This window comes from Gorilla gorilla, chromosome 6 (assembly GCF_029281585.2).
Source record: "Gorilla gorilla gorilla isolate KB3781 chromosome 6, NHGRI_mGorGor1-v2.1_pri, whole genome shotgun sequence".
Lineage (NCBI taxonomy): Eukaryota > Metazoa > Chordata > Mammalia > Primates > Hominidae > Gorilla > Gorilla gorilla.
In genome coordinates this window covers 1,958,904-2,030,992 of record NC_073230.2, presented here as the reverse complement: position 1 = coordinate 2,030,992, position 72,089 = coordinate 1,958,904, and positions in this window count along the sequence as shown.

Below are 72,089 nucleotides of genomic sequence, written 5' to 3'. Positions count from 1 at the left end.
TCCTTCTTAATACAGATGGTGGTGCAGATATTTATATGTTCATACACATGCCGGTGCAGATATTTCCATGTTCATACAGATGGCGGAGTAGATATTTCCATGTTTATAGAGATAGCGGTGTAGTTATTTCCATGTGTAAAGAGATAGCTGTGTAGATATTTCCATGTATATGCAAATAGGTGTGTAGATATTTCCATTTTCATGCTGACAGCGGTGTAGATATTTCCATGTTCAAACAGATAGCGGTGTAGATATTACCATGTTTATACAGATAGCGGTGTGGATATTTCCATGTTCATACAGATAGCGGTGTAGTTATTTCCATGTTCATGCAGATAGCGGTGTAGATATTTCCATATTCATACAGATAGCGGTGCTGATATTTCCATGTTTATACAGGTAGCGGTGTAGATATTTCCATGTTTATACAGATAGCGGTGTAGATATTTCCATGTTTATACAGATAGCGGTGTAGATATTTCCAGGTTTATACAGATAGCGGTGTAGATATCTCCATCTTAATGCAGATGGCGGTGTAGATATTTATATCTTCATACAGATGGCGGTGCAGATATTTCCATGTTCATACAGATGGCGGTGTAGATATTTCCATGTTTATAGAGATAGCGGTGTAGTTATTTCCATGTGTAAAGAGATAGCTTTGTAGATATTTCCATGTATATGCAGATAGCTGTGTATTTATTTCCATTTTCATGCAGATAGCAGTGTAGATATTTCCATGTTCATACAGATAGCGGTGGAGATATTTCCATTTTCATACAGATAGCGGTGAAGATGTATGCATGTTTACACAGATAGCGGTGTATATATTTCCATGTTCATACAGATAGCGGAGTATATATTTCCATGTTCATCCAGATGGCTCTGTAGATATATCCATGTTCATACAGATGGCGGTGAAGATATTTCCATGTTCATACAGATAGCGGTGTAGATATTTCCATGTTCATACAGATAGCGGTGTAGATATTTCCATGTTCATACAGATAGCGGTGTAGCTATTTCCATGTTCATACAGATAGCGGTGTAGATATTTCCATGTTCATCCAGATGGCTTTGTAGATGTATCCATGTTCATACAGATGGCGGTGAAGATATTTCCATGTTCATACAGATAGCGGTGTAGATATTTCCATGTTCATACAGATAGCGGTGTAGATATCTCCATGTTCATACAGATAGAGCGGCTATTTCCATGTTCATGCAGATAGCGGTGCTGATATTTCCATGTTTATACAGGTAGCGTTGTAGATATTTCCATCTTTATACAGATAGCGGTGTAGATATTTCCATGTTTATACAGATAGCGGTGTAGATATTTCCATGTTTATAGAGATAGCGGTGTAGATATCTCCAACTTAATACAGATGGCCGTGTAGATATGTATATGTTCATACATATGTCAGTGCAGATATTTCCATGTTCATACAGATGGCGGTGTAAATATTTCCATGTTCATACAGATAGCGGTGTAGTTATTTCCATGTGTAAAGAGATTGCTGTGTAAATATTTCCATGTTTATGCAGATAGCTGTGTAGGTATTTCCATTTTCATGCAGATAGCGGTGTAGATATTTCCATGTTCAAACAGATAGCGGTGTAGAAATATCCATGTTCATACAGATAGCGGTGTAGATATTTCCATGGTCATTCAGATAGTGGTGTAGATATTTCCATGTTCATACAGATAGTGGTGTAGCTATTTCCATGTTCATACAGATAGCGGTGTAGATATTTCCATGTTCATAGAGATAGCGGTGTAGATATTTCCATGTTTATACAGGTAGCGGTGTAGATATTTCCATGTTTATACAGATAGCGGTGAAGATATGTCCATCTTTATACAGATAGCTGTGTAGATATTTCCAAGTTTATACAGATAGCGGTGAAGATATCTCCATCTTAATACAGATGGCGGTGTAGATATTTATATGTTCATACAGATGGCGGTGCAGATATTTCCATGGTCATTCAGATGGCGGTGTAGATATTTCCATGTTTATAGAGATAGTGGTGTAGTTATTTCCATGTGTAAAGAGATAGCTTTGTAGATATTTCCATGTATATGCAGATAGCTGTGTATATATTTCTATTTTCATGCAGATAGCAGTTTAGATATTTCCATGTTCAAACAGATTGCGGTGTAGATATTTCCATGTTCATACAGATAGCGGTGTAGATATTTCCATGTTTATATAGATAGCGGTGAAGATGTATGCATGTTTACAAAGATAGCGGAGTAGATATTTCCATGTTCATACAGATCGCGGTGTAGATATTTCCATGTTCATACAGATGGCTGTGTAGATGTATCCATGTTCATACAGATGGCGGTGAAGATATTTCCATGTTCATACAGACAGCGGTGTAGATATTTCCATGTTCATACAGATAGCGGTGTAGATATTTCCATGTTCATACTGATAGCGGTGCTGATATTTCCATGTTTATACAGATAGCGGAGTAGATATTTCCATGTTTATACAGATAGCGGTGTGGATATTTCCATGTTTATACAGATAGCGGTGTAGATATCTCCTTCTTAATACAAATGGCGGTGCTGATATTTATATGCTCATACACATGCCGGTGCAGATATTTCCATGTTCATACAGATGTCGATGTAGATATTTCCATGTTTATAGAGATAGCGGTGAAGTTATTTCCATGTGTAAAGAGATAGCTGTGTAGATATTTCCATGTATATGCAGATAGCTGTGTAGATATTTCCATTTTCATGCTGACAGCGGTGTAGATATTTCCATGTTCAAACAGATAGCGGTGTAGATATTTCCATGTTCATACAGATAGCGGTGTGGATATTTCCATGTTCATACAAATAGCGGTGTAGATATTTCCATGTTCATGCAGATAGCGGTGTAGGTATTTCCATGTTCATACAGATAGCGGTGCTGATATTTCCATGTTTATACAGGTAGCGGTGTAGATATTTCCATGTTTATACAGATAGCAGTGTAGATATTTCCATCTTAATACAGATGGCCGTGTAGATATTTATATGTTCATACAGATGGCGGTGCAGACATTTCCATGTTCATACAGATGGCGGTGTAGATATTTGCATGTTTATAGAGACAGCGCTGTAGTTATTTCCATGTGTAAAGAGATAGCTTTGTAGATATTTCCATGTATATGCAGATCGCTGTGTAGATATTTCCATTTTCATGCAGATAGCGGTGTAGACATTTCCATGTGTAAAGAGATAGCTGTGTAGATATTTCCATGTATATGCAGATAGCTCTGTAGATATTTCCATTTTCATGTTGATAGCGGTTTAGATATTTCCATGTTCAAACAGATAGCGGTGTAGATATTTCCATGTTCATACAGATAGCGTTGTAGATATTTCCATGCTTGTACAGATTGCAGTGAAGATGTATGCATGTTTACACAGATAGCGGTGTAGATATTTCCATGTTCATGCAGATAGCGGTGTAGATATTTCCATATTCATCCAGATGGCTGTGTAGACATATCCATGTTCATACAGATAGCGGTGTAGATATTTCCATGTTCATACAGATAGAGGTGTAGATATTTCCATGTTCATACAGATAGCGGTGTAGCTATTTCCATGTTCATGCAGATAGCGGTGTAGATATTTCCATGTTCATAGAGATAGCGGTGTAGATACTTCCATGTTCATACAAATAGCGGTGCTGATATTTCCATGTTTATACAGGTAGCGGTGTAGATATTTCCATGTTTATACAGATAGCGGTGTAGATATTTCCAGGTTTATAAAGATAGCGGTGTAGATATTTCCAAGTTTATACAGATAGCGGTGAAGATATCCCCATCTTAATACAGATGGCGGTGTAGATATTTATATGTTCATACAGATGGCAGTGCAGATATTTCCATGTTCATACAGATGGCGGTGTAGATATTTCCATGTTTATAAAGATAGCGGTGTAGTTATTTCCATGTGTAAAGAGATAGCTTTGTATATATTTCCATGTATATGCAGATAGCTGTGTAGATATTTCTATTTTCATGCAGATAGCGGTTTAGGTATTTCCATGTTCAAACAGATAGCTTTGTAGATATTTCCATGTTCATACAGATAGCGGTTTAGATATTTCCATGTTTATACAGATAGCGGAGAAATGTATGCATGTTTACACAGATAGTGGTGTAGATATTTCCATGTTCATACAGATCGCGGTGTAGATATTTCCATGTTCATCCAGATGGCTGTGTAGACATATCGATGATCTTACAGATGGCGGTGAAGATATTTCCATGTTCATACAGATAGCGGTGTAGATATTTCCATGTTCATACGGATAGCGGTGTAGATATTTCCATGTTCATACAGATGGCTGTGTAGATATATCCATGTTCATACAGATGGCGGTGAAGATATTTCCATGTTCATACAGACAGCGGTGTAGATATTTCAACGTACATACAGATAGCGGTGTAGATATTTCCATGTTCATACTGATAGCGGTGCTGATATTTCCTTGTTAATACAGATAGCGGTGTTGATATTTCCATGTTTATACAGATAGCGGTGTAGATATTTCCATGTTTATACAGATAGCGGTGTAGATATCTCCTTCTTAATACAGATGGTGGTGCAGATATTTATATGTTCATACACATGCCGGTGCAGATATTTCCATGTTCATACAGATGGCGGAGTAGATATTTCCATGTTTATAGAGATAGCGGTGTAGTTATTTCCATGTGTAAAGAGATAGCTGTGTAGATATTTCCATGTATATGCAAATAGGTGTGTAGATATTTCCATTTTCATGCTGACAGCGGTGTAGATATTTCCATGTTCAAACAGATAGTGGTGTAGATATTACCATGTTTATACAGATAGCGGTGTGGATATTTCCATGTTCATACAGATAGCGGTGTAGATATTTCCATGTTCATGCAGATAGCGGTGTAGATATTTCCATATTCATACAGATAGTGGTGCTGATATTTCCATGTTTATACAGGTAGCGGTGTAGATATTTCCATGTTTATACAGATAGCGGTGTAGATATTTCCATGTTTATACAGATAGCGGTGTAGATATTTCCAGGTTTATACAGATAGCGGTGTAGATATCTCCATCTTAATGCAGATGGCGGTGTAGATATTTATATCTTCATACAGATGGCGGTGCAGATATTTCCATGTTCATACAGATGGCGGTGTAGATATTTCCATGTTTATAGAGATAGCGGTGTAGTTATTTCCATGTGTAAAGAGATAGCTTTGTAGATATTTCCATGTATATGCAGATAGCTGTGTATTTATTTCCATTTTCATGCAGATAGCAGTGTAGATATTTCCATGTTCATACAGATAGCGGTGGAGATATTTCCATTTTCATACAGATAGCGGTGAAGATGTATGCATGTTTACACAGATAGCGGTGTATATATTTCCATGTTCATACAGATAGCGGTGTAGATATTTCCATGTTCATCCAGATGGCTGTGTAGATATATCCATGTTCATACAGATGGCGGTGAAGATATTTCCATGTTCATACAGATAGCGTTGTACATATTTCCATGTTCATACAGATAGCGGTGTAGATATTTCCATGTTCATACAGATAGAGGGGCTGATATTTCCATGTTCATACAGATAGCGGTGCTGATATTTCCATGTTTCTACAGGTAGCGGGGTAGATATTTCCATGTTTATACAGATAGCGGTTTAGATATTTCCATGTTTATACAGATAGCGGTGTAGATATTTCCATGTTTATACAGATAACGGTGTAGATATCTCCATCTTAATACAGATGGCCGTGTAGATATTTATATGTTCATACAGATGTCGTTGCAGATATTTCCATGTTCATACAGATGGCGGTGTAGATATTTCCATGTTCATACAGATATCGGTGTAGATATTTCCATGTGTAAAGAGATAGCTGTGTAGATATTTCCATGTATATGGAGATAGCTCTGTAGATATTTCCATTTTCATGCAGATAGCGGTGTAGATATTTCCATGTTCAAACAGATAGCGGTGTAGATATTTCCATGTTCATACAGATAGCGGTGTAGATATTTCCATGTTTATACAGAGTGTGGTGAAGATGTATGCATATTTACACAGATAGCGGTGTAGATATTTCCATGTTCATACTGATAGCGTTGTAGATATTTCCATGTTCATCCAGATGGGTGTGTAGATATATCCATGTTCATACAGATAGCGGTGTAGATATTTCCATGTACATAGAGATACCGGTGTAGATATTTCCATGTTCATACAGATAGAGGGGTTATTTCCATGTTCTTACAGATAGCGGTGCTGATATTTCCATGTTTATACAGGTAGCGGTGTAGATATTTCCATGTTTATACAGATAGCAGTGTAGATATTTCCATGTTTATACAGATAGCGGTGTAGATATTTCAATGTTTATTCAGATAGCGGTTTAGATATCTCCATCTTAATACAGATAGCGGTGTAGATATTTATATGTTCATACAGATGGCGGTGCAGATATTTCCATGTTCATACAGATGGTGGAGTAGATATTTCCATGTTCATACAGATAGCGGTGTAGATATTTCCATGTTCATACAGATAGTGGTGTAGATATTTCCTTGTTCATACAGATAGCGGTGCTGATATTTCCAGGTTTATACAGGTAGCGGTGTAGATATTTCCATGTTCACGCAGATAGCGGTGTAGATATTTCCATGTTCATCCAGATGGCTGTGTAGATATATCCATGATCAAACAGATGGCGGTGAAGATATTTCCATGTTCACAGAGATAGAGGGGCTGATATTTCCATGTTCATAGAGATAGCGGTGCTGATATTTCCATGTTTATGCAGGTAGCGGTGTAGATATTTCCATGTTTATACAGGTAGCGGTGTAGATATTTCCATGTTTATACAGATAGCGGTGTAGATATTTCCATGTTTTTACAGACAGCGGTGTAGATATTTCTATCTTAATACAGATGGCCGTGTGGTTATTTATATGTTCATACAGATGGCGGTGCAGATATTTCCATGTTCATACAGATGGCAGCGTAGATATTTCCATGTTCATACAGATAGCGGTGTAGTTATTTCCATGTGAAGAGATAGATGTGTAGGTATTTCCATGTATATGCAGATAGCTCTGTAGACATTTCCATTTTCATGCAGATAGCGGTTTAGATATTTCCATGGTCAAACAGATAGCGGTGTAGATATTTCCATGTTCATACAGATAGTGGTGTTGATATTTCCATGTTTATACAGATAGCGGTGATGATGTATGCATGTTTACACAGATAGCGGTGTAGATATTTCCATGTTCATACAGATCGCGGTGTAGATATTTCCATGTTCAAACAGATAGCGGTGTAGATATTTCCATGTTCATCCAGATGGCTGTTTAGATATATCCATGTTCATAGAGATAGAGGTGTAGATATTTCCATGTTCATACAGGTAGTGGTGTAGATAATTCCATGTTCATACAGATAGCGGTGTAGCTATTTCCATGTTCATACAGATAGCGGTGTAGATATTTCCATGTTTATACAGATAGCGGTGTAGATATCTCCATCTTAATATAGATGGCGGTGTAGATATTTAATTGTTCATACAGATGGCGGTGCAGATATTTCCATGTTCATAGAGATAGTGGTGTAGATATTTCCATGTTCATACAGATAGCGGTGCTGATATTTAAATGTTTATACAGGTAGCGGTGTAGATATTTCCATGTTCATACAGATAGCGGTGTAGATATTTCCATTTTTATACATATAGCGGTGTAGATATTTCCAGGTTTATACACATAGCGGTGTAGATATCTCCATCTTAATATAGATGGCGGTGTAGATATTTATATGTTCATACAGATGGCGGTGCAGATATTTCCATGTTCATACAGATGGTGGAGTAGATATTTCCATGTTTATAGAGATAGCGCTGTAGTTATTTCCATGTGTAAAGATATAGCTTTGTAGATATTTCCATGTATATGCAGATCGCTGTGTAGATATTTCCATTTTCATGCAGATAGCGCCGTAGATATTTCCATGTTCAAACAGATAGCGGTGTAGATATTTCCATGTTCATGCAGATAGCAGTGCAGATATTTCCATGTTTATACAGATAGCGGTGAAGATGTATGCATGTTTACACAGATAGCGGTGTAGATCTTTCCATGTTCATACAGATAGCGGTGTAGATATTCCCATGTTCATCCAGATGGCTGTGTAGATATATCCATGTTTATACAGATGGCGGTGAAGATATTTCCATGTTCATACAGATAGCGGTGTTGTTATTTCCATTTGTAAAGAGATAGCTGTGTAGATATTTCCATGTATATGCAGATAGCTGTGTAGATATTTCCATTTTCATGCAGATAGCGGTTTAGATATTTCCATGTTCAAACAGATAGCGGTGTAGATATTTCCATGTTCATAGAGATACCGGTGTAGATATTTCCATGTTCATACAGATAGAGGGGTTATTTCCATGTTCTTACAGATAGCGGTGCTGATATTTCCATGTTTATACAGGTAACGGTGTAGATATTTCCATGTTTATACAGATAGCAGTGTAGATATTTCCATGTTTATACAGATAGCGGTGTAGATATTTCAATGTTTATTCAGATAGCGGTTTAGATATCTCCATCTTAATACAGATGGCGGTGTAGATATTTATATGTTCATACAGATGGCGGTGCAGATATTTCCATGTTCATACAGATGGTGGAGTAGATATTTCCATGTTCATACAGATAGCGGTGTAGATATTTCCATGTTCATACAGATAGTGGTGTAGATATTTCCTTGTTCATACAGATAGCGGTGCTGATATTTCCAGGTTTATACAGGTAGCGGTGTAGATATTTCCATGTTCACGCTGATAGCGGTGTAGATATTTCCATGTTCATCCAGATGGCTGTGTAGATATATCCATGATCAAACAGATGGCGGTGAAGATATTTCCATGTTCACAGAGATAGAGGGGCTGATATTTCCATGTTCATAGAGATAGCGGTGCTGATATTTCCATGTTTATGCAGGTAGCGGTGTAGATATTTCCATGTTTATACAGGTAGCGGTGTAGATATTTCCATGTTTATACAGATAGCGGTGTAGATATTTCCATGTTTATACAGACAGCGGTGTAGATATTTCTATCTTAATACAGATGGCCGTGTGGTTATTTATATGTTCATACAGATGGCGGTGCAGATATTTCCATGTTCATACAGATGACGGCGTAGATATTTCCATGTTCATACAGATAGCGGTGTAGTTATTTCCATGTGTAAAGAGATAGATGTGTAGGTATTTCCATGTATATGCAGATAGCTCTGTAGATATTTCCATTTTCATGCAGATAGCGGTTTAGATATTTCCATGGTCAAACAGATAGCGGTGTAGATATTTCCATGTTCATACAGATAGCGGTGTAGATATTTCCATGTTTATACAGATAGCGGTGATGATGTATGCATGTTTACACAGATAGCGGTGTAGATATTTCCATGTTCATACAGATCGCGGTGTAGATATTTCCATGTTCAAACCGATAGCGGTGTAGATATTTCCATGTTCATACAGATAGAGGTGTAGATATTTCCATGTTCATACAGATAGCGGTGTAGATATTTCCATGTTCATACAGATAGCGGTGTAGATATTTTCATGTTCATACAGACAGCGGTGCTGATATTTCCATGTTTATACAGATAGCGGTTTAGATATTTCCTTCTTAATACAGATGGCGGTGTAGATATTTATATGTTCATACAGATGGCGGTGCAGATACTTCCATGTTCATACAGATGGCGGTGTAGATATTTCCATGTTTATAGATATAGCGGTGTAGTTATTTCCATGTGTAAAGAGATAGCTGTGTAGATATTTCCACTTTCATGCAGATAGCGGTGTAGATATTTACATGTTGAAACAGATAGCGGTGTAGATATTTCCATGTTCATCCAGATGGCTGTGTAGATATATCCATGTTCACAGAGATAGAGGTGTAGATATTTCCCTGTTCATACAGGTAGTGGTGTAGATATTTCCATGTTCATACAGATAGCGGTGTAGATATTTCTATGTTCATACAGATAGCGGTGTAGTGATTTCCATGTTCATAGAGATAGCGGTGCTGATATTTAAATGTTTATACAGGTAGCGGTGTAGATATTTCCATGTTTATACAGATAGCGGTGTAGATATTTCCATGTTTATACAGATAGCGGTGTAGATATTTCCAAGTTTATACAGATAGCCGTGTAGATATCTCCATCTTATTATAGATGGCGGTGTAGATATTTATATGTTCATACAGATGGCGGTGCAGATATTTCCATGTTCATACAGATGGTGGAGTAGATATTTCCATGTTCATACAGATAGCGGTGTAGATATTTCTATGTTCATACAGATAGTGGTGTTGATATTTCCATGTTCATACAGATAGCGGTGTAGATATTTCCATGTTCAAACTGATAGCGGTGTAGATATTTCCATCTTCATAGAGATAGCGGTGTAGATATTTCCTTGTTCATACAGATAACGGTGCTGATTTTCCATGTTTATACAGGTAGTGGTGTAGATATTTCCATGTTTATACAGATAGCAGTGTAGATATTTCCATGTTTATACATATAGCGGTGTAGATATTTCCAAGTTTATACAGATAGCGGTGTAGATATCTCCATCTTAATATAGATGGGGGTGTAGATATTTATATCTTCATACAGATGGCGGTGCAGATATTTCCATGTTCATACAGATGGCGTTGTAGATATTTGCATGTTTATAGAGATAGCGCTGTAGTTATTTCATGTGTAAAGAGATAGCTTTGTAGATATTTCCATGTATATGCAGATCGCTGTGTAGATATTTCCATTTTCTTGCAGATAGCTTTGTAGATATTTCCATGTTCAAACAGATAGCGGTTTAGATATTTCCATGTTCATGCAGATAGCAGTGTAGATATTTCCATGTTTATACAGATAGCGGTGAAGATGTATGCATGTTTACACAGATAGCGGTGTATATATTTCCATGTTCATACAGATAGCGGTGTAGATATTTCCATGCTCTTCCAGATAGCTGTGTAGATATATCCATGTTCATACAGATGGCGGTGAAGATATTTCCATGTTCATACAGATAGCGGTGTTGTTATTTCCATGTGTAAAGAGATAGCTGTGTAGATATTTCCATGTATATGCAGATAGCTGTGTAGATATTTCCATTTTCATGCAGATAGCGGTTTAGATATTTCCATGTTCAAACAGATAGCGGTGTAGATATTTCCATGTTTATACAGATAGCGGTGTAGATATTTCCATGTTTATACAGATAGCAGTATAGATATCTCCATCTTAATACAGATGGCGGTGTAGATATTTATATGTTCATAGAGATGGCGGTGCAGATATTTCCATGTTCATACAGATGGCGGTGTAGATATTTCCATGTTCATACAGATAGCGGTGTAGTTATTTCCATGTGTAAAGAGATAGCTGTGTAGATATTTAAATGTATATGCAGATAGCAGTGTTGATATTTCGATTTTCATGCAGATAGCGGTGTAGATATTTCCATGTTCAAACAGATAGCGGTGTAGATATTTCCATGTTCATACAGATAGCGATGTAGATATTTCCATGTTTACACAGATAGCGGTGTAGATATTTCCATGTTCATACAGATAGCGGTGTAGATATTACCATGTTCATACAGATAGCGGTGCTGATATTTCCATGTTAATACAGGTAGCGGTGTAGATATTTCCATGTTTATACAGATAGCGGTTTAGATATTTCCTTCTTAATACAGATGGCGGTGTAGATATTTATATGTTCATACAGATGGCGATGCAGATACCTCCATGTTCATACAGATGGCGGTGTAGCTATTTCCATGTTTATAGAGATAGCAGTGTAGTTATTTCCATGTGTAAAGAGATAGCTGTGTAGATATTTCCATGTATATGCAGATAGCTGTGTAGATATTTCCACTTTCATGCAGATAGCGGTGTAGACATTTACATGTTCAAACAGATAGCGGTGTAGAAATATCCATGTTCATACAGATAGCGGTGTAGATATTTCCATGTTTATACAGATAGCGGTGTAGATATTTCCATGTTTATAGAGATAGCGGTGTAGATATCTCCATCTTAATACAGATGGCCGTGTAGATATGTATATGTTCATACAGATGTCAGTGCAGATATTTCCATGTTCATACAGATGGCGGTGTAAATATTTCCATGTTCATACAGATAGCGGTGTAGTTATTTCCATGTGTAAAGAGATTGCTGTGTAAATATTTCCATGTTTATGCAGATAGCTGTGTAGATATTTCCATTTTCATGCAGATAGCGGTGTAGATATTTCCATGTTCAAACAGATAGCGGTGTAGAAATATCCATGTTCATACAGATAGCGGTGTAGATATTTCCATGTTCATTCAGATAGTGGTGTAGATATTTCCATGTTCATACAGATAGCGGTGTAGCTATTTCCATGTTCATACAGATAGCGGTGTAGATATTTCCATGTTCATAGAGATAGCGGTGTAGATATTTCCATGTTTATACAGGTAGCGGTGTAGATATTTCCATGTTTATACAGATAGCGGTGAAGATATGTCCATGTTTATACAGATAGCTGTGTAGATATTTCCAAGTTTATACAGATAGCGGTGAAGATATCTCCATCTTAATACAGATGGCGGTGTAGATATTTATATGTTCATACAGATGGCGGTGCAGATATTTCCATGGTCATTCAGATGGCGGTGTAGATATTTCCATGTTTATAGAGATAGTGGTGTAGTTATTTCCATGTGTAAAGAGATAGCTTTGTAGATATTTCCATGTATATGCAGATAGCTGTGTATATATTTCTATTTTCATGCAGATAGCAGTTTAGATATTTCCATGTTCAAACAGATTGCGGTGTAGATATTTCCATGTTCATACAGATAGCGGTGTAGATATTTCCATGTTTATATAGATAGCGGTGAAGATGTATGCATGTTTACAAAGATAGCGGAGTAGATATTTCCATGTTCATACAGATCGCGGTGTAGATATTTCCATGTTCATACAGATGGCTGTGTAGATGTATCCATGTTCATACAGATGGCGGTGAAGATATTTCCATGTTCATACAGACAGCGGTGTAGATATTTCCATGTTCATACAGATAGCGGTGTAGATATTTCCATGTTCATACTGATAGCGGTGCTGATATTTCCATGTTTATACAGATAGCGGAGTAGATATTTCCATGTTTATACAGATAGCGGTGTGGATATTTCCATGTTTATACAGATAGCGGTGTAGATATCTCCTTCTTCATACAAATGGCGGTGCTGATATTTATATGCTCATACACATGCCGGTGCAGATATTTCCATGTTCATACAGATGGCGATGTAGATATTTCCATGTTTATAGAGATAGCGGTGAAGTTATTTCCATGTGTAAAGAGATAGCTGTGTAGATATTTCCATGTATATGCAGATAGCTGTGTAGATATTTCCATTTTCAAGCTGACAGCGGTGTAGATATTTCCATGTTCAAACAGATAGCGGTGTAGATATTTCCATGTTCATACAGATAGCGGTGTGGATATTTCCATGTTCATACAAATAGCGGTGTAGGTATTTCCATGTTCATGCAGATAGCGGTATAGATATTTCCATGTTCATACAGATAGCGGTGCTGATATTTCCATGTTTATACAGGTAGCGGTGTAGATATTTCCATGTTTATACAGATAGCAGTGTAGATATTTCCATCTTAATACAGATGGCCGTGTAGATATTTATATGTTCATACAGATGGCGGTGCAGACATTTCCATGTTCATACAGATGGCGGTGTAGATATTTGCATGTTTATAGAGACAGCGCTGTAGTTATTTCCATGTGTAAAGAGATAGCTTTGTAGATATTTCCATGTATATGCAGATCGCTGTGTAGATATTTCCATTTTCATGCAGATAGCGGTGTAGACATTTCCATGTGTAAAGAGATAGCTGTGTAGATATTTCCATGTATATGCAGATAGCTCTGTAGATATTTCCATTTTCATGTTGATAGCGGTTTAGATATTTCCATGTTCAAACAGATAGCGGTGTAGATATTTCCATGTTCATACAGATAGCGTTGTAGATATTTCCATGCTTGTACAGATTGCAGTGAAGATGTATGCATGTTTACACAGATAGCGGTGTAGATATTTCCATGTTCATGCAGATAGCGGTGTAGATATTTCCATATTCATCCAGATGGCTGTGTAGACATATCCATGTTCATACAGATAGCGGTGTAGATATTTCCATGTTCATACAGATAGAGGTGTAGATATTTCCATGTTCATACAGATAGCGGTGTAGCTATTTCCATGTTCATGCAGATAGCGGTGTAGATATTTCCATGTTCATAGAGATAGCGGTGTAGATACTTCCATGTTCATACAAATAGCGGTGCTGATATTTCCATGTTTATACAGGTAGCGGTGTAGATATTTCCATGTTTATACAGATAGCGGTGTAGATATTTCCAGGTTTATAAAGATAGCGGTGTAGATATTTCCAAGTTTATACAGATAGCGGTGAAGATATCTCCATCTTAATACAGATGGCGGTGTAGATATTTATATGTTCATACAGATGGCAGTGCAGATATTTCCATGTTCATACAGATGGCGGTGTAGATATTTCCATGTTTATAGAGATATCGGTGTAGTTATTTCCATGTGTAAAGAGATAGGTTTGTAGATATTTCCATGTATATGCAGATAGCTGTGTAGATATTTCTATTTTCATGCAGATAGCGGTTTAGATATTTCAATGTTCATGCAGATAGCGGTGTAGATATTTCCATATTCATACAGATAGCGGTGCTGATATTTCCATGTTTATACAGGTAGCGGTGTAGATATTTCCATGTTTATACAGATAGCGGTGTAGATATTTCCATGTTTCTACAGATAGCGGTGTAGATATTTCCAGGTTTATACAGATAGCGGTGTAGATATTTCCATCTTAATGCAGATGGCGGTGTAGATATTTATATCTTCATACAGATGGCGGTGCAGATATTTCCATGTTCATACAGATGGCGGTGTAGATATTTCCATGTTTATAGAGATAGCGGTGTAGTTATTTCCATGTGTAAAGAGATAGCTTTGTAGATATTTCCATGTATATGCAGATAGCTGTGTATTTATTTCCATTTTCATGCAGATAGCAGTGTAGATATTTCCATGTTCATACAGATAGCGGTGAAGATGTATGCATGTTTACACAGATAGCGGTGTATATATTTCCATGTTCATACAGATAGCGGTGTATATATTTCCATGTTCATCCAGATGGCTCTGTAGATATATCCATGTTCATACAGATGGCGGTGAAGATATTTCCATGTTCATACAGATAGCGGTGTAGATATTTCCATGTTCATACAGATAGCGGTGTAGATATTTCCATGTTCATACAGATAGCGGTGTAGCTATTTCCATGTTCATACAGATGGCGGTGTAGATATTTCCATGTTCATCCAGATGGCTTTGTAGATGTATCCATGTTCATACAGATGGCGGTGAAGATATTTCCATGTTCATACAGATAGCGGTGTAGATATTTCCATGTTCATACAGATAGCGGTGTAGATATCTCCATGTTCATACAGATAGAGGGGCTATTTCAATGTTCATGCAGATAGCGGTGCTGATATTTCCATGTTTTTACAGGTAGCGTTGTAGATATTTCCATGTTTATACAGATAGCGGTGTAGATATTTCCATGTTTATACAGATAGCGGTGTAGATATTTCCATGTTTATAGAGATAGCTGTGTAGATATCTCCATCTTAATACAGATGGCCGTGTAGATTTGTATATGTTAATACAGATGTCAGTGCAGATATTTCCATGTTCATACAGATGGCGGTGTAAATATTTCCATGTTCATACAAATAGCGGTGTAGTTATTTCCATGTGTAAAGAGATTGCTGTGTAAATATTTCCATGTTTATGCAGATAGCTGTGTAGGTATTTCCATTTTCATGCAGATAGCGGTGTTGATATTTCCATGTTCAAACAGATAGCGGTGTAGAAATATCCATGTTCATACAGATAGCGGTGTAGATATTTCCATGTTCATTCAGATAGTGGTGTAGATATTTCCATGTTCATGCAGATAGCGGTGTAGATATTTCAATGTTTATAGAGATAGCGGTGTAGTTATTTCCATGTGTAAAGAGATAGCTTTGTAGATATTTCCATCTATATGCAGATAGCTGTGTATTTATTTCCATTTTCATGCAGATAGCGGTGTAGATATTTCCATGTTCAAACAGATAGCGGTGTAGATATTTCCATGTTCATACAGATAGCTGTGGAGATATTTCCATGTTCATACAGATAGCGGTGAAGATGTATGCATGTTTACACAGACAGCGGTGTAGATATTTCCATGTTCATCCAGATGGCTGTGTAGATATATCCATGTTCATACAGATAGCGGTGTAGCTATTTCCATGTTCATACAGATAGCGGTGTAGCTATTTCCATGTTCATACAGATAGCGGTGCTGTTATTCCCATGTTTATACACGTAGCGGTGTAGATATTTCCATGTTCATACAGATAGTGGTGTAGATATTTCCATGTTCATACCGATAGCGGTGTAGCTATTTCCATGTTCATACAGATAGCGGTGTAGATAATTTCATGTTCATCCAGATGGCTGTGTACATATATCCATGTTCATACAGATGGCGGTGAAGATATTTCCATGTTCATACAGATAGCGGTGTATATATTTCCATGTTCATACAGATAGTGTTGTAGATATTTCCATGTTCATACAGATAGCGGTGTAGCTATTTCCATGTTCATACAGATAGCGGTGTAGATATTTCCATGTTCATCCAGATGACTGTGTAGATATATCCATGTTCATACAGATGGCGGTGAAGTTATTTCCATGTTCATACAGATAGCGGTGTAGATATTTCCATGTTCTTACAGATAGCGGTGTAGATAACTCCATGTTCATTCAGATAGAGGGGCTGTTACTGCCATGTTCATGCAGATAGCGGTGCTGATATTTCCATGTTTATACAGGTAGCGGTGTAGATATTTCCATGTTTATACAGATAGCGGTGAAGATATTTCCATGTTTATACAGATAGCGGTGTAGATATTTCCAGGTTTATAAAGATAGCGGTGTAGATATTTCCACGTTTATACAGATAGCGGTGAAGATATCCCCATCTTAATACAGATGGCGGTGTAGATATTTATATGTTCATACAGATGGCAGTGCAGATATTTCCATGTTCATACAGATGGCGGTGTAGATATTTCCATGTTTATAAAGATAGCGGTGTAGTTATTTCCATGTGTAAAGAGATAGCTTTGTATATATTTCCATGTATATGCAGATAGCTGTGTAGATATTTCTATTTTCATGCAGATAGCGGTTTAGGTATTTCCATGTTCAAACAGATAGCTTTGTAGATATTACCATGTTCATACAGATAGCGGTGTAGATATTTCCATGTTTATACAGATAGCGGAGAAATGTATGCATGTTTACACAGATAGTGGTGTAGATATTTCCATGTTCATACAGATCGCGGTGTAGATATTTCCATGTTCATCCAGATGGCTGTGTAGACATATCGATGATCTTACAGATGGCGGTGAAGATATTTCCATGTTCATACAGATAGCGGTGTAGATATTTCCATGTTCATACGGATAGCGGTGTAGATATTTCCATGTTCATACAGATGGCTGTGTAGATATATCCATGTTCATACAGATGGCGGTGAAGATATTTCCATGTTCATACAGACAGCGGTGTAGATATTTCAACGTTCATACAGATAGCGGTGTAGATATTTCCATGTTCATACTGATAGCGGTGCTGATATTTCCTTGTTAATACAGATAGCGGTGTTGATATTTCCATGTTTATACAGATAGCGGTGTAGATATTTCCATGTTTATACAGATAGCGGTGTAGATATCTCCTTCTTAATACAGATGGTGGTGCAGATATTTATATGTTCATACACATGCCGGTGCAGATATTTCCATGTTCATACAGATGGCGGAGTAGATATTTCCATGTTTATAGAGATAGCGGTGTAGTTATTTCCATGTGTAAAGAGATAGCTGTGTAGATATTTCCATGTATATGCAAATAGGTGTGTAGATATTTCCATTTTCATGCTGACAGCGGTGTAGATATTTCCATGTTCAAACAGATAGCGGTGTAGATATTACCATGTTTATACAGATAGCGGTGTGGATATTTCCATGTTCATACAGATAGCGGTGTAGATATTTCCATGTTCATGCAGATAGCGGTGTAGATATTTCCATATTCATACAGATAGCGGTGCTGATATTTCCATGTTTATACAGGTAGCGGTGTAGATATTTCCATGTTTATACAGATAGCGGTGTAGATATTTCCATGTTTATACAGATAGCGGTGTAGATATTTCCAGGTTTATACAGATAGCGGTGTAGATATCTCAATCTTAATGCAGATGGCGGTGTAGATATTTATATCTTCATACAGATGGCGGTGCAGATATTTCCATGTTCATACAGATGGCGGTGTAGATATTTCCATGTTTATAGAGATAGCGGTGTAGTTATTTCCATGTGTATAGAGATAGCTTTGTAGATATTTCCATGTATATGCAGATAGCTTTGTATTTATTTCCATTTTCATGCAGATAGCAGTGTAGATATTTCCATGTTCATACAGATAGCGGTGGAGATATTTCCATTTTCATACAGATAGCGGTGAAGATGTATGCATGTTTACACAGATAGCGGTGTATATATTTCCATGTTCATACAGATAGCGGTGTAGATATTGCCATGTTCATCCAGATGGCTGTGTAGATATATCCATGTTCATACAGATGGCGGTGAAGATATTTCCATGTTCATACAGATAGCGTTGTATATATTTCCATGTTCATACAGATAGCGGTGTAGATATTTCCATGTTCATACAGATAGAGGGGCTGATATTTCCATGTTCATACAGATAGCGGTGCTGATATTTCCATGTTTCTACAGGTAGCGGGGTAGATATTTCCATGTTTATACAGATAGCGGTTTAGATATTTCCATGTTTATACAGATAGCGGTGTAGATATTTCCATGTTTATACAGATAACGGTGTAGATATCTCCATCTTAATACAGATGGCCGTGTAGATATTTATATGTTCATACAGATGTCGTTGCAGATATTTCCATGTTCATACAGATGGCGGTGTAGATATTTCCATGTTCATACAGATATCGGTGTAGATATTTCCATGTGTAAAGAGATAGCTGTGTAGATATTTCCATGTATATGGAGATAGCTCTGTAGATATTTCCATTTTCATGCAGATAGCGGTGTAGATATTTCCATGTTCAAACAGATAGCGGTGTAGATATTTCCATGTTCATACAGATAGCGGTGTAGATATTTCCATGTTTATACAGAGTGTGGTGAAGATGTATGCATATTTACACAGATAGCGGTGTAGATATTTCCATGTTCATACTGATAGCGTTGTAGATATTTCCATGTTCATCCAGATGGGTGTGTAGATATATCCATGTTCATACAGATAGCGGTGTAGATATTTCCATCTTCATAGAGATACCGGTGTAGATATTTCCATGTTCATACAGATAGAGGGGTTATTTCCATGTTCTTACAGATAGCGGTGCTGATATTTCCATGTTTATACAGGTAGCGGTGTAGATATTTCCATGTTTATACAGATAGCAGTGTAGATATTTCCATGTTTATACAGATAGCGGTGTAGATATTTCAATGTTTATTCAGATAGCGGTTTAGATATCTCCATCTTAATACAGATGGCGGTGTAGATATTTATATGTTCATACAGATGGCGGTGCAGATATTTCCATGTTCATACAGATGGTGGATTAGATATTTCCATGTTCATACAGATAGCGGTGTAGACATTTCCATGTTCATACAGATAGTGGTGTAGATATTTCCTTGTTCATACAGATAGCGGTGCTGATATTTCCAGGTTTATACAGGTAGCGGTGTAGATATTTCCATGTTCACGCAGATAGCGGTGTAGATATTTCCATGTTCATCCAGATGGCTGTGTAGATATATCCATGATGAAACAGATGGCGGTGAAGATATTTCCATGTTCACAGAGATAGAGGGGCTGATATTTCCATGTTCATAGAGATAGCGGTGCTGATATTTCCATGTTTATGCAGGTAGCGGTGTAGATATTTCCATGTTTATACAGGTAGCGGTGTAGATATTTCCATGTTTATACAGATAGCGGTGTAGATATTTCCATGTTTTTACAGACAGCGGTGTAGATATTTCTATCTTAATACAGATGGCCGTGTGGTTATTTATATGTTCATACAGATGGCGGTGCAGATATTTCCATGTTCATACAGATGGCAGCGTAGATATTTCCATGTTCATACAGATAGCGGTGTAGTTATTTCCATGTGAAGAGATAGATGTGTTGGTATTTCCATGTATATGCAGATAGCTCTGTAGATATTTCCATTTTCATGCAGATAGCGGTTTAGATATTTCCATGGTCAAACAGATAGCGGTGTAGATATTTCCATGTTCATACAGATAGCGGTGTTGATATTTCCATGTTTATACAGATAGCGGTGATGATGTATGCATGTTTACACAGATAGCGGTGTAGATATTTCCATGTTCAAACAGATAGCGGTGTAGATATTTCCATGTTCATCCAGATGGCTGTTTAGATATATCCATGTTCATAGAGATAGAGGTGTAGATATTTCCATGTTCATACAGGTAGTGGTGTAGATAATTCCATGTTCATACAGATAGCGGTGTAGCTATTTCCATGTTCATACAGATAGCGGTGTAGATATTTCCATGTTTATACAGATAGCGGTGTAGATATCTCCATCTTAATATAGATGGCGGTGTAGATATTTATTTGTTCATACAGATGGCGGTGCAGATATTTCCATGTTCATAGAGATAGTGGTGTAGATATTTCCATGTTCATACAGATAGCGGTGCTGATATTTAAATGTTTATACAGGTAGCGGTGTAGATATTTCCATGTTCATACAGATAGCGGTGTAGATATTTCCATTTTTATACATATAGCGGTGTAGATATTTCCAGGTTTATACACATAGCGGTGTAGATATCTCCATCTTAATATAGATGGCGGTGTAGATATTTATATGTTCATACAGATGGCGGTGCAGATATTTCCATGTTCATACAGATGGTGGAGTAGATATTTCCATGTTTATAGAGATAGCGCTGTAGTTATTTCCATGTGTAAAGATATAGCTTTGTAGATATTTCCATGTATATGCAGATCGCTGTGTAGATATTTCCATTTTCATGCAGATAGCGCCGTAGATATTTCCATGTTCAAACAGATAGCGGTGTAGATATTTCCATGTTCATGCAGATAGCAGTGCAGATATTCCCATGTTTATACAGATAGCGGTGAAGATGTATGCATGTTTACACAGATAGCGGTGTAGATCTTTCCATGTTCATACAGATAGCGGTGTAGATATTCCCATGTTCATCCAGATGGCTGTGTAGATATATCCATGTTTATACAGATGGCGGTGAAGATATTTCCATGTTCATACAGATAGAGGTGTTGTTATTTCCATTTGTAAAGAGATAGCTGTGTAGATATTTCCATGTATATGCAGATAGCTGTGTAGATATTTCCATTTTCATGCAGATAGCGGTTTAGATATTTCCATGTTCAAACAGATAGCGGTGTAGATATTTCCATGTTCATAGAGATACCGGTGTAGATATTTCCATGTTCATACAGATAGAGGGGTTATTTCCATGTTCTTACAGATAGCGGTGCTGATATTTCCATGTTTATACAGGTAACGGTGTAGATATTTCCATGTTTATACAGATAGCAGTGTAGATATTTCCATGTTTATACAGATAGCGGTGTAGATATTTCAATGTTTATTCAGATAGCGGTTTAGATATCTCCATCTTAATACAGATGGCGGTGTAGATATTTATATGTTCATACAGATGGCGGTGCAGATATTTCCATGTTCATACAGATGGTGGAGTAGATATTTCCATGTTCATACAGATAGCGGTGTAGATATTTCCATGTTCATACAGATAGTGGTGTAGATATTTCCTTGTTCATACAGATAGCGGTGCTGATATTTCCAGGTTTATACAGGTAGCGGTGTAGATATTTCCATGTTCACGCTGATAGCGGTGTAGATATTTCCATGTTCATCCAGATGGCTGTGTATATATATGCATGATCAAACAGATGGCGGTGAAGATATTTCCATGTTCACAGAGATAGAGGGGCTGATATTTCCATGTTCATAGAGATAGCGGTGCTGATATTTCCATGTTTATGCAGGTAGCGGTGTAGATATTTCCATGTTTATACAGGTAGCGGTGTAGATATTTCCATGTTTATACAGATAGCGGTGTAGATATTTCCATGTTTATACAGACAGCGGTGTAGATATTTCTATCTTAATACAGATGGCCGTGTGGTTATTTATATGTTCATACAGATGGCGGTGCAGATATTTCCATGTTCATACAGATGGCGGCGTAGATATTTCCATGTTCATACAGATAGCGGTGTAGTTATTTCCATGTGTAAAGAGATAGATGTGTAGGTATTTCCATGTATATGCAGATAGCTCTGTAGATATTTCCATTTTCATGCAGATAGCGGTTTAGATATTTCCATGGTCAAACAGATAGCGGTGTAGATATTTCCATGTTCATACAGATAGCGGTGTAGATATTTCCATGTTCATGCAGATAGCGGTGTAGATATTTCCATATTCATACAGATAGCGGTGCTGATATTTCCATGTTTATACAGGTAGCGGTGTAGATATTTCCATGTTTATACAGATAGCGGTGTAGATATTTCCATGTTTATACAGATAGCGGTGTAGATATTTCCAGGTTTATACAGATAGCGGTGTAGATATCTCAATCTTAATGCAGATGGCGGTGTAGATATTTATATCTTCATACAGATGGCGGTGCAGATATTTCCATGTTCATACAGATGGCGGTGTAGATATTTCCATGTTTATAGAGATAGCGGTGTAGTTATTTCCATGTGTATAGAGATAGCTTTGTAGATATTTCCATGTATATGCAGATAGCTTTGTATTTATTTCCATTTTCATGCAGATAGCAGTGTAGATATTTCCATGTTCATACAGATAGCGGTGGAGATATTTCCATTTTCATACAGATAGCGGTGAAGATGTATGCATGTTTACACAGATAGCGGTGTATATATTTCCATGTTCATACAGATAGCGGTGTAGATATTGCCATGTTCATCCAGATGGCTGTGTAGATATATCCATGTTCATACAGATGGCGGTGAAGATATTTCCATGTTCATACAGATAGCGTTGTATATATTTCCATGTTCATACAGATAGCGGTGTAGATATTTCCATGTTCATACAGATAGAGGGGCTGATATTTCCATGTTCATACAGATAGCGGTGCTGATATTTCCATGTTTCTACAGGTAGCGGGGTAGATATTTCCATGTTTATACAGATAGCGGTTTAGATATTTCCATGTTTATACAGATAGCGGTGTAGATATTTCCATGTTTATACAGATAACGGTGTAGATATCTCCATCTTAATACAGATGGCCGTGTAGATATTTATATGTTCATACAGATGTCGTTGCAGATATTTCCATGTTCATACAGATGGCGGTGTAGATATTTCCATGTTCATACAGATATCGGTGTAGATATTTCCATGTGTAAAGAGATAGCTGTGTAGATATTTCCATGTATATGGAGATAGCTCTGTAGATATTTCCATTTTCATGCAGATAGCGGTGTAGATATTTCCATGTTCAAACAGATAGCGGTGTAGATATTTCCATGTTCATACAGATAGCGGTGTAGATATTTCCATGTTTATACAGAGTGTGGTGAAGATGTATGCATATTTACACAGATAGCGGTGTAGATATTTCCATGTTCATACTGATAGCGTTGTAGATATTTCCATGTTCATCCAGATGGGTGTGTAGATATATCCATGTTCATACAGATAGCGGTGTAGATATTTCCATCTTCATAGAGATACCGGTGTAGATATTTCCATGTTCATACAGATAGAGGGGTTATTTCCATGTTCTTACAGATAGCGGTGCTGATATTTCCATGTTTATACAGGTAGCGGTGTAGATATTTCCATGTTTATACAGATAGCAGTGTAGATATTTCCATGTTTATACAGATAGCGGTGTAGATATTTCAATGTTTATTCAGATAGCGGTTTAGATATCTCCATCTTAATACAGATGGCGGTGTAGATATTTATATGTTCATACAGATGGCGGTGCAGATATTTCCATGTTCATACAGATGGTGGATTAGATATTTCCATGTTCATACAGATAGCGGTGTAGACATTTCCATGTTCATACAGATAGTGGTGTAGATATTTCCTTGTTCATACAGATAGCGGTGCTGATATTTCCAGGTTTATACAGGTAGCGGTGTAGATATTTCCATGTTCACGCAGATAGCGGTGTAGATATTTCCATGTTCATCCAGATGGCTGTGTAGATATATCCATGATGAAACAGATGGCGGTGAAGATATTTCCATGTTCACAGAGATAGAGGGGCTGATATTTCCATGTTCATAGAGATAGCGGTGCTGATATTTCCATGTTTATGCAGGTAGCGGTGTAGATATTTCCATGTTTATACAGGTAGCGGTGTAGATATTTCCATGTTTATACAGATAGCGGTGTAGATATTTCCATGTTTTTACAGACAGCGGTGTAGATATTTCTATCTTAATACAGATGGCCGTGTGGTTATTTATATGTTCATACAGATGGCGGTGCAGATATTTCCATGTTCATACAGATGGCAGCGTAGATATTTCCATGTTCATACAGATAGCGGTGTAGTTATTTCCATGTGAAGAGATAGATGTGTTGGTATTTCCATGTATATGCAGATAGCTCTGTAGATATTTCCATTTTCATGCAGATAGCGGTTTAGATATTTCCATGGTCAAACAGATAGCGGTGTAGATATTTCCATGTTCATACAGATAGCGGTGTTGATATTTCCATGTTTATACAGATAGCGGTGATGATGTATGCATGTTTACACAGATAGCGGTGTAGATATTTCCATGTTCAAACAGATAGCGGTGTAGATATTTCCATGTTCATCCAGATGGCTGTTTAGATATATCCATGTTCATAGAGATAGAGGTGTAGATATTTCCATGTTCATACAGGTAGTGGTGTAGATAATTCCATGTTCATACAGATAGCGGTGTAGCTATTTCCATGTTCATACAGATAGCGGTGTAGATATTTCCATGTTTATACAGATAGCGGTGTAGATATCTCCATCTTAATATAGATGGCGGTGTAGATATTTATTTGTTCATACAGATGGCGGTGCAGATATTTCCATGTTCATAGAGATAGTGGTGTAGATATTTCCATGTTCATACAGATAGCGGTGCTGATATTTAAATGTTTATACAGGTAGCGGTGTAGATATTTCCATGTTCATACAGATAGCGGTGTAGATATTTCCATTTTTATACATATAGCGGTGTAGATATTTCCAGGTTTATACACATAGCGGTGTAGATATCTCCATCTTAATATAGATGGCGGTGTAGATATTTATATGTTCATACAGATGGCGGTGCAGATATTTCCATGTTCATACAGATGGTGGAGTAGATATTTCCATGTTTATAGAGATAGCGCTGTAGTTATTTCCATGTGTAAAGATATAGCTTTGTAGATATTTCCATGTATATGCAGATCGCTGTGTAGATATTTCCATTTTCATGCAGATAGCGCCGTAGATATTTCCATGTTCAAACAGATAGCGGTGTAGATATTTCCATGTTCATGCAGATAGCAGTGCAGATATTCCCATGTTTATACAGATAGCGGTGAAGATGTATGCATGTTTACACAGATAGCGGTGTAGATCTTTCCATGTTCATACAGATAGCGGTGTAGATATTCCCATGTTCATCCAGATGGCTGTGTAGATATATCCATGTTTATACAGATGGCGGTGAAGATATTTCCATGTTCATACAGATAGAGGTGTTGTTATTTCCATTTGTAAAGAGATAGCTGTGTAGATATTTCCATGTATATGCAGATAGCTGTGTAGATATTTCCATTTTCATGCAGATAGCGGTTTAGATATTTCCATGTTCAAACAGATAGCGGTGTAGATATTTCCATGTTCATAGAGATACCGGTGTAGATATTTCCATGTTCATACAGATAGAGGGGTTATTTCCATGTTCTTACAGATAGCGGTGCTGATATTTCCATGTTTATACAGGTAACGGTGTAGATATTTCCATGTTTATACAGATAGCAGTGTAGATATTTCCATGTTTATACAGATAGCGGTGTAGATATTTCAATGTTTATTCAGATAGCGGTTTAGATATCTCCATCTTAATACAGATGGCGGTGTAGATATTTATATGTTCATACAGATGGCGGTGCAGATATTTCCATGTTCATACAGATGGTGGAGTAGATATTTCCATGTTCATACAGATAGCGGTGTAGATATTTCCATGTTCATACAGATAGTGGTGTAGATATTTCCTTGTTCATACAGATAGCGGTGCTGATATTTCCAGGTTTATACAGGTAGCGGTGTAGATATTTCCATGTTCACGCTGATAGCGGTGTAGATATTTCCATGTTCATCCAGATGGCTGTGTATATATATGCATGATCAAACAGATGGCGGTGAAGATATTTCCATGTTCACAGAGATAGAGGGGCTGATATTTCCATGTTCATAGAGATAGCGGTGCTGATATTTCCATGTTTATGCAGGTAGCGGTGTAGATATTTCCATGTTTATACAGGTAGCGGTGTAGATATTTCCATGTTTATACAGATAGCGGTGTAGATATTTCCATGTTTATACAGACAGCGGTGTAGATATTTCTATCTTAATACAGATGGCCGTGTGGTTATTTATATGTTCATACAGATGGCGGTGCAGATATTTCCATGTTCATACAGATGGCGGCGTAGATATTTCCATGTTCATACAGATAGCGGTGTAGTTATTTCCATGTGTAAAGAGATAGATGTGTAGGTATTTCCATGTATATGCAGATAGCTCTGTAGATATTTCCATTTTCATGCAGATAGCGGTTTAGATATTTCCATGGTCAAACAGATAGCGGTGTAGATATTTCCATGTTCATACAGATAGCGGTGTAGATATTTCCATGTTTATACAGATAGCGGTGATGATGTATGCATGTTTACACAGATAGCGGTGTAGATATTTCCATGTTCATACAGATCGCGGTGTAGATATTTCCATGTTCAAACCGATAGCGGTGTAGATATTTCCATGTTCATACAGATAGAGGTGTAGATATTTCCATGTTCATACAGATAGCGGTGTAGATATTTCCATGTTCATACAGATAGCGGTGTAGATATTTTCATGTTCATACAGATAGCGGTGCTGATATTTCCATGTTTATACAGGCAGCGGTGAAGATATTTCCATGTTTATACAGATAGCGGTTTAGATATTTCCTTCTTAATACAGATGGCGGTGTAGATATTTATATGTTCATACAGATGGCGGTGCAGATACTTCCATGTTCATACAGATGGCGGTGTAGATATTTCCATGTTTATAGATATAGCGGTGTAGTTATTTCCATGTGTAAAGAGATAGCTGTGTAGATATTTCCACTTTCATGCAGATAGCGGTGTAGATATTTACATGTTGAAACAGATAGCGGTGTAGATATTTCCATGTTCATCCAGATGGCTGTGTAGATATATCCATGTTCACAGAGATAGAGGTGTAGATATTTCCATGTTCATACAGGTAGTGGTGTAGATATTTCCATGTTCATACAGATAGCGGTGTAGATATTTCTATGTTCATACAGATAGCGGTGTAGTGATTTCCATGTTCATAGAGATAGCGGTGCTGATATTTAAATGTTTATACAGGTAGCGGTGTTGATATTTCCATGTTTATACAGATAGCGGTGTAGATATTTCCATGTTTATACAGATAGCGGTGTAGATATTTCCAAGTTTATACAGATAGCCGTGTAGATATCTCCATCTTATTATAGATGGCGGTGTAGATATTTATATGTTCATACAGATGGCGGTGCAGATATTTCCATGTTCATACAGATGGTGGAGTAGAAATTTCCATGTTCATACAGATAGCGGTGTAGATATTTCTATGTTCATACAGATAGTGGTGTTGATATTTCCATGTTCATACAGATAGCGGTGTAGATATTTCCATGTTCAAACTGATAGCGGTGTAGATATTTCCATCTTCATAGAGATAGCGGTGTAGATATTTCCTTGTTCATACAGATAACGGTGCTGATTTTCCATGTTTATACAGGTAGTGGTGTAGATATTTCCATGTTTATACAGATAGCAGTGAAGATATTTCCATGTTTATACATATAGCGGTGTAGATATTTCCAAGTTTATACAGATAGCGGTGTAGATATCTCCATCTTAATATAGATGGGGGTGTAGATATTTATATCTTCATGCAGATGGCGGTGCAGATATTTCCATGTTCATACAGATGGCGTTGTAGATATTTGCATGTTTATAGAGATAGCGCTGTAGTTATTTCATGTGTAAAGAGATAGCTTTGTAGATATTTCCATGTATATGCAGATCGCTGTGTAGATATTTCCATTTTCTTGCAGATAGCTTTGTAGATATTTCCATGTTCAAACAGATAGCAGTTTAGATATTTCCATGTTCATGCAGATAGCAGTGTAGATATTTCCATGTTTATACAGATAGCGGTGAAGATGTATGCATGTTTACACAGATAGCGGTGTATATATTTCCATGTTCATACAGATAGCGGTGTAGATATTTCCATGCTCTTCCAGATAGCTGTGTAGATATATCCATGTTCATACAGATGGCGGTGAAGATATTTCCATGTTCATACAGATAGCGGTGTAGTTATTTCCATGTGTAAAGAGATAGCTGTGTAGATATTTCCATGTATATGCAGATAGCTGTGTAGATATTTCCATTTTCATGCAGATAGCGGTTTAGATATTTCCATGTTCAAACAGATAGCGGTGTAGATATTTCCATGTTTATACAGATAGCGGTGTAGATATTTCCATGTTTATACAGATAGCAGTATAGATATCTCCATCTTAATACAGATGGCGGTGTAGATATTTATATGTTCATAGAGATGGCGGTGCAGATATTTCCATGTTCATACAGATGGCGGTGTAGATATTTCCATGTTCATACAGATAGCGGTGTAGTTATTTCCATGTGTAAAGAGATAGCTGTGTAGATATTTAAATGTATATGCAGATAGCAGTGTTGATATTTCGATTTTCATGCAGATAGCTGTGTAGATATTTCCATGTTCAAACAGATAGCGGTGTAGATATTTCCATGTTCATACAGATAGCGGTGTAGATATTTCCATGTTTACACAGATAGCGGTGTAGATATTTCCATGTTCATACAGATAGCGGTGTAGATATTACCATGTTCATACAGATAGCGGTGCTGATATTTCCATGTTAATACAGGTAGCGGTGTAGATATTTCCATGTTTATACAGATAGCGGTTTAGATATTTCCTTCTTAATACAGATGGCGGTGTAGATATTTATATGTTCATACAGATGGCGGTGCAGATACCTCCATGTTCATACAGATGGCGGTGTAGCTATTTCCATGTTTATAGAGATAGCGGTGTAGTTATTTCCATGTGTAAAGAGATAGCTGTGTAGATATTTCCATGTATATGCAGATAGCTGTGTAGATATTTCCACTTTCATGCAGATAGCGGTGTAGACATTTACATGTTCAAACAGATAGCGGTGTAGATATTTCCATGTTCATACAGGTAGTGGTGTAGATATTTCCATGTTCATACAGATAGCGGTGTAGCTATTTCCATGTTCATACAGATAGCGGTGTAGATATTTCCAAGTTTATACAGATAGCGGTGTAGATATCTCCATCTTAATATAGATGGCGGTGTAGATATTTATTTGTTCATACAGATGGCGGTGCAGATATTTCCATGTTCATAGAGATAGTGGTGTAGATATTTCCATGTTCATACAGATAGCGGTGCTGATATTTAAATGTTTATACAGGTAGCGGTGTAGATATTTCCATGTTCATACAGATAGCGGTGTAGATATTTCCATTTTTATACATATAGCGGTGTAGATATTTCCAAGTTTATACAGATAGCGGTGTAGATATCTCCATCTTAATATAGATGGCGGTGTAGATATTTATATGTTCATACAGATGGCGGTGCAGATATTTCCATGTTCATACAGATGGTGGAGTAGATATTTCCATGTTTATAGAGATAGCGCTGTAGTTATTTCCATGTGTAAAGATATAGCTTTGTAGATATTTCCATGTATATGCAGATCGCTGTGTAGATATTTCCATTTTCATGCAGATAGCGCCGTAGATATTTCCATGTTCAAACAGATAGCGGTGTAGATATTTCCATGTTCATGCAGATAGCAGTGCAGATATTTCCATGTTTATACAGATAGCGGTGAAGATGTATGCATGTTTACACAGATAGCGGTGTAGATCTTTCCATGTTCATACAGATAGCGGTGTAGATATTCCCATGTTCATCCAGATGGCTGTGTAGATATATCCATGTTTATACAGATGGCGGTGAAGATATTTCCATGTTCATACAGATAGTGGTGTTGTTATTTCCATTTGTAAAGAGATAGCTGTCTAGATATTTCCATGTATATGCAGATAGCTGTGTAGATATTTCCATTTTCATGCAGATAGCGGTTTAGATATTTCCATGTTCAAACAGATAGCGGTGTAGATATTTCCATGTTCATAGAGATACCGGTGTAAATATTTCCATGTTCATACAGATAGAGGGGTTATTTCCATGTTCTTACAGATAGCGGTGCTGATATTTCCATGTTTATACAGGTAGCGGTGTAGATATTTCCATGTTTATACAGATAGCAGTGTAGATATTTCCATGTTTTTACAGATAGCGGTGTAGATGTCTCCATCTTAATACAGATGGCGGAGTAGATATTTATATGTTCATACAGATGGCGGTGCAGATATTTCCATGTTCATACAGATGGCGGTGTAGATATTCCCATGTTCATACAGATAGCGGTGTAGTTATTTCCATGTGTAAAGAGATAGCTGTGTAGATATTTCCAAGTATTTGCAGATGGCTGTGTAGAGATTTCCATTTTCATGCTGATAGTGGTTTAGATATTTAAATGTTCAAACAGATAGCGCTGTAGATATTTCCACGTTCATACAGATAGCAGTGTAGATATTTCCAAGCTTATACAGATTGCGAAGATGTATGCATATTTACACAGATAGCGGTGTAGATATTTCCATGTTCATGCAGATAGCGGTGTAGATATTTCCATGTTCATCCAGATGGCTGTGTAGATATATCCATGTTCATACAGATGGCGGTGTAGATATTTCCACGTTCATACAGATAGTGGTGTAGATATTTCCATGTTCATACAGATAGCGGTGTAGATATTTCCATGTTCATAGAGATAGCGGTGTAGATATTTCCATGTTCATACAGATAGCGGTGCTGATATTTCCAGGTTTATACAGGTAGCGGTGTAGATATTTCCATGTTCATGCAGATAGCGGTGTAGATATTTCCATGTTCATCCAGATGGCTGTGTAGATATATCCATGATCAAACAGATGGCGGTGAAGATATTTCCATGTTCATAGAGATAGAGGGGCTGATATTTCCATGTTCATAGAGATAGCGGTGCTGATATTTCCATGTTTATGCAGGTAGCGGTGTAGATATTTCCATGTTTATACAGGTAGCGGTGTAGATATTTCCATGTTTATACAGATAGCAGTGTAGATATTTCCATGTTTATACAGACAGCGGTGTAGATATTTCTATCTTAATACAGATGGCCGTGTGGTTATTTATATGTTCATACAGATGGCGGTGCAGATATTTCCATGTTCATACAGATGGCGGCGTAGATATTTCCATGTTCATACAGATAGCGGTGTAGTTATTTCCATGTGTAAAGAGATAGATGTGTAGGTATTTCCATGTATATGCAGATAGCTCTGTAGATATTTCCATTTTCATGCAGATAGCGGTTTAGATATTTCCATGGTCAAACAGATAGCGGTGTAGATATTTCCATGTTCATACAGATAGCGGTGTAGATATTTCCATGTTTATACAGATAGCGGTGATGATGTATGCATGTTTACACAGATAGCGGTGTAGATATTTCCATGTTCATACAGATCGCGGTGTAGATATTTCCATGTTCAAACCGATAGCGGTGTAGATATTTCCATGTTCATACAGATAGAGGTGTAGATATTTCCATGTTCATACAGATAGCGGTGTAGATATTTCCATGTTCATACAGATAGCGGTGTAGATATTTTCATGTTCATACAGATAGCGGTGTAGTTATTTCCATGTGTAAAGAGATAGCTGTGTAGATATTTCCATGTATATGCAGATAGCTGTGTAGATATTTCCATTTTCATGCAGATAGCGGTTTAGATATTTCCATGTTCAAACAGATAGCGGTGTAGATATTTCCATGTTTATACAGATAGCGGTGTAGATATTTCCATGTTTATACAGATAGCAGTAGAGATATCTCCATCTTAATACAGATGGCGGTGTAGATATTTATATGTTCATAGAGATGGCGGTGCAGATATTTCCATGTTCATACAGATGGCGGTGTAGATATTTCCATGTTCATACAGATAGCGGTGTAGTTATTTCCATGTGTAAAGAGATAGCTGTGTAGATATTTAAATGTATATGCAGATATCAGTGTTGATATTTCGATTTTCATGCAGATAGCGGTGTAGATATTTCCATTTTCAAACAGATATCGGTGTAGATATTTCCATGTTCATACAGATAGCGGTGTAGATATTTCCATGTTTACACAGATAGCGGTGTAGATATTTCCATGTTCATACAGATAGCGGTGTAGATATTACCATGTTCATACAGATAGCGGTGCTGATATTTCCATGTTAATACAGGTAGCGGTGTAGATATTTCCATGTTTATACAGATAGCGGTTTAGATATTTCCTTCTTAATACAGATGGCGGTGTAGATATTTATATGTTCATACAGATGGCGGTGCAGATACCTCCATGTTCATACAGATGGCGGTGTAGATATTTCCATGTTTATAGAGATAGCGGTGTAGTTATTTCCATGTGTAAAGAGATAGCTGTGTAGATATTTCCATGTATATGCAGATAGCTGTGTAGATATTTCCACTTTCATGCAGATAGCGGTGTAGACATTTACATGTTCAAACAGATAGCAGTGTAGATATTTCCATGTTCATCCAGATGGCTGTTTAGATATATCCATGTTCATAGAGATAGAGGTGTAGATATTTCCATGTTCATACAGGTAGTGGTGTAGATATTTCCATGTTCATACAGATAGCGGTGTAGCTATTTCCATGTTCATACAGATAGCGGTGTAGATATTTCCAAGTTTATACAGATAGCGGTGTAGATATCTCCATCTTAATATAGATGGCGGTGTAGATATTTATTTGTTCATACAAATGGCGGTGCAGATATTTCCATGTTCATAGAGATAGTGGTGTAGATATTTCCATGTTCATACAGATAGCGGTGCTGATATTTAAATGTTTATACAGGTAGCGGTGTAGATATTTCCATGTTCATACAGATAGCGGTGTAGATATTTCCATTTTTATACATATAGCGGTGTAGATATTTCCAAGTTTATACAGATAGCGGTGTAGATATCTCCATCTTAATATAGATGGCGGTGTAGATATTTATATGTTCATACAGATGGCGGTGCAGATATTTCCATGTTCATACAGATGGTGGAGTAGATATTTCCATGTTTATAGAGATAGCGCTGTAGTTATTTCCATGTGTAAAGATATAGCTTTGTAGATATTTCCATGTATATGCAGATCGCTGTGTAGATATTTCCATTTTCATGCAGATAGCGCCGTAGATATTTCCATGTTCAAACAGATAGCGGTGTAGATATTTCCATGTTCATGCAGATAGCAGTGCAGATATTTCCATGTTTATACAGATAGCGGTGAAGATGTATGCATGTTTACACAGATAGCGGTGTAGATCTTTCCATGTTCATACAGATAGCGGTGTAGATATTCCCATGTTCATCCAGATGGCTGTGTAGATACATCCATGTTTATACAGATGGGGGTGAAGATATTTCCATGTTCATACAGATAGTGGTGTTGTTATTTCCATTTGTAAAGAGACAGCTGTGTAGATATTTCCATGTATATGCAGATAGCTGTGTAGATATTTCCATTTTCATGCAGATAGCGGTTTAGATATTTCCATGTTCAAACAGATAGCGGTGTAGATATTTCCATGTTCATAGAGATACCGGTGTAGATATTTCCATGTTCATACAGATAGAGGGGTTATTTCCATGTTCTTACAGATAGCGGTGCTGATATTTCCATGTTTATACAGGTAGCGGTGTAGATATTTCCATATTTATACAGATAGCAGTGTAGATATTTCCATGTTTATACAGATAGCGGTGTAGATATTTCCATGTTTTTACAGATAGCGGTGTAGATATCTCCATCTTAATACAGATGGCGGAGTAGATATTTATATGTTCATACAGATGGCGGTGCAGATATTTCCATGTTCATACAGATGGCGGTGTAGATGTTCCCATGTTCATACAGATAGCGGTGTAGTTATTTCCATGTGTAAAGAGATAGCTGTGTAGATATTTCCAAGTATTTGCAGATGGCTGTGTAGAGATTTCCATTTTCATGCTGATAGTGGTTTAGATATTTAAATGTTCAAACAGATAGCGGTGTAGATATTTCCACGTTCATACAGATAGCAGTGTAGATATTTCCAAGCTTATACAGATTGCGAAGATGTATGCATATTTACACAGATAGCAGTGTAGATATTTCCATGTTCATGCAGATAGCGGTGTAGATATTTCCATGTTCATCCAGATGGCTGTGTAGATATATCCATGTTCATACAGATGGCGGTGTAGATATTTCCACGTTCATACAGATAGTGGTGTAGATATTTCCATGTTCATACAGATAGCGGTGTAGATATTTCCATGTTCATAGAGATAGCGGTGTAGATATTTCCATGTTCATACAGATAGCGGTGCTGATATTTCCAGGTTTATACAGGTAGCGGTGTAGATATTTCCATGTTCATGCAGATAGCGGTGTAGATATTTCCATGTTCATCCAGATGGCTGTGTAGATATATCCATTATCAAACAGATGGCGGTGAAGATATTTCCATGTTCATAGAGATAGAGGGGCTGATATTTCCATGTTCATAGAGATAGCGGTTCTGATATTTCCATGTTTATGCAGGTAGCGGTGTAGATATTTCCATGGTTATACAGGTAGCGGTGTAGATATTTCCATGTTTATACAGATAGCGGTGTAGATATTTCCATGTTTATACAGACAGAGGTGTAGATATTTCTATCTTAATACAGATGGCCGTGTGGTTATTTATATGTTCATACAGATGGCGGTGCAGATATTTCCATGTTCATACAGATGGCGGCGTAGATATTTCCATGTTCATACAGATAGCGGTGTAGTTATTTCCATGTGTAAAGAGATAGATGTGTAGGTATTTCCATGTATATGCAGATAGCTCTGTAGATATTTCCATTTTCATGCAGATAGCGGTTTAGATATTTCCATGGTCAAACAGATAGCGGTGTAGATATTTCCATGTTCATACAGATAGCGGTGTAGATATTTCCATGTTTATACAGATAGCGGTGATGATGTATGCATGTTTACACAGATAGCGGTGTAGATATTTCCATGTTCATACAGATCGCGGTGTAGATATTTCCATGTTCAAACCGATAGCGGTGTAGATATTTCCATGTTCATACAGATAGAGGTGTAGATATTTCCATGTTCATACAGATAGCGGTGTAGATATTTCCAAGTTCATACAGATAGCGGTGTAGATATTTTCATGTTCATACAGATAGCGGTGCTGATAATACCATGTTTATACAGGCAGCGGTGAAGATATTTCCATGTTTATACAGATAGCGGTTTAGATATTTCCTTCTTAATACAGATGGCGGTGTAGATATTTATATGTTCATACAGATGGCGGTGCAGATTCTTCCATGTTCATACAGATGGCGGTGTAGATATTTCCATGTTTATAGATATAGCGGTGTAGTTATTTCCATGTGTAAAGAGATAGCTGTGAAGATATTTCCATGTATATGCAGATAGCTGTGTAGATATTTCCACTTTCATGCAGATAGCGGTGTAGATATTTACATGTTGAAACAGATAGCGGTGTAGATATTTCCATGTTCATCCAGATGGCTGTGTAGATATATCCATGTTCACAGAGATAGAGGTGTAGATATTTCCATGTTCATACAGGTAGTGGTGTAGATATTTCCATGTTCATACAGATAGCGGTGTAGATATTTCCATGTTCATACAGATAGCGGTGTAGTGATTTCCATGTTCAGAGATATAGCGGTGTAGGTATTTCCATGTTCATACAGATAGCGGTGCTGATATTTAAATGTTTATACAGGTAGCGGTGTAGATATTTCCATGTTTATACAGATAGCGGTGTAGATATTTCCATGTTTATACAGATAGCGGTGTAGATATTTCCATGTTTTTACAGATAGCGGTGTAGATATCTCCATCTTAATACAGATGGCGGAGTAGATATTTATATGTTCATACAGATGGCGGTGCAGATATTTCCATGTTCATACAGATGGCGGTGTAGATATTCCCATGTTCATACAGATAGCGGTGTAGTTATTTCCATGTGTAAAGAGATAGCTGTGTAGATATTTCCAAGTATTTGCAGATGGCTGTATAGAGATTTCCATTTTCATGCTGATAGTGGTTTAGATATTTAAATGTTCAAACAGATAGCGGTGTAGATATTTCCACGTTCATACAGATAGCGGTGTAGATATTTCCAAGCTTATACAGATTGCGAAGATGTATGCATATTTACACAGATAGCGGTGTAGATATTTCCATGTTCATGCAGATAGCGGTGTAGATATTTCCATGTTCATCCAGATGGCTGTGTAGATATATCCATGTTCATACAGATGGCGGTGTAGATATTTCCACGTTCATACAGATAGTGGTGTAGATATTTCCATGTTCATACAGATAGCGGTGTAGATATTTCCATGTTCATAGAGATAGCGGTGTAGATATTTCCATGTTCATACAGATAGCGGTGCTGATATTTCCAGGTTTATACAGGTAGCGGTGTAGATATTTCCATGTTCACGCAGATAGCGGTGTAGATATTTCCATGTTCATCCAGATGGCTGTGTAGATATATCCATGATCAAACAGATGGCGGTGAAGATATTTCCATGTTCATAGAGATAGAGGGGCTGATATTTCCATGTTCATAGAGATAGCAGTGCTGATATTTCCATGTTTATGCAGGTAGCGGTGTAGATATTTCCATGTTTATACAGGTAGCGGTGTAGATATTTCCATGTTTATACAGATAGCGGTGTAGATATTTCCATGTTTATACAGACAGCGGTGTAGATATATCTATCTTAATACAGATGGCCGTGTGGTTATTTATATGTTCATACAGATGGCGGTGCAGATATTTCCATGTTCATACAGATGGCGGCGTAGATATTTCCATGTTCATACAGATAGCGGTGTAGTTATTTCCATGTGTAAAGAGATAGATGTGTAGGTATTTCCATGTATATGCAGATAGCTCTGTAGATATTTCCATTTTCATGCAGATAGCGGTTTAGATATTTCCATGGTCAAACAGATAGCGGTGTAGATATTTCCATGTTCATACAGATAGCGGTGTAGATATTTCCATGTTTATACAGATAGCGGTGATGATGTATGCATGTTTACACAGATAGCGGTGTAGATATTTCCATGTTCATACAGATCGCGGTGTAGATATTTCCATGTTCAAACCGATAGCGGTGTAGATATTTCCATGTTCATACAGATAGAGGTGTAGATATTTCCATGTTCATACAGATAGCGGTGTAGATATTTCCATGTTCATACAGATAGCGGTGTAGATATTTTCATGTTCATACAGATAGCGGTGCTGATATTTCCATGTTTATACAGGCAGCGGTGAAGATATTTCCATGTTTATACAGATAGCGGTTTAGATATTTCCTTCTTAATACAGATGGCGGTGTAGATATTTATATGTTCATACAGATGGCGGTGCAGATACTTCCATGTTCATACAGATGGCGGTGTAGATATTTCCATGTTTATAGATATAGCGGTGTAGTTATTTCCATGTGTAAAGAGATAGCTGTGAAGATATTTCCATGCATATGCAGATAGCTGTGTAGATATTTCCACTTTCATGCAGATAGCGGTGTAGATATTTACATGTTGAAACAGATAGCGGTGTAGATATTTCCATGTTCATCCAGATGGCTGTGTAGATATATCCATGTTCACAGAGATAGAGGTGTAGATATTTCCATGTTCATACAGGTACTGGTGTAGATATTTCCATGTTCATACAGATAGCGGTGTAGATATTTCCATGTTCATACAGATAGCGGTGTAGTGATTTCCATGTTCATAGAGATAGCGGTGAAGATATTTCCATGTTCATACAGATAGCGGTGCTGATATTTAAATGTTCATACAGATAACGGTGCTGATTTTCCATGTTTATACAGATAGCGGTGTAGATATTTCCATGTTTATACAGATAGCGGTGTAGATATTTCCAAGTTTATACAGATAGCGGTGTAGATATCTCCATCTTAATATAGATGGGGGTGTAGATATTTATATCTTCATACAGATGGCGGTGCAGATATTTCCATGTTCATACAGATGGCGGTGTAGATATTTGCATGTTTATAGAGATAGCGCTGTAGTTATTTCATGTGTAAAGAGATAGCTTTGTAGATATTTCCATGTATATGCAGATCGCTGTGTAGATATTTCCATTTTCATGCAGATAGCGGTGTAGATATTTCCATGTTCAAACAGATAGCGGTTTAGATATTTCCATGTTCATGCAGATAGCAGTGTAGATATTTCCATGTTTATACAGATAGCGGTGAAGATGTATGCATGTTTACACAGATAGCGGTGTATATATTTCCATGTTCATACAGATAGCGGTGTAGATATTTCCATGCTCTTCCAGATGGCTGTGTAGATATATCCATGTTCATACAGATGGCGGTGAAGATATTTCCATGTTCATACAGATAGCGGTGTAGTTATTTCCATGTGTAAAGAGATAGCTGTGTAGATATTTCCATGTATAGGCAGATAGCTGTGTAGATATTTCCCTTTTCATGCAGATAGCGGTTTAGATATTTCCATGTTCAAACAGATAGCGGTGTAGATATTTCCATGTTCATAGAGATTGCGGTGCAGATATTTCCATGTCCATACAGATAGCGGTGTAGATATTTCCATGTTCATCCAGATGGCTGTGTAGATATATCCATGTTCATGCAGAGAGCAGTGTAGATATTTTCATGTTTATACAGATAGCGGTGAAGATGTATGCATGTTTACAAAGATAGCGTTGTAGATATTTCCATGTTCATTCAGATTGCGGTGTAGATATTTCCATGCTCATCCAGATGACTGTGTAGATGTATCCATGTTCATACAGATGGCGGTGAAGATATTTCCATGTTCATACAGATAGCGGTGTAGTTATTTCCATGTGTAAAGAGATAGCTGTGTAGATATTTCCATGTATATGCAGATAGCTGTGTAGATATTTCCATTTTCATGCAGATAGCGGTTTAGATATTTCCATGTTCAAACAGATAGCATAGTAGATATTTCCATGTTCATAGAGATAGCGGTGTAGATATTTCCATGTTCATACAGATAGCGGTGTAGATATTTCCATGTTCATACAGACGGCTGTGTAGATATATCCATGTTCATACTGATGGCGGTGAAGATATTTCCATGTTCATATAGATAGCGGTGTAGATATTTCCATGTTCATACAGATAGCGGTGCAGATATTTCCATGTTCATACTGATAGCGGTGCTGATATTTCCATGTTTATACAGATAGCGGTGTAGCTATTTCCATGTTCATACCAATAGCGGCTTAGATATTTCCATGTTCATCCAGATGGCTGTGTAGACTTATCCATGTTCATACAGATGGCGGTGAAGATAATTCCATGTTCATACAGATAGCGGTGTAGACATTTCCATGTTCATACAGAGTGTGGTGTAGATATTTCCATATTCATACAGATAGAGGGGCTGATATTTCCATGTTCATACAGATAGCGGTGCTGATATTTCCATGTTTTTACAGGTAGCGGTGTAGATATTTCCATGTTTATACAGAAAGCGGTGTAGATATTTCCATGTTTATACAGATAGCGGTGTAGATATTTCCATGTTTATACAGATAGCGGTGTAGATATCTCCATCTTAATACAGATGGCGGTGTAGATATTTATATCTTCATACAGATGGCGGTGCAGATATTTCCATGTTCATACAGATGGCGGTGTAGGTATTTGCATGTTTATAGAGATAGCGCTGTAGTTATTTCCATGTGTAAAGAGATAGCTTTGTAGATATTTCCATGTATATGCAGATCGCTGTGTAGATATTTCCATTTTCATGCAGATAGCGGTGTAGATATTTCCATGTTCAGATAGCGGTGTAGATATTTCCATGTTCATGCAGATAGCAGTGTAGGTATTTCCATGTTTATACAGATAGCTGTGAAGATGTATGCATGTTTACACATATAGCGGTGTAGATATTTCCATGTTCATACAGAAAGCGGTGTAGATATTTCCATGCTCATCCAGATGGCTGTGTAGATATATCCATGTTCATACAGATGGCGGTGAAGGTATTTCCACGTTCATAGAGATTGCGTTGTAGTTATTTCCATGTGTAAAGAGATAGCTGTGTAGATATTTCCATGTATATGCAGATAGCTGTGTAGATATTTCCATTTTCATGCAGATAGCGGTTTAGATGTTTCCATGTTCAAACAGATAGCGGTGTAGATATTTCCATGTTCATAGAGATAGCGGTATAGATATTTCCATGTTCATACAGATAGTGGTGTAGATATTTCCATGTTCATAAAGATGGCTGTGTAGATATATCCATGTTCATACAGATAGCGGTGTAGATATTTCCTTGTTTATACAGATAGCGGTGAAGATGTATGCATGTTTACACAGATAGAGGTGTAGATATTTCCATCTTCATACAGATAGCGATGTAGATATTTCCATGTTCATACAGATAGCGGTGTAGATATTTCCATGTTTATACAAATAGCGGTGAAGATGTATGCATGTTCATACAGATAGCGGTGTAGATATTTCCATGTTCATACAGATAGCGGTGTAGATATTTCCATGTTCATACAGATAGCGGTGTAGGTATTTCCATGTTCATACAGATAGCGGTTTATGTATTTCCATGTTCATACAGATAGCGGTGTAGATATTTCCATGTTCATACAGATAGCGGTGAATATATTTCCATGTTCATACTGATAGCTGTGCTGATATTTCCATGTTTACAGATAGCGGTGTAGATATTTCCATGTTTAAACTGATAGCGGTGTAGATATTTCCATGTTTATACAGATAGCGGTGTAGCTATTTCCATGTTCATACCGATAGCGGTGTATGTATTTCCATGTTCATACAGATAGCGGTGTAGATATTTCCATGTTGATACAGATAGCGGTGTATGTATTTCCATGTTCATACAGATAGTGGTGTAGATATTTCCATGTTTATACAGATAGCGGTGTAGATATTTCCATGTTCATACAGATGGCAGTGTAAATATTTCCATGTTCATACAGATAGCGGTGTAGTTATTTCCATGTGTAAAGAGATTGCTGTGTAGATATTTCCATGTTTATGCAGATAGCTGTGTAGATATTTCCATTTTCATGCAGATAGCGGTGTACATTTTTCCATGTTCAAACAGATAGCGGTGTAGATATATCCATGTTCATACAGATAGCGGTGTAGATATTTCCATGTTCATTCAGATAGTGGTGTAGATATTTCCATCTTCATAGAGATAGCGGTGTAGATATTTCCATGCTCATACAGATAGCGGTGCTGATATTTCCATGTTTATACAGGGAGCCGTGTAGATATTTCCATGTTTATATAGATAGCGGTGAAGATGTATGCATGTTTACACAGATAGCGGAGTAGATATCTCCATGTTCATACAGATCGCGGTGTAGATATTTCCATGTTCATCCAGATGGCTGTGTAGACATATCCATGTTCATACAGATGGCAGTGAAGATATTTCCATGTTCATACAGATGTTCGTGCAGATATTTCCATGTTCATACAGATGGCGGTGTAGATATTTCCATGTTCATACAGATAGCGGTGTAGTTATTTCCATGTTTAAAGAGATAGCTGTGTAGATATTTCCATGTATATGCAGATAGCTGTGTAGATATTTCCATTTTCATGCAGATAGCGGTGTAGATATTTCCATGTTCAAGCAGATAGCGGTGTAGATATTTCCATGTTCATTCAGATAGCGGTGTAGATATTTCCATGTTTATACAGATAGCGGTGAAGATGTATGCATGTTTACACTGATAGCGGTGTAGATATTTCCATGTTCATACAGATGGCGGTGTAGATATTTCCATGTTTTTACAGATAGCAGTGTAGATATATCCATCTTTATACACATAACGGTGTAGATATTTCCATGTTTATACAGATGGCGGTGTAGATATTTCCACACCCATACAGATGGTGGTGTAGATATTTCCATGTTTATTGATATAGCGGTGTAGGTATTTCCATGTTTACACAGACAGCGGTGTAGATATTTCCATGTTTACACAGATAGCGGTGTAGATATTTCCATGTTTATAGAGATAGCGGTGTAGATATTTCCATGTTTATAGAGATATCAGTGTAGATATTTCCAGGTTTATACAGAGAGTAGTGTAGATATTTCCATGTTTATATAGATGGCTGTGTGGATATTTCCATGTTTATAGAGATAGCGGTGTAGACATCTCCATGTTTACACAGATAGCGGTGTAGATATTTCCATGTTTACACAGATAGCGGTGAAGACATTTCCATGTTCATACAGATAGCGGTGTAGATAATTCCATGTGTATACAGATAACGGTGTAGATATTTACATATTCCTACAGATGGCTGTGTAGATATTTCCATGTTTGTACAGATAGCGGTGTAGATATTTCCATGTTTACACAGATAGTGGTGTAGATATTTCCATGTTTACACAGATAGCGGTGTAGATATTTCCATGTTTATACAGATAGCGGTGTGGATATTTCCATGTACATCCAGATGGCTGTGTAGATATATCCATGTTCATACAGATGGCGGTGAAGATATTTCCATGTTCATACAGATAGCGGTGTAGATATTTCCATGTTCATACAGATAGCGGTGTAGATATTTCCATGTTCATACAGATAGAGGGGCTGATATTTCCATATTCATACAGATAGCGGTGCTGATATTTCCATGTTTCTACAGGTAGCGGGGTAGATATTTCCATGTTTATACAGATAGCGGTGTAGATATTTCCATGTTTATACAGATAGCGGTGTAGATATTTCCATGTTTATACAGATAACGGTGTAGATATCTCCATCTTAATACAGATGGCCGTGTAGATATTTATATGTTCATACAGATGTCGTTGCAGATATTTCCATGTTCATACAGATGGCGGTGTAGATATTTCCATGTTCATACAGATAGCGGTGCTGATATTTCCATGTTTATACAGGTAGCGGTGTAGATATTTCCATTTTTCTACAGATAGCGGTGTAGCTATTTCCATGTTCATACAGATAGCGGTGTAGATATTTCCATGTTCATCCAGATGGCTGTGTAGATATATCCATGTTCATACAGATGGCGGTGAAGGTATTTCCATGTTCATACAGATAGCGGTGTAGATATTTCCATGTTCATACAGATAGCGGTGTAGATATTTCCATGTTCATACTGATAGAGGGGCTGATATTTCCATATTCATACAGATAGCGGTGCTGATATTTCCATGTTTCTACAGGTAGCGGGGTAGATATTTCCATGTTTATACAGATAGCGGTGTAGATATTTCCATGTTTATACAGATAGCGGTGTAGATATTTCCATGTTTATACAGATAACGGTGTAGATATCTCCATCTTAATACAGATGGCCGTGTAGATATTTATATGTTCATACAGATGTCGTTGCAGATATTTCCATGTTCATACAGATGGCGGTGTAGATATTTCCATGTTCATACAGATAGCGGTGTAGATATTTCCATGCTCATCCAGATGGCTGTGTAGATGTATCCATGTTCATACAGATGGCGGTGAAGTTATTTCCATGTTCATACAGATAGCGGTGTAGATATTTCCATGTTCATACAGATAGCGGTGCAGATATTTCCATGTTCATACTGATAGCGGTGCTGATATTTCCATGTTTATACAGATAGCGATGTAGATATTTCCATGTTTATACAGATAGCGGTGTAGATATTTCCATGTTCATACAGATGGCTGTGTATATATATCCATGTTCATACAGATGGCGTTGAAGATATTTCCATGTTCATAGAGATAGCGGTGTAGATATTTCCATGTTCATACAGATAGCGGTGTAGATATTTCCATGTTCATACAGATGGCTGTGTATATATATCCATGTTCATACAGATGGCGTTGAAGATATTTCCATGTTCATAGAGATAGCGGTGTAGATATTTCCATGTTCATACAGATAGCGGGGTAGATATTTCCATGTTCATACCGATAGCGGTGCTAATATTACCATGTTTATACAGGTAGCGGTGTAGATATTTCCATGTTCATACAGATAGCGGTGTAGATATTTCCATGTTCATCCAGATGGCTGTGTAGATATATCCATGTTCATACAGATGGCGGTGAAGATATTTCCATGTTCATACAGATAGCGTTGTAGATATTTCCATGTTCATACAGATAGCGGTGTAGATATTTCCATGTTCATACAGATAGAGGGGCTGATATTTCCATGTTCATACAGATAGCGGTGCTGATATTTCCATGTTTCTACAGGTAGTGGGGTAGATATTTCCATGTTTATACAGATAGCGGTGTAGATATTTCCATGTTTATACAGATAGCGGTGTAGATATTTCCATGTTTATACAGATAACGGTGTAGATATCTCCATCTTAATACAGATGGCCGTGTAGATATTTATATGTTCATACAGATGTCGTTGCAGATATTTCCATGTTCATACAGATGGCGGTGTAGATATTTCCATGTTCATACAGATAGCGGTGCTGATATTTCCATGTTTATACAGGTAGCGGTGTAGATATTTCCATGTTTATACAGATAGCGGTGTAGCTATTTCCATGTTCATACAGATAGCGGTGTAGATATTTCCATGTTCATCCAGATGGCTGTGTAGATATATCCATGTTCATACAGATGGCGGTGAAGGTATTTCCATGTTCATACAGATAGCGGTGTAGATATTTCCATGTTCATACAGATAGCGGTGTAGATATTTCCATGTTCATACTGATAGAGGGGCTGATATTTCCATATTCATACAGATAGCGGTGCTGATATTTCCATGTTTCTACAGGTAGCGGGGTAGATATTTCCATGTTTATACAGATAGCGGTGTAGATATTTCCATGTTTATACAGATAGCGGTGTAGATATTTCCATGTTTATACAGATAACGGTGTAGATATCTCCATCTTAATACAGATGGCCGTGTAGATATTTATATGTTCATACAGATGTCGTTGCAGATATTTCCATGTTCATACAGATGGCGGTGTAGATATTTCCATGTTCATACAGATAGCGGTGTAGATATTTCCATGCTCATCCAGATGGCTGTGTAGATGTATCCATGTTCATACAGATGGCGGTGAAGTTATTTCCATGTTCATACAGATAGCGGTGTAGATATTTCCATGTTCATACAGATAGCGGTGCAGATATTTCCATGTTCATACTGATAGCGGTGCTGATATTTCCATGTTTATACAGATAGCGATGTAGATATTTCCCTGTTTATACAGATAGCGGTGTAGATATTTCCATGTTCATACAGATGGCTGTGTATATATATCCATGTTCATACAGATGGCGTTGAAGATATTTCCATGTTCATAGAGATAGCGGTGTAGATATTTCCATGTTCATACAGATAGCGGTGTAGATATTTCCATGTTCATACAGATGGCTGTGTATATATATCCATGTTCATACAGATGGCGTTGAAGATATTTCCATGTTCATAGAGATAGCGGTGTAGATATTTCCATGTTCATACAGATAGCGGGGTAGATATTTCCATGTTCATACCGATAGCGGTGCTAATATTACCATGTTTATACAGGTAGCGGTGTAGATATTTCCATGTTCATACAGATAGCGGTGTAGATATTTCCATGTTCATCCAGATGGCTGTGTAGATATATCCATGTTCATACAGATGGCGGTGAAGATATTTCCATGTTCATACAGATAGCGTTGTAGATATTTCCATGTTCATACAGATAGCGGTGTAGATATTTCCATGTTCATACAGATAGCGGTGCTGATATTTCCATGTTTCTACAGGTAGCGGGGTAGATATTTCCATGTTTATACAGATAGCGGTGTAGATATTTCCATGTTTATACAGATAGCGGTGTAGATATTTCCATGTTTATACAATTAACGGTGTAGATATCTCCATCTTAATACAGATGGCCGTGTAGATATTTATATGTTCATACAGATGTCGTTGCAGATATTTCCATGTTCATACAGATGGCGGTGTAGATATTTCCATGTTCATACAGATAGCGGTGTAGATATTTCCATGCTCATCCAGATGGCTGTGTAGATGTATCCATGTTCATACAGATGGCGTTGAAGATATTTCCATGTTCATACAGATAGCGGTGTAGATATTTCCATGTTCATACAGATAGCGGTGCAGATATTTCCATGTTCATACTGATAGCGGTGCTGATATTTCCATGTTTATACAGATAGCGATGTAGATATTTCCATGTTTATACAGATAGCGGTGTAGATATTTCCATGTTCATACAGATGGTTGTGTATATATATCCATGTTCATACAGATGGCGTTGAAGATATTTCCATGTTCATAGAGATAGCGGTGTAGATATTTCCATGTTCATACAGATAGCGGGGTAGATATTTCCATGTTCATACCGATAGCGGTGCTAATATTACCATGTTTATACAGGTAGCGGTGTAGATATTTCCATGTTCATACAGATAGCGGTGTAGATATTTCCATGTTCATCCAGATGGCTGTGTAGATATATCCATGTTCATACAGATAGAGGGGCTGATATTTCCATGTTCATGCAGATAGCGGTGCTGATATTTCCATGTTTCTACAGGTAGCGGGGTAGATATTTCCATGTTTATACAGATAGCGGTTTAGATATTTCCATGTTTATACAGATAGCGGTGTAGATATTTCCATGTTTATACAGATAACGGTGTAGATATCTCCATCTTAATACAGATGGCCGTGTAGATATTTATATGTTCATACAGATGTCGTTGCAGATATTTCCATGTTCATACAGATGGCGGTGTAGATATTTCCATGTTCATACAGATATCGGTGTAGATATTTCCATGTGTAAAGAGATAGCTGTGTAGATATTTCCATGTATATGGAGATAGCTCTGTAGATATTTCCATTTTCATGCAGATAGCGGTGTAGATATTTCCATGTTCAAACAGATAGCGGTGTAGATATTTCCATGTTCATACAGATAGCGGTGTATATATTTCCATGTTTATACAGAGTGTGGTGAAGATGTATGCATATTTACACAGATAGCGGTGTAGATATTTCCATGTTCATACTGATAGCGTTGTAGATATTTCCATGTTCATCCAGATGGGTGTGTAGATATATCCATGTTCATACAGATAGCGGTGTAGATATTTCCATGTTCATACAGGTAGTGGTGTAGATATTTCCATGTTAATACAGATAGCGGTGTAGCCATTTCCATGTTCATACAGATAGCGGTGTAGATATTTCCATGTTCATACAGATAGCGGTGTAGGTATTTCCAAGTTCATACAGATAACGGTGCCGATATTTCCATGTCTATACAGGTAGCGGTGTAGATATTTCCATGTTTATACAGATAGCGGTGTAGATATTTCCATGTTTATACATATAGCGGTGTAGATATTTCCAAGTTTATGCAGATAGCGGTGTAGATATCTCCATCTTAATATAGATGGGGGTGTAGATATTTATATCTTCATACAGATGGCGGTGCAGATATTTCCATGTTCATACAGATGGCGGTGTAGATATTTGCATGTTTATAGAGATAGCGCTGTTGTTATTTCCATGTGTAAAGAGATAGCTTTGTAGACATTTCCATGAATATGCAGATCGCTGTGTAGATATTTCCATTTTCATGCAGATAGCGGTGTAGATATTTCCATGCTCATGCAGATAGCAGTGTAGGTATTTCCATGTTTATACAGATAGCTGTGAAGATGTATGCATGTTTACACAGATAGCGGTGTGGATATTTCCATGTTCATACAGAAAGCGGTGTAGATATTTCCATGCTCATCCAGATGGCTGTGTAGATATATCCATGTTCATACAGATGGCGGTGAAGGTATTTCCACGTTCATACAGATTGTGGAGTAGTCATTTCCATGTGTAAAGAGATAGCTGTGTAGATATTTCCATGTATATGCAGATAGCTGTGTAGATATTTCCATTTTCTTGCAGATAGCGGTTTAGATATTTCCATGTTCAAACAGATAGCGGTGTAGATATTTCCATGTTCATAGAGATAGCGGTGTAGATATTTCCATGTTCATACAGATAGCGGTGTAGATATTTCCAGGTTCATACAGATGGCTGTTTAGATATATCCATGTTCATACTGATGGCGGTGAAGATATTTCCATGTTCATACAGATAGCGGTGTAGATATTTCCATGTTCATACAGATAGCGGTGCAGATATTTCCATGTTCATACTGATAGTGGTGCTGATATTTCCATGTTTATACAGATAGCGGTGTAGATATTTCCATGTTTATACAGATAGCGGTGTAGATATTTCCATGTTTATACATATAGCGGTGTAGATATCTACTTCTTAATACAGATGGCGGAGTAGATATTTATATGTACATACAGATGGCGGTGCAGATATTTCCATGTTCATACAGATAGCGGTGTAGCTATTTCCATGTTCATACCGATAGCAGCATAGATATTTCCATGTTCATCCAGATGGCTGTGTAGACATATCCATGTTCATACAGATGGCGGTGAAGATAATTCCATGTTCATACACATAGCGGTGTAGATATTTCCTTGTTCAAGCAGAGTGTGGTGTAGATATTTCCATATTCATACAGATAGAGGGGCTGATATTTCCATGTTGATACAGATAGCGCTGCTGATATTTCCATGTTTTTACAGGTAGCGGGGTAGATATTTCCATGTTTATACAGATAGCGGTGTAGAAATTTCCATGTTTATACAGATTGCGGTGAAGATGTATGCATATTTACACAGATAGCGGTGTAGATATTTCCATGTTCATACAGATAGCGGTGTAGATATTTCCATGTTCATCCTGATGGCTGTGTAGATATATCCATGTTCATACAGATAGCTTTGTAGATATTTCCATGTTCATACAGGTAGTGGTGTAGATATTTCCATGTTCATACAGATAGCGGTGTAGCTATTTCCTTGTTTATACAGATAGCGGTGTAGATATTTACATCTTCATAGAGATAGCGGTGTAGGTACTTCCATGTTCATACAGATAACGGTGCTGATATTTCCATGTTTATACAGGTAGCGGTGTAGATATTTCCATGTTTATACAGATAGCGGTTTAGATATTTCCATGTTTATACATATAGCAGTGTAGATATTTCCAAGTTTATGCAGATAGCTGTGTAGATATCTCCATCTTAATATAGATGGGGGTGTAGATATTTATATCTTCATACAGATGGCGGTGCAGATATTTCCATGTTCATACAGATGGCGGTGTAGGTATTTGCATGTTTATAGAGATAGCGCTGTAGTTATTTCCATGTGTAAAGAGATAGTTTGTAGATATTTCCATGAATATGCAGATCGCTGTGTAGATATTTAAATTTTCATGCAGATAGCGGTGTATATATATCCATGTTCAAACAGATAGCGGTGTAGATATTTCCATGTTCATGCAGATAGCAGTGTAGATATTTCCATGTTAATACAGATAGCGGTGAAGATGTATGCATGTTTACACAGATAGCGGTGTAGATATTTCCATGTTCATACTGTTAGCGGTGCAGATATTTCCATGTTCATACTGATAGTGGTGCTGATATTTCCATGTTTATACAGGTAGCGGTGTAGATATTTCCATGTTTATACAGATAGCGGTGTAGATATTTCCATGTTTATACATATAGCGGTGTAGATATCTACTTCTTAATACAGATGGCGGAGTAGATATTTATATGTACATACAGATGGCGGTGCAGATATTTCCATGTTCATACAGATAGCGGTGTAGCTATTTCCATGTTCATACCGATAGCAGCATAGATATTTCCATGTTCATCCAGATGGCTGTGTAGACATATCCATGTTCATACAGATGGCGGTGAAGATAATTCCATGTTCATACACATAGCGGTGTAGATATTTCCTTGTTCAAGCAGAGTGTGGTGTAGATATTTCCATATTCATACAGATAGAGGGGCTGATATTTCCATGTTGATACAGATAGCGCTGCTGATATTTCCATGTTTTTACAGGTAGCGGGGTAGATATTTCCATGTTTATACAGATAGCGGTGTAGATATTTCCATGTTTATACAGATTGCGGTGAAGATGTATGCATATTTACACAGATAGCGGTGTAGATATTTCCATGTTCATACAGATAGCGGTGTAGATATTTCCATGTTCATCCTGATGGCTGTGTAGATATATCCATGTTCATACAGATAGCTTTGTAGATATTTCCATGTTCATACAGGTAGTGGTGTAGATATTTCCATGTTCATACAGATAGCGGTGTAGCTATTTCCATGTTTATACAGATAGCGGTGTAGATAATTCCATCTTCATAGAGATAGCGGTGTAGGTACTTCCATGTTCATACAGATAACGGTGCTGATATTTCCATGTTTATACAGGTAGCGGTGTAGATATTTCCATGTTTATACAGATAGCGGTTTAGATACTTCCATGTTTATACATATAGCAGTGTAGATATTTCCAAGTTTATGCAGATAGCGGTGTAGATATCTCCATCTTAATATAGATGGGGGTGTAGATATTTATATCTTCATACAGATGGCGGTGCAGATATTTCCATGTTCATACAGATGGCGGTGTAGGTATTTGCATGTTTATAGAGATAGCGCTGTAGTTATTTCCATGTGTAAAGAGATAGCTTTGTAGATATTTCCATGAATATGCAGATCGCTGTGTAGATATTTAAATTTTCATGCAGATAGCGGTGTATATATATCCATGTTCAAACAGATAGCGGTGTAGATATTTCCATGTTCATGCAGATAGCAGTGTAGATATTTCCATGTTAATACAGATAGCGGTGAAGATGTATGCATGTTTACACAGATAGCGGTGTAGATATTTCCATGTTCATACAGATAGCGGTGTAGATATTTCCATGCTCATCCAGATGGCTGTGTAGATGTATCCATGTTCATACAGATGGCGGTGTAGATATTTGCATGTTTATAGAGATAGCGCTGTAGTTTTTTCCATGTGTAAAGAGATAGCTTTGTAGATATTTCCATGTATATGCAGATCGCTGTGTGGATATTTAAATTTTCATGCTGATAGCGGTGTAGATATTTCCATGTTCAAACAGATAGCGGTGTAGATATTTCCATGTTCATGCAGATAGCAGTGTAGATATTTCCATGTTTATACAGATAGCGGTGAAGATTTATGCATGTTTACACAGATAGCGTTGTAGATATTTCCATGTTCATACAGATAGCGGTGTAGATATATCCATGTTTATACAGATAGCGGTGTAGCTATTTCCATGTTCATACAGATAGCGGTGTAGATATTTCCATGTTCATCCAGATGGCTGTGTAGATATATCCATGTTCATACAGATGGCGGTGAAGGTATTTCCATGTTCATACAGATAGCGGTGTGGATATTTCCATGTTCATACAGATAGCGGTGTAGATATTTCCATGTTCATACAGATAGCGGTGTAGATATTTCCATGTTCATACAGATAGAGGGGCTGATATTTCCATGTTCATACAGATAGCGGTTCTGATATTTCCATGTTTCTACAGGTAGCAGGGTAGATATTTCCATGTTTATACAGATAGCGGTGTAGATATTTCCATGTTTATACAGATAGCGGTGTAGATATTTCCATGTTTATACAGATAACGGTGTAGATATCTCCATCTTAATACAGATGGCCGTGTAGATATTTATATGTTCCTACAGATGTCGTTGCAGATATTTCCATGTTCATACAGATGGCGGTGTAGATATTTCCATGTTCATACAGATAGCGGTGTAGATATTTCCATGTTCATACAGATAGCGGTGTAGATATTTCCATGTTTATACAGAGTGTGGTGAAGATGTATGCATATTTACACAGATAGCGGTGTAGATATTTCCATGTTCATACTGATAGCGTTGTAGATATTTCCATGTTCATCCAGATGGCTGTGTAGATATATCCATGTTCATACAGATAGCGGTGTAGATATTTCCATGTTCATACAGGTAGTGGTGTAGATATTTCCATGTTCATACAGATAGCGGTGTAGCCATTTCCATGTTCATACAGATAGCGGTGTAGATATTTCCATGTTCATACAGATAGCGGTGTAGATATTTCCATGTTCATTCAGATAACGGTGCTGATATTTCCATGTTTATACAGGTAGCGGTGTAGATATTTCCATGTTTATACAGATAGCGGTGTAGATATTTCCATGTTTATACATATAGCGGTGTAGATATTTCCAAGTTTATGCAGATAGCGGTGTAGATATCTCCATCTTAATATAGATGGGGGTGTAGATATTTATATCTTCATACAGATGGCGGTGCAGATATTTCCATGTTCATACAGATGGCGGTGTAGATATTTGCATGTTTATAGAGATAGCGCTGTTGTTATTTCCATGTGTAAAGAGATAGCTTTGTAGATATTTCCATGAATATTCAGATCGCTGTGTAGATATTTCCATTTTCATGCTGAAAGCGATGTAGATATTTCCATGTTCATGCAGATAGCAGTGTAGGTATTTCCATGTTTATACAGATAGCTGTGAAGATGTATGCATGTTTACACAGATAGCGGTGTAGATATTTCCATGTTCATACAGAAAGCGGTGTAGATATTTCCATGCTCATCCAGATGGCTGTGTAGATATATCCATGTTAATACAGATGGCGGTGAAGGTATTTCCACGTTCATACAGATTGCGGTGTAGTTATTTCCATGTGTAAAGAGATAGCTGTGTAGATATTTCCATGTATATGCAGATAGCTGTGTAGATATTTCCATTTTCATGCAGATAGCGGTTTAGATATTTCCATCTTCCTACAGATGGCGGTGTAGATATTTCCATATTCATACAGATGGCGGTGTAGATATTTCCATGTTTATACAGATAGCAGTGTAGATATTTCCATCTTTATACACATATCGGTGTAGATATTTCCATGTTTTAAGAAATAGCGGTGTAGATATTTCCATGTTTACACAGAGAGCGGTGTAGATATTTCCATGTTTACACAGATAGCGGTGTAGATATTTCCATGTTTATACAGATAGCATTGTAGATATTTCCATATTTATAGAGATATCGGTGTAGATATTTCCATGTTTATACAGATCGCGATGTAGATATTTCCATGTTTCTACAGATGGCTGGGTAGATATTTGCATGTTTATAGAGAGAATGGTGTAGATATTTCCATGATCCCCCAGTTGGTGGTGTAGATATTTCCATGATTACACAGACAGCGTTGTAGATATTTCCAAGTTTATGCGGGTAGCGGTGTAAATATTTCCACTTTTATGCAGATAGCAGTGTAGATATTTCGATGTTTATAAAGGTAGCGGTTTAGATATCTCCATGTTTTAAGAGATAGCGGTGTAGATATTTCCATGTTTACACAGATAGCGTTGTAGATATTTCCATGTTTATTCAGATATCGGTGTAGATATTTCCATGTTCATACTGATGGCGGTGTAGATATTTCCATGTTTATAGATATAGCAGTGTAGATATTTCCATGTTTATCCAGATAGCGGTGTACGTATTTCCATATTTATACAGATGGCGGTGAAGATATTTCCATGCTTATAGAGAAAGCGGTGTAGATATTTCCATATTCCTACAGATGGCGGTGTAGATATTTCCATGTTTATAGAGTTGGCGGTTTAGATATGTACATGTTCCTACAGATGGCGGTGTAGATATTTCCATGTTTATACAGATAGCGGTGTAGGTATTTCCATGTTTGTACACATTACGTTGTAGATATTTCCATGTTTTAAGAGATAGCGGTGTAGATATTTCCATGTTTACACAGACCGCGGTGTAGATATTTCCATGTTTATACAGATAGCATTGTAGATATTTACATGTTTATACTGATAGTGGTGTAGATATTTCCATGTTTACACAGATAGCGGAGTAGATATTTCCATGTTTATACAGATAGCTTTGTATGTATTTCCTTGTTTATACAGATATCGGTGTAGACATTTCCACGTTTATAGAGATAGTGGTGTAGATATTTCCATGTTTATACAGATAGCGGTGTAGGTATTTCCAAGTTTATAGAGATAGCGGTGTAGACATTTCCATGTTCCTACAGATGGTGCTGTAGATATTTCCATGTGCATACAAATGGAGGTGTAGATATTTCCGTGTTTATAGATATAGCGGTGTAGATATTTCCATGTTTATCCAGATAGCGGTGTATGTATTTCCATGTATATACAGATGGCGTTGTAGACATTTCCTTGTTTATAGAGATAGCGTTGTAGATATTTCCATGTTCCTACAGATGGCGGTGTAGATATTTCCATGTTTACAGAGTTGGCGGTGTAGATATTTCCACGTTCATACAGATGGTGGTGTAGATATTTCCATGCTAATACAGATAGCGGGGTAGGTATTTCCATGTTTATACACATTACGCTGTAGATATTTCCATGTTTTTACAGATAGCTGTGTAGATATTTCCATGTTTATACACATGGCGGTGTGGATATTTCCATGTTCATAGGGATGGCGTTGTAGATATTTCCATCTTTATAGAGATGGCAGTGTAGATATTTCCATCTTAATACAGATAGTGGTGTAGATATTTCCATGTTTAAACAGATGGCGTTGTAGATATTTCCATCTTTATAGAGGTTGCGCCGTAGATATTTCCTTATTCATACAGATGGCAGTGTAGATATTTCCATGTTTATATAGATGGCGGTGTAGATATTTCCATCTTAATACAGATAGCGGTGTAGATATTTCCATGTTTATGCAGATGGCGGTGTAGATATTTTCATGTCGATACAGATGGCGGTGTAGGTATTTCCATGTTTATAGAGAGAGCGGTGTAGATATTTCCATGTTGATAGAGATAGCGGTGTAGATATTTCCATGTATATACCGATAGCGGTGTAGATATTTCCATATTTATACAGGTAGCGGTGCAGAAATGTGAATTCATTAAACCTCTTTTTCTTTATAAATTACCCAGTCTTGGGTATGTCTTTATCAGCAGCATGAAAATTGACTAATACACTCACTGTCCATGAATGATACTCTGTTAGCCCATTTGCATTGTTGTAAAGAAATACCTGAGGCTGGGTAATTTATAAAGAAATGACGTTTATTTGTCTCCTTGTTCTGAAGGCTGTACGTGAAGCATAGTACTGGCACCTGCTTCCAGGGAGGGCCTCAGGAACCTTCCAATCATGGTGGAAGGTGAAGGGAAACCAGCATATCACATGGTGAGAGCGGAAGCCAGAGAGACAGGGAGGAGGTGTCAGTCTCTTTTAAACAACCAGATATCGCATGAACTCACAGGGTAAGAACTCATTCATTACCAAGAGGACAGCACCAAGCCATTCAGGAGGCATCTATCTCCAACATTGGGGATCACATTTGAACGTGAGATTTGAAGGGGACAAACATCCAAACTATGTCAGATACCAAAGCTGACAATGCTTAGGATCTTTAGCTGTTCCAGGTTCTGGGAAAAGGGAGAGAGTTAGCTTCCCTCGTCTATGCTGTGCTACTCCATATTATATTAGTAATTATTGTTCTCTAAAGGTTCTTGAAAGCAAATAAACAAATGCAAGGCAAAACATATGAAATGCAAGGCAAAACATACGAAATGCAAGGCAAATGCATTAAAAACTTTTGAGTGTTAATATATAGGTTTTATTTTACCTTTTTAATTTCTTTTGCTTAACCAAATAGATTATGTAGTTTTGATTAACTGGCCATGAAATAGCTCTGCCTACATAGAATTTCCCATGAATAATTGGTTGTGGAGACTTTTGTGTGTGACCCAAATCCTCCCTCAAAACTGAAGTTTGCCCAGCTATTGGGAGTGTTGGCAAATCATGCCTCTCAGCTGATTCTCTCTAGAATTTATTCTCAGGAGATCTAATTAATAACTTGTCAAGCTGATGTCCATCCTTGGGGACAACTCGTATCTGAAGAATGGCCAGTGAAAGGTATTAAAACTCCATACTCCTGCCTCAATTTAGGGCAACTCTGAAGGGTCACCCCTGCTTCTCAGCTCCCCCTTGAGATTAGCTGAGGTATTTGTTGTGACTGCCTCACATCTCAACTCCCTTTGTCCAATTCAGCTTTTTCGCCACAGTTGTTGGCTCCTAGGATTTTACCCAGTTAAATGTTCTCTACACAAATCTCTATCTCAAATCTGCTTTACAGGGAATGTGGCCTCAGACAGGTTTTCATTAGGTTCTGGACGTAACTCTCATTAGTCATTGATATGATTCGGCTGTGTCTCCACCCGAATCTCACCTTGATTGTAATTATCCCCGCATGTCAAGGATGGAGTCAGGTGGAGATCATTGAATCATAGGGGCGGGTTCCCCCTACTGTTCTCCTGGTAGCGAATAAGTCTCACGAGATCTGATGCTTTTAAAATGGGAGTTTCCCTACACAAGCTTTCTTCTCTGCTACCATTTAAGATGTGCCTTTGCTTCTTTTTTGCCTTCTGCCGTGACTCTGAGGCCTCCCCAGCCATGTGGAATTGTGAGTTCATTAAACCTCTTTCCTTTCTAAATTACCCGGTCTTGGGTATGACTTTATTAGCAGCATGAGAACAAACTAGTGCAGTCTGTTCTATAAGCCCAAGTCGGATCACAGATTCCCGCTTTCCGTTTTTTTTTCTAGCCCATATTTCTACTAAAACTTGACTCATATAGACTTAAAACAAAATAATTAAGCATGGCTAGTATTTATTTAATATTTTATACGTGTCAGGTACTGTATTTTGTAACTTATCTTTTAATAATCTTTCCAAATCTCTAAAAGGAGAATTCTGCTCTTTTATAGAGAAAATAAGGATGGCTCAATCTTTTGATTTTTATTACAAGCTTTATTTTGTATAACATATAATAAACTAAAAATATTGAAAGTTTAGAAACCATCAGCACGCAATCGAGGTGATGGAAATATACTTCACCTCCAGTTTCCTGATGCCTCTTTATAATACATTTCTCTGGCCCCTCATTCCTGGCCCTTAAAAACCACCAAACTGCTTTCTGTCACTGGACAGTAATTTATACAGTCAAAAAATGTATATAAATAAAATTTTACACTATGCACTTTTTTGTCTGACATTTTATGTTTTTTTCTCTGCATGTTTTACCTCTAGAGTCTGCCTTGTTTCACTTAGTATAGTTATTTTGAGATTCATTCATGTTATAGTATGTATCCATAATTAATTCGGATAAAGCAAGTTAATTCATTAATGTATTGATTGATATTTAGACTGTTTCTAGTTTGGGCTATTATGAATACATGTGCTATGAACATTTGTGTTGATATCATTATATGAACACCTACTTTTATCTCTCTTGGGTAAATACCCAGGAGTGCAATGGCTGAGTCTTACGGCAGAAGTATGTTTAACTTTTTAAGGGACTCTTAAACTGTTTTTCAAAGGTTACACTTTTTTGTATTCCCATCAGCAGTGTATGAGAGTTTCAGCTTCTCCACATCCAAGCCAGTGCTTGGCTGTTATCAGTCATGCTAATCTTAGCTATTTAAAAATAGATAGTGGCGTCTCATTTTGGTTTTAATTTGCATTGCCCTAAGCATTAATTATGTTGAGCATATGTGCTTATTTACCAAACAAATGTCTACTTTGTAATGTCTGTTCCAGTCTTTCACCCAAGTTTTAAATGGGGTTGTTTGTTTTTCATTATTAAATTTTGAGCTTTTAAAATATATTTTTGATGCAAGCCTTTCATCAGATATATGAATTGCAAATATTTTCTCCCAGCCTGCAGCTTGTCTTTTCAGTCTCTTAATAGATTCTTTTGAAGAGCAGATTCTTTTTTTTAAATTTGATGGGTTCTTCTTATCAATATATTATTATATAAATCATGCTGTGGGGTCATATCAAAGAAAGCTTTGCCTGACTCAAAGTCCCAAATGTTTTCACATCTTCCCTCTCCTCTCCTTTGGGAACTGAGATTACACGTAAATTCAGTTACTTGAAATTTACTGTCTACTATTGCTCTGTTCATGTTTTTTAAAAATTTATTTTCTCTCTCTATTTTATTTTGAGAGGTGTCTATCTTTTCTTCTTTAATGACTAATGTGCTATCAGCCTACCATGTAGCTGGGACTACAGCCGCATGCTACTATGCCCCGCTAATTTTTGTATTTTTAGTAGAGATGGGATTTCACCATATTGGTCAGGCTGGTCCTGAACTCCTGACTTCGTGATCCACCTGCCTCGGCCTCGCAAAATGCTGAGATTACAGGCGTGAGCCACTGCACCCAGCCTCCTTTAGTGTATCTCGCATGTCTCTATTTTAGAACATATAGAATACTGTTTCAATAAGCATTTGAATGTTCTTAACTGATAACTCTGGCACCTTGATTTACTCTGGATCAGTTCTGACTCAGTGATTTTTCTCCTTATTATGAGCCACGTTCTTCTGTCTTTTGTTGTTACTGTTGTGTCTCTGCTAAACTGTGTCTGGATGTCAGATATGGTGACTTTTATCTTATTGAGTGCTGGAAGTATATATAAATATTCTTGATCTTTGTATTGGTATGTATTTAAGTTTAGTTGGAAAGAGTTTGACTCTTTTTGGTCTTGCTTTAAAAATTCATTAGGTGGGATCAGACCAGTTGTCATTTTAGAGCTAATCACTCCCAACTAGTGAGGCAAGATCCTTCTGGGTATCCCTGGGAATCTTGAGGTGTTTCTGGTTTGGCTGATAAAATAAGCACTATTACTGGACCTTGGTGAGCATGTGTACTGTTACTTTTCATCTTATCTGGGTGTTGTTTCCCCAACCGTAGGTACTTTTCTCTAGGCCTGTCCTAACAATTACTTAGCTATGTACTTTAGGGGGACCCTTTGCAGAGCTCTGGAGTTCTCTTTCTGTGCAGCCCCTTCTTCTCGGAAACCTTGTCCTGAGAGCTCATGTCAACATGGTTCCTGTGGACTCTCAGCTCTGTCCCCTCAGCTCAGGGAGAACGATGGGCTCCTCTTGGGCTTTTCTCCTGCAGTAGTGGGCTGGAAAACTTTCTCCAGGCATAAATTAGGGCAGTTGATAGGCTCACCTTGTTTGAGACTGACTTTACAGGGTCTTGCAAACTTTTGTGGCATACATTTTGGCCATTTTTTTGGTTGTTTCAGGAGGGAGAGAAAGTCTATTTCTTGTTACTCCATCATGGTCATTGCAGAAGTCAAACTAACTGATATTTATCAATACAGTCTGTTGCTACACATTGAACTTGCTTAAGATAATTTTTAGATGGCACAGAACTTTCTGTCCATTGAATGAGACTCTCTGCTTATTTTGCAAGTGCTCATTTGTATGGAGACATTTGTATGGAGAAACTTCAAAAAGTTTGTGGAAAAATGAAGTTAAAAGATAAACATTGAAAATGTGATCTTCGGTTTTCATCCCTAAAGAACTGATGGTCCTGGGAACTTAACAATGTCAATGCAGTCTCTTATACATTATTAACTTAAGAAAAATGGGTGCCCTTTCCACATTTGTTGAGATTGGGAAACAAAAAGAAGTCAGAAGGAGCCAAATCAGAGCTGTAAGGTGGATGCCTGACAATTTCCCATTGAGACTCTCACAAAATTGCCTTTGCTTGATGACAGGAATGAGCAGAAACATTGTGGTGTTAGAGGACTGTCTGCTAAAGCTTTCCCAGGTATTTTGCCCTAAAACTTTGACTAACTTATTCAAAACACTCTCATGATATGCAGATATTATTGTTCTTTGACCTTCCACAAAGTCAACAAGCAAAATGCCTGGAATGTCCCCAAAATACTGTTGCCGTGACCTTTGCTCTTGAGTGATCCCCTTTAGCTTTGACTGGACCACTTCCACCTTTGGTAGCCATTGCTTTGATTGTGTTTTGCCCTCAGGATCATACTGGGAAAGCCATGTTTTATCTTCTGTTACAATTCTTCAAAGAAATCCTTCAGGATCTTGACCCTAGTTCTTTAAAATTTCCATTGAGAGCTCTCCTCTTGTCTGCAGCTGATCTGAGCACAACACTTTTGGCACCCATGCAGTGGAAAGTTGGTTCAACTTTAATTTTTTAGTCAGAACTGTGTAAGCTGAACCAATTAAGATGTCTATGATGTTGGCTATTGTTTGTGCTGTTGATTATCAGTCCTCTTCAATTAGGGCACAAACAAGATTAATTTTTTTCCTTGCAAATTGATATGGATGATCTGTCCCTGTGGACTTCATCTTCCACATCATCTCGTTTCTTCTTTAAAAAAGCTGTCCGCTTGTGAACTACTGATTTCTTTGGTGCATTGTCCCCTCAAGCTTCTTGTAAAGCATCAGTGATTTCACCATTCTTTCACTCAAGCTTCATCATAATCTAATGTTTGTTCTTGCTTCAATTTTAGCAGAATTTACATTGCTCTGCTAGGGGCTCTTTTCAAACTAATGTCTACTCCTTCTTACTGTCTCAAACTAGATCCTGTTCAAACATGCTATAATCAATTAGTATGAGTTTATTTTGCTGCCAAAATTGAAACCTTTGCATAGTTTTTTTCATAATATACATTTTCCATGAACTTTTTAAGGCCTCTCATGTATCCACAGGTAGAGTGCCTTACCTATTCTGACTTCAGTCAATTATTCAAGACCTTTCCTTGTCAGTGATACATTAGAAAGGTAGAGTATTGAAAAATAAGAGTAGTTTCTGCTGATTAAGAAATACTATATCTTTTTCTACTTCTTTCTTTTTTTTTTTTCTTTTTTTTTTTTTTTGAGACAGCATCTTTCTCTGTCACCCAGGCTGGAGTGCAGTGGTGTGATCTCAGCTCACTGCAACCTCTGCCTCCCAGGGTCAAGTGATTCTCCTGCCTCAGCCTCCCGAGTAGCTGGGACTATAGGTGCCTGCCACCACACCCAGCTAATTTTTGTATTTTTAGTGGAGACAAGGTTTCACCATATTGGCCAGGCTGGTCTTGAACTCCTGACCTTGTGATCTGCCTGACTCGGCCTCCCAAAGCGCTGGGATTACAGTCATGAGCCACCGTACCTAGCTTTCTACTTCTTTCTTATTATTTTCCTCCTCTCTCATTCCTATATTCTCTCCTTTCTCCTACTTTCCTCCCCACTCCCTGTTTCCTTCCTTTCATCTTTCCTATTTTCAAGACTTAATATTTCTTGAACCTCCGATGTTATCATAGTATGTTATTTGTTTAATTTTCACATAACAATAATAGTTTAAATACAAATAATATTTATTTTCATCCCCATGTTATCAGTATAACAGTAAAGATGTGGAGAGGCCAGCTGGGCATGGTGGCTCAAGCCTGTAATCCCAGCACATTGGGAGGCCGAGGTGGGTGGATCACGAGGTCAGGAGATCGAGACCATCCTGGCTAACACGGTGAAACCCCATCTCTACTAAAAAATAGAAAAAATTAGCTGGGCGTGGTGGCGCGTGCCTGTAGTCCCAGCTACTCGGGAGGCTGAGGCAGGAGAATAGTGTGAACCCGGGAGGCAGAACTTGCAGTGAGCCAAGATCACGCCACTGCACTCCAGCCTGGGTGACAGAGCGAGACTCTGTCTCAAAAAATAAATAAATAAATAAATGAAAATAAAATTAAAAAAATGATGTGGAGAGGCCAAACCAATGGCTCTTATATCCACGTTCTTTCTTCTAAATGATTTCACCTTAGTTTTGGTCTGCATCTCTAACCATAGCTAGTTGCAGCAGGACTTCTATCTGGCCTTGCTGCTCTCATTTTTGGACCTCCTCACTGAAATCAAATTGATCTTTCTAAAATGCAAACCTGGTCTTAGTATTTTATTACTTAAAACCCATTGGTGGCTTTCCATGATTTATGGAATAAAGTCAAAATTCCTGTTTTTGCCCATGTTTCTGTGTGCCTCTCATCCCTACATTTACTGATTCCTGTGTGCCATAAATTGCCAGTTGTCCAGAGTTCATTCTCTTTTTGTACTTGGGAGGACTTCTGCATCCTGCAACTTTTCCCCTGAAACGTGCTTGGAAAATACCTACTCATTTTTTTTCAGATTCAGGTTAGCTTTTTACTTCAGTTTCTTTTCCTGAAGCTTATACTGACTGCTCCATATGGCTTTGGGGATTAGCTACTCATTCCTTTGTGCCCTTTGTAGATACACATTTATCATGGAGTCTTTTTTTTTTTTTTGAGACAGAGTCTCACTCTGTCACCAGGCTGGAGTGCAGTGGTGTGATCTCAGCTCACTGCAACCTTTACCTTCCAGGTTCAACTGATTCTCTTGCCTCAGCCTCCCAAGAAACTACAGGCGTGCACCACCGTGCCCAGCTAATTTTTGTATTTTTAGTAGAGACGGGGTTTCACTATGTTGGCCAGGATGGTCTCGATCTCTTGACCTCGTGATCTGCCCACGATGGCCTCCCAAAGTGCTGGGATTACAGGCATGAACCACCGCTCCCAATCAGTCATGCAGTCTTTATACTTACTTGTTTACTTGCCTGTGAGCTCACTGAATGCAGGGACTATTTCCTTGTTGCTCTAGCACCTACACCAGTACCTGGTATCCAGAAGCTGTATGCTAAATGTTTGTTGAGTGGCTGTTTGACTGAATGATTGTACTCCTAATTAGTAGATAGAAAGCCATGAACTTCCCAGTTCATCATTCTTTGTGCTCAATTCTGGTTTCTTTATTGTGTTCAAAAGAGTTCCTTAGTGACATAAAACTATGGAGCTAGTATGTCAGCTCATTTAAGCAATGATTGGTTTATGTATATAAGAGGCTTCAATAATTATATATTTTTATTTCAGTTTCAATAAATGATCAATTGATTAATTTTCTCTGTTTTGGCTTATTGTTCACATTTAATATCAAATAAAAGTGTTTTACTTAAAATTATTCATGCCAATTATGACAGTTAGGTGAATATTACTTTGACTTACATTCCAGTAGTAGTTTTGGTTGAACCCTGAATATGCTAAGACGTCCCTTTTCTTTTTTCTTATGAACAGGCTACTGTGTTTACATATATTATTAAAATCTTCTTTGAAAATACGAAGAGTGTTACATTTCTTATATTTAGTTCTCTGTGCTTCAGAATTCCTGTGATACTTGCACTTAAGTCCTTCTGAGCAGTTGATGTTGATATTTATGTGGTTAATTTCATGAAACGTGGTGGTTTTCATTTCTATCATTAATTTATACAGGAGATAGACTGTTTTCCAGGTGTAAGCTCAGTCATATAATTAGAAAATTTATAAGCAGAAAGGAGTTATTTGGTCTAACCCATTTATTCTACAGATAGAGAAATTAGAGTCCAGAAACTCTGTCTTCTTTAAAGTCTTACAGGTATTTAAGAAAAAAGAATAGACTTGAGGTTTCTGTGCTCTGAACCCAGTGATCTTGACACTGTAATGATCTTCATCCATATTATTCACAGAAGTAAATATAATCACATATTAAATAAGAAACAAAAATACTAAGGAGATATTATACTGAAAAATGAAATAATATTATCTTAATTATTTTGATCAGATTCAATCTATAGCAGCTTGAAGGCTAATAATTCCAATGATTCTCTGAATAAACCATTTTTCTAATAAGATTACAGGTTTTAGTAATCTAATTATTTTGACTGATGCAAATGTTACCCCGCCAGTCTGAAAAATGTGTTTATTTATATGTCATAAAGAATAATTTATTCCAAAAAGGCTAATTTTCAAAATATATGTATCTTCTGAAACTGTATCTATTTTTTCCCCACGTTTTCTAAATATATTTTAGAGGGCATTTGTAGATTTTCATGGTGCTGGAAAATTAAGGTATAATGGTCTCATGAAGGAGAATAATGTCATTTAGACATTGTAATTTTGGAGGATCACAATACTTTTTGGAATGTGGTTGTTGCAGAACTGGTCACTTATACTAATTATATAATAACATACTATACTAATGCAATAATATACCATATGAAATTATTCAGTGGTAAATTTGTCTTAAATCCTCTAGAATACTGCAAAGAAATAGTTTATATAAGAAAGAGTACCATAGCAGATGTGAACACAATATTTCCTATTTTTTTCTTCTTTTTTATTTTTTTGAAGACAAGTTCTCACTCTGTTGCCCAGACTGGAGTTCAGTGCCATGTTCATAGTTCACTGCAACCTCAAACTCCCAAGCTCAAGTGATCCTCTTGATTCAGCCTCTGAAGTAGCTGTGCCTATAGGTGTGCACCACCACACCGGCTAAGTTTTAAAATTTTTTATAGATATGTTGCCCAAGCTGGTCTCAAATTCTTGAGCTCAAGAGATCTTCTCACCTTGGCCTCCCAGAGTGTTGGGATTACAGGCATGAGCCACCATACTCAGCCAATATTTCTTTTGTAAAAGACATTTTCTAACATACTTCTCATTTTAACTAACATAATATTCAAAGTGTAGATCTGAGAAAGAGATAGTGCCTGCAGATCTGGGATCCTACATGCTAATATTATGGGATGCATTCAGATTTGATCAGCAGATATTCCATTTATTCTAGAACACCACCAGCAGAAGAATGTAATTACGTCTATCACTAAAACTTTGTGTCAATACAGACTACTGTATTTGTTATCATAGATGGTCCTTGGATGGCAGCCTTAAGCAATTTTAAACCTAGACAGGTGATGTACTTTTTCTTCTTGGATAATTTTCATGGTTTTATCTAATTTGGTTGTAACTAATGTGTTTAATATGGCTTGCTTGTTTTTTAAAAAGTTGTTCAGTATCCTTAGAACTCAGTGCTGATTTCTTTTTCTAGCAGGCCTTTTATATAGGACATCTCACTTTCTCCTGGCTCTCTACTACTAGCATGAGGTCTCTGAAAAATCAAGACAGCAAAATAATTTGTTATAGAACAGCCTATGTAGAGGGACAGGGGAGGAGTCATATTCCAAGAGGGAAAGACCTTTGAGCCAGGCTCAATTTGTAGAGGCCGTTGAATGAAAATGAGAGAGAGAGAATGCACACTTTACTGCACTATTAAAGCAAAATTCTGACAATAACTTCTAAAAATGATTCAACTCTTATACACTGAGAATATGACAGACCTTCCAAAAGTATAATTTCTTACATGAACGTCCAGGTATATAAGGAAAAATAACTATTTCATACCAATATCTCCAGCCGCCTTTATTGTTGGTTCACCACATAGGTTTTTATCAGAATCGCAGAACATTAATTTTTTAAATTAGCTACCATTACAACTAGCTTGAGAAGAACTTTCTTTTTAATAATTCGACCCAGATGCATTCTAGATACTCCAGTGTTACGAATCGATGGCTTCATGAGGAGCCGCTGTTGACTCATGCTATCTCTGGACACACTGACAGGAAATGTTTTCTTACACCTGTTTTCCTCCTGCTTTTCCTTGGTAGGACTTAGTTCCTTGGCATAGTTCAGTATCAATGGCAGTCATAGAGAAGTGTTACAGAAACCCAGCTTATTCCAACTTGTGAATTATTTGGCACCCAGGAACCAGGTCTTACAATCTTCAACCCACTTTTTCTTAACATGGCCCCTTTTCTGAAATGTTTATTTATATATGATGTAGGCCTGGGGAAAGGACATGGACTTTCAAAGAAAATATTCTCCAATAGATCTGTCAACTCCAGAGAACCTTCTGACTAAATCTGAAAGAATTCCACTGTGCTCTGATAACATCCTTTAATAATGAAGGAAAAGATATTTTTCCCCCAGGAGGATTTTGTAGTGAAAAGATGGCATAATTTTTTTAAAAATGTTGTTTATAATCTCATTTGTTTTTTCATTTGTGGGGTGTGTCTTAAATCCTAAATGGTACATCCTTTTTAAAATACTTCTAGTAATAAAATGTTTCTGAAGTTATGTTGTAAATATCATTGGACTATGTTTAATAATGTTAAGTTGATCCCACTTCCCCTGAAATTATATACATAAATGCTGAAAGTATAAATTTACATATACAACTTCATGGAACATTTTTCTTCCAAGTGTGCATTTGCTAGAATTTGCATTGAAAGGTTTTGGAAGGAGCCTGTTGGTATGAATCCTGTGTGAGCAACACTCAGATTTGTTGCATACTGAACAGCATGCTAAATCTCACTTCACAATCTTAGATTTCTCATCTACCATCTTGAGCTGAATTTAAAATGTAACTGCAGTTTATTATGTCACCTGTTCGTCAAACACTGATGCAAAGCTTAGTTTTCAGTGTGAAGAACCCATGACTAGAGAAGGGAAGAAGAAAGGGTCAAGCAGACCTCATTAAAGAGTGTATGGGCAAGAAAACACATCAGATGTCTTGATAGGTTTTTTAAAGTCCTGTTAGACTTGTCATGATTTCCAAAACACTAAATGCCATCTAGTATTTTGGACCCTCCAAAATTACAGTAGAATATTATTATGGGTCATCTTAATTGGAAATATACAGGAAAATCCTGATGATTAATGTAGACTAGTGATAGCTCTCACACATTTATATAACCTATGTTGAAAAGAAAGAAGAAAGGCAGGAAGGAAAGAAGGAAAAAGAGCGGAGAGAGAGGAACAAGAAAACACGTGGATTTGTGGAAATGAAAATTTTTAAATTACTAATTTGCAAGAATGGGTAAGAAAAATACCGAGTATGAACATAAATGCTTTCAATTCCGTTTGTCTCTTAATCCTTCTCAGTCCGTGGCCAGTTTTGAAACTTGGTGTAACTTCCTTCCTTTATTCCTCCCTCCCTTGCTCCCTCCATCCCTTCTTGCCAGCCTCCTTCCCTTCCTCTCTCCTTGAGTTTCCTTCTTCTTTCTTGTTCCCTCCCTCCCTCCCTCTCTCTTTTTTCCCCTTAGTTTCCCCGGAAGCACATATACCAGCCATTTGAATGCTTTCTGCTCATAGATACTGCCAAGCCCCCTCACCCAGACTGCTGAATAGATTTGGTAGAATGGAATGAGAAACACAGACTTTGTGTCTGTGGCGGCCACCTCTGATGTTGCAGACTTTTGCCGTGATTATGCACTCCAGCCGAGGGACGCTAGAGAGGTTGAAATTTCAACTGTGGGATTTGCCATTTTGGAATTTGCAGAAACGTACTGGATATGCTAACAGCAGCCTGGCTAGCCTCCACTTCACAAGGAAGTATTTAAATATACACGTGTAATATGAAGAAAATTGCATTAGATCATAAGGGATGAATTATTTTGTAAATGACTATACCATCAAATACCATACCTGATATCAATCATCTTCATCAGACAGTATCTGTGTATGTAAGTAGATAAACAAAAAAGCAGGAGTTTATTTCTCTCTAATGTATCCTTGACTCTCTAGCAGTGACCTCTGAAATGTCTCTTCTGATCCAGACTTGTTTGAATCATGTGCAACATTTTAGATTTGTCTTTTCTCTGCAAGTTTTTTTTGTTAAGTACCATAACATATTGAACCAAATAGTTTTGCTTGCTTTCTATTGATGACACATGATTTTGGCTTTTATCTTCAGTGGAAAATCAATGTGTCACATGGAGTTCACTAAGAAAAAGGTATGGGGCCTCTTTGTAATTCTTTGTCAGATGATTGCTTTATCTTGATTTATGCCTTCAAACTTTTTCCCATTCAGCAGAAAATATTGTGTCGCTATCTGTGAGAGCAAAGCGATCTATACCAATTTATGCTCTAAGTGTAGCCTCCTTCCAGAACTGCTTATGGAACATATCAACTCACTATAGATTAGGGACATAATGGATTCTTCTTTCTTAAAAGTGGCAGATTGACAATTTTAGTTCATATACAAGCTTTTATATTAACATTAAAACAATATTTCTATGTAAAGTAAAATATTGTAGTTGATTATTATTCGAGGGCCTCCCAGAATTTCAAGGTCTGAAAATAAATTCAGTGTTCCTGGTGGTAACAAAATTGCCCCTACTTCCTTGTATCAGGACTGCCATTTGGAACTGCTGGGGAAGCTCTTTTCAGAAATTATTTTCAAAACAGCATTGTTGCCTTTTGCCAAACTGAAATCTGGTTGTAAACTTTTGAAAACTAGTTCCTTGGAATGGAATTCAAGTTGTCTTCTAAGCAATTTTTTTTAACTCAAACATACATTCTATCTTGCTTTATTATGTCACTATTTGTGTAGGAAACATATTTCTATTTTTACCATTTTCAATTTATTTACATTTACATTTACATTTGTGTGTATATATATATACACACATACATACACTTTAAGTTCTGGGATACATTTGCAGAACTTGCAGTTTTGTGAAATAGGTATACATGTGCTGTCGTGGTTTGCTGCACCCATCAACTCGTCATCTACATTAAGTATTTCTCCTAATGCTATCCCTCCTCTTTCCTTCCTACCCACTGACAGGCCCCAGTGTGTGATGTTCCCCTCCCTGTGTCTATGTGTTCTCATTGTTCAACTCCCACTTATGAGTGAGAACATGTGGTGTTTGGTTTTCTGTTCTTGTGATAGTTTGCTGAGAATGATGGTTTCCAGCTTCATCCATGTCTCTGCAAAAGACATTAATCCATCCTTTTTTATAGCTGCATGGTATTCCATGGTGTATATGTGCCACATATTCTTTATCCAGTCTATCATTGATGGGCATTTGGGTTGGTTCCTAGTCTTTGCTCTTGTGAATAGTGCTGCAATAAACATATGTGTGAATGTGTCTTTATAGTAGAATGATTTATAATCCTTTGGATGTGTACCTAGTAATGAGACTGTTAGGTCAAATGATATTTCTAGTTCTGGATCCTTGAGGAATTGCTACACTGTCTTCCACAATGGTTGAACTAATTTACACTCCCACCAACAGTGTAAAAGCATTCCTATTTCTCCACATCCTCTCTAGCACCTGTTGTTTCCTGACTTTTTAATGATTGCCATTCTAACTGGCGCGAGATGGTATCTCATTGGACCAGGGGTGATGAGCTTTTTTTTTTTTTTCTTCGAGACAGCCTCACTCTGTCACCCAGGGTGGAGTGCAGTGGCACAATTTCGGCTCACTGCAACCTCCACCTAATGGGTTCAAGCAATTCTCCTGCCTTAGCCTCTTGAGTAGCTGGGATTACAGATATATACCACCACGCCTGGCTAAAGTTTTTTTGTGTGTTTTTGGTAGAGACAGAGTTTCACCATAGTGGCCAGGCAAGTCTCAAACTCCTGACCTTGTGATCCACTCGCCTTGGCCTCCCAAAGTGATGGGATTACAGGCGTGAGCCACCACGCCCAGCCTATGATGAGCTTTTTCTCATGTGTTTATTGGCCGCATAAATGTCTTCTTTTGAGAAGTGTCTGTTCATATCCTTTTCCCACTTTTTGATGGGGTTGTTTTTTTCTTGTAAATTTGTTTAAGTTCCTTGTAGATTCTGGATATTAGCCCTTTGTTAGATGGATAGATTGCAAAAATTTTCTCCCACTCTGTAGGTTGTGTGTTCACTCCGATGATAGTGTCTTTTGCTGTGCAGAAGCTATCTTTAGTTTAATTAGATCCCATTTCTCAATTTTGGCTTTTGTTGCCACTGCTTTTGGTGTTTTAGTCGTGAAGTCTTTGCCTATGCCTATGTTCTGAATGGTATTGGCTAGGTTGTCTTCTAGAGTTTTTATGGTTTTAGATCTTATGTTTAAGTCTTTAATCCATCTTGAGTTAATTATTTTATAAGGTGTAAGGAAGGGGTCCACTTTCAGCTTTCTTCATTTGGCTAGCCAGTTTCCCCATCACCATTTATTAAATAGTCAATCTTTCCCCATTGTTTGTTTTCGTCAGGTGTGTCAGAGATATGTTGTATATTTCATGGTACAATGCCTTCTGTCAATGGGGAAAAATAACAAGCATATATGGGATGAATGAAGTCTGCTATGGTTAAGGTTGAGAATATTTACTGATCCTTGAGTTCAGTCTCCAGGAATGTTGGAAATAGAGAATGGAGATAATGGAGATAAAGAAAAGTTCTGAAAATGACACTTCCCATAGTGTCAAAATTGTGATCTATTGCAGAATTCTGTGATACATCAAAATCTCTGTTTATACTGAGGTTTGTTATTGTGTATGAGCATATCTTTATCAGGTGTAGGCTATTTCTATACTTTCATGTCTTTAAATCAATGTTTCTATTCACATATGTATATGTGCAAATAGAAGCATGTTAATATTATATATATATTTTCTGTCATTACCATGATTGCTATGATTATCATTAGCATGTATTATTAGTGTGACCGAAGTATCATCAGTATCAGTTTCTTTCTCACTGCAGTGCTCCTGTAATGCTTCATTTCTACAGAGCCAACCTACACCCACCGTTTCCCTGACTATAACTTTACCTAAAGTATAAGCCCTTATAAAGCCATGAAAGCCTACCAAGAATTGTCAAAGAAGCTAGGCAGCAGCCAGGCTCTGCCTTAGGAAAAGATTTTACTTTTTATTATCATGTGCAGTACTTAACTACTTGTTTTGACCTCTAAGATTTTGCTCTCCTATATTTCTATCCCCTGGCTTTCTGATATTTCATGTGATTATATTTGAAATTTTAACCTTGCTTTTCTTTTTGGAATCTCTGATATCTCTGCTGCCACAGGTAATGACAGGTTCCTCTCTAACTGTTGGTGTTATCCCTGGTCAGATTATTACTGATGACAGAAGTAGATGTTTTACGTGGATTCTCTCGATATCAGAAACAAATACAGATATCACAACTCAAAAATGACAGACTGATAACCATTATGAACTTAGATGCAACATTCTTAATACAATATTAGCAAATTGAGTCTAGGAATATTTAAAAATGATAATGTGTTTTAACCAAGTGGGGTTTATCTCAAGTTGGTTTCAACAACTGAAAATCTACCATGCTGACAGAAAAAAGAAAAATCACGTGACACTCTCAATAGATGCAAAAAAGGAATTTACAAAATGTAACACATTTTTTAAATTAAAAACTCCCAG